Source organism: Aquarana catesbeiana, linkage group LG03 (assembly GCF_042186555.1).
Source record: "Aquarana catesbeiana isolate 2022-GZ linkage group LG03, ASM4218655v1, whole genome shotgun sequence".
NCBI classification, from domain to species: domain Eukaryota; kingdom Metazoa; phylum Chordata; class Amphibia; order Anura; family Ranidae; genus Aquarana; species Aquarana catesbeiana.
Genome location: NC_133326.1, coordinates 582,341,439 through 582,402,386, shown reverse-complemented (window position 1 = coordinate 582,402,386; position 60,948 = coordinate 582,341,439). Strand labels below are relative to the sequence as shown.

Genomic DNA, 60,948 nt, shown 5'->3' with positions numbered 1-60,948 from the left:
TGCTATAAACAGAAGAGCGACAATTTTGAAAAAAAAAAATTTATACTTTTTGCTATAATAAATATCCACATTTGTTTTTATTTTAATTTTTTTCCTCAGTTTAGGGCGATATGTATTCTTCTTCATACGTTTGAAAAAAATAAATAGCAATAAGCGTATATTGATTGGTTTGCGCAAAAGTTATAGCGTCTACAAAATACGGGATAGATTTATGGCATTTTTAAAAAGTTTTTTTTTTTTTTTTTACTAGTAATGGCGGTGATCTGCGATTTTTTTCGTGACTGCGACATGGCGGACACTTGACACATTTTTGGGACCACATTTATACAGCGATCAATGCTATAAAATTTGCATTGATTACTGTATAAATATGACAGGCAGGGAAGGGGTTAACCACTAGGGGGACACGAGGGGTTAAATGTGTTTCCTAGGGGAGTGATTCTAACAGTAGGGGGTGGGGACTCATCAGGGGAGGAGAACGATCGGTGTTCCTCTGTACTGGGAACACAGATCGCTCTCCTCTCAACTGACAGGACGTGGATCTGTGTGTTTACACACACAGATCCATGGTCCTGCCTGGTTAACGGGCAATCACAGGTGCCCGCCGGGCACACGCACCGGGTCCCGAGCAATGCGGCGGGCACGTCCCCTAGAGGGCCGGGAAGCCCAGGATGTCATGACGGCCACCCAGGATGGGAGATCCCATCTGCGGCCGTCATTTGACAATACACCGGTATTGAAGTGGTTAAAAGGGATGCTTCCCCGCCGGCTCCTTAATTCTTCAAGAGCAACTCCAGCCAGCTGGGGAGACACAAGAACACATCATAAATTACTTTTTGATGGTTCCCGAGTCCTGAAAGACTCCTGGAAAAGACGTTACCAGTAAGTAACACGAAATTTTCCCATATCATCTTTCAGGACAGCCACCTATGAGAGAGAAAAATAGTGCATCTCAATGGGGAATAGCACCTGGGGAAATGCCAGCACTGAGCGACGGCACCTACCCAAGAGTGCAAACCCTATACCGGTTCAGGCCCAAAGAGGAAGTTTTACGGGAGGAAAACAGAATTCCCAGAGAACACTTGAGATCCCAGGGTTAACCACCCTATAGATGGTCCAGAGGAAAAAAAAAGGGGATGTTTTCACTGAGTTTAGTCTTAACTTCTGTGATCAGACGAGATCGGGCGCATTCAGGGTGCTGTGGTCATAGGCCAACATTTCTACCTGGGTCGACCCTTGTATGTCACAGGAAGGGCTTTCCTGTCTGCTATGCGACTCCAGAAACATCTCTGGCCCAGGACAAAGAACAGGTCCCCTGTGGGAGGGATAGCACAGTCTGACAGGACGCTCATCACCCACCTCTTGGGGGGCTGCACGTTCTCTTACTGACCGTGGATCAATGTGTGCCTGCATTTGAGTCAGATAATATTCTGAGATCCGCGATACCAGTATAAATGCCAGAGTAGTTCATTTTCCTACGATAAAAAGAATTACAGGTCCCTTTCAGCAGAGAGAGTACATTCTCTTGAGCATGGAATCCAACAATACCCCTCAGTCTCCCAAGACTAGGCCGGTAAGTCTGGATCTGTGGGGAAACCAAAAAAAAAAAAAAAAAAAAAAAAAAAAAAAAAAAAAAAAAACCAAAAAGCGTCTGGTGGGAGCAGATGGTACTGAACCAAAGCCTTCCGAGAAGCTGGACCCTAGCCTTCTCCAGCTTCCATCAGACTTAATGGACAGGAATGCCCTTTCCCACTGCTCTGGCCTTGGTCGTGGAGTAAGACTTTTTTCTTGTCCTCCTGCAACCACCACCTCCAGAGAAATTTTGTAATGAGGCCTGGATTCACCGCCCAGGCCTTCTCCCACTTCTTCCCATGTGTTCTAGAAACCCGTGCATCTTACTAGGGTCTGGTCACCTGAAGGCCTTTAACCCTCTGATACCATCCAGGGGGCCACCCCCTGATATCGGGCCCTGGTCAGAGATCCCCCGTTTAGTTTCCTATATCGGGTGCATACAGGTGATGTGGCCATCCAATACCATCCGGCCGGCAACCCTGTAACCTCAAAACACTGGTGAAACATGCAGGGTGCTAGCTTGGTTAGGATTCAAACTCATGACCTCAGTGTTTAAAAGGCACAGTTTAGGTGCAACACCTTCAGTGTGAGCTCTTTCTTCACTGTTTGAGAACTTGAAGACCCTTGCCTGAAGATTTTAGGTGAGCTGGTTTGCTGGTCCTACACAGGCAAAGTTTTCACTGCAGTGCCTATAGTGCAGACTGTGTGAGCTGACCCTTCCGGTCATGAGTGCACGCCACCCAGCCAATATGCCAGGTATATCAAATGCCAGAATGTGTTTGGGGCATGTAAAATACCTTGCACAAACACAGGGAGAACCCCCAACTTGACGCGAGTACTGGAATGTTGGGCATCTGAACCAACCACCCCAGTGCTGCTAGGCAGAGTTGTCAGCCACCCAGGCCTTCTCCCCTGTATAGCCTTTCCAGAGTGACCAGGAGACCGTTCAGGGAACTGACCCTCAGCCCCATCGAATCAATGACCCCAGAGATGAAGAGTTAACCGCTGAAACACTGCACTAAAGTGACTTGTCAAAGGTCAGAAGGAGCTGACATGAGAATACAATCCTTTGTCTCCAGGGAGGACAGCGCCTCCCGAGTCTCCACTGAGAACCTGAAAGCATGCCCCTAAAGCATCCCACTACACAACTTTCGGAGAGCTGGGGTAGCAACAGAAAAACAGTGTGGCTGCCAGGTAACCTCTGAGGCATCGCACCGCCACTAGTCCCCAGAGATCCGTCTACTTCCCGGACATACAGGCTTCAGCCTCCCTGGCTGTCTTTAGCCACAGTCCCTCGCAGTGTCTCCTCCCACAGGAAACACCAAAACTGAGGAGCCGGTGGGGAAGCATGCCTTTTAAATCTAGGCTGGGCGGTGTTTCCTTAGAAGTGAGGAGCCGAGGTATCTCATAGGTGGCTGTCCTGAAAGACGATATGGGAAAGAAAAAAAAAAAAAAAAAAAAAAAAAAAAAAAAAAAAACCCCTCTAGCTTTTGCTTTGGAACAGGTTTATTAAATAGGACTCCACATACAGAAATTGTTGAGAATAGCTTGAAATGTGCAAGTGAGAACAGAACAGAGTGAGAGTTTTTTTGTTTTTTTTTTTAAGTGCATTAATGTACAATGTACCACCCAAACTCTGGGATAATTAAACCTTTGTTAAGACAAAACCATATTTAAAACCATTTTACAACTATGTTACAAAAAAAAAACCCCACGCAAATTTTTTCCAAGTTATGATATATGAATGGGAAAATGTAACAAATATAAAAGTAGGTGTTACTCCATTTTGGCTGCAAAAGTGGAAACACGCTTTAAACTAAGACAGTTCAGAAAACATAACTAGAAACAAAATTATACAGATACTAGAGTGAGTGGTGCAATAACCTCTAACAAGATTTCTTCTTTCCTGAAATATGAAACCAGATTGCTTACCAAGACCGCATGTACGCTATGGACTTGGGTCAATTGCTTTGATTTTCTAAGTCAATCAGGCCATGTTTTAATAGCAAGAAGGGGGGGGGGGGGGGGATATATAAATAACCCAACACAAAACACACAGCATATTCCATGCATGAGGTTTTGCAAAACCATGTTATAGGCCTACTGTGGCAGACCATGAGATTGATGGCAAACTGATAACAGTCACATGATATGCCCTTGGTTCAAGCACATCTGTGAAAGGAGTTTGTTTCACGAGTGTCCTTAATTAGGACTGAGCAATCACCAGGGACAGAGGGAGAATTTGTGAAAAAATGTATTATCTATCTATCTCTCAGCAAAAAGGTAGTACACACTACAAAACAAATAAAAAAAAAAAATCAATTTGTTTTTTTATCTATGTACACAAAAAAGGTAGTCGATGTTACTACTTACCAGCAGTAGGCTTAATGGCCACTCTGAAATGCCTGGTAAGGGAGGGGAAACAAAAAAAAAAAAAAAAAAAAAAAAAAAAGTTACTTTTCATTAATGGCTGCACGATTGGCTACATTGCACACTGATAATTTATGAACATAAAACATCCAAGTGACAGACTGTGCTGGAATAGTTTGGTGGCAACATAGAGTGTAGTGTAGTGCTACCACAGAGCCGCTTTGTAATTATGAGCCTTGACGCCAAGAACACCCTCAGTCCCTCTGAAACACTTGGTTATATAAAAAAAAAGTTACTGCAAGAACTTGTAAAGAACACAAGTATAGATACCTTTAACTTGGCTGTGAATTAGCATCAGGAAATAGACACAAGACTGTGTAGTGGTAAATTAACTCAATGCATTGGTACAGGTTAGAATAAATGGTGGTTTGAGCATAAGTTAACACACAGAAGGTAGGTTCAGACATAGTCTGGGAGATGGTATAATTACTATGCCCAGGTAACTTTAATAGAGTTCTGTACCACTAGATCGGTAATAACTAATGAAATTGGCAAAGTAAGCAATAAACAGTGCATATAAGCATTAACTAAAAATCTGACTAATACTACAACAACAAGTCTAGAGTGCACTCTAGGAGAATGGCTAGGATATGGTGCAATGTCATGAGAGATAAATTTTAGCATAATAGGTGAAGGTCTCTACATTGCAGCTGTAAAAGGGACAGTCTTTAGTACAAACTCTTCAGCCAAACAGTTTTGGGGCCCAGTTGTAGTTGGTGCACATGAGAATAGTCCCAATCAAGCCTGCAGGCAACAATAAGGCTCCTAGAAGGCTGTATAGTCAGTTCTTAAAGGGCTCAGTCTCTCTAGCAGGAGATATACTAAATCCCCACAGCACAGCTGCCAACCAGGGCCATCTTTAACACAGGGCAAAAGGGGCAGCTGCCCTGGGCCCAGTCATTGTTGTGGGGCCCAAAGAAGCTGCCCCTAGAGCCTGTGCTGCCCATACTCACCAACTGTCAGGACTTTTAGTAAATTCCCAAAAATCAGAGCAGCGGTCAGGGATTACTGCCCACTCTCCGCAAGGACTGCAATCTCCGCCCCCTGTACCTCCCCCTACCTCGCTCCCCCAGATGTTTTGCAGGCACTCTGGAACCAAAGGAACATCTGTGAGGCGGATCCTCCTGGCTATAGATGTTTGAGTGGGCGGGATAGACTAGAACCTGTCCTATGAGATCACACCCGCCGGGATGTGGGTGGTACAATAGCGAACTGAGCAGTGGGAGCCGAGTCTCTGGCTAGTGTGTCGGGACGGAGGTAAACTAATCTAGCAGCATGTCTTGGATTAGCTTGCAGGCACCTCTATGCTAAATCTGCTTATCCACTGCAGCTTAGCATAGAAGTGCTGCCTGTTAGCTGACAAATGGGGAGATGGGTTTTGTTCATGTAGCACTGGGAGAAATTGGGCTCATTAATGATTACCACTGCCTCAGGTTTTTACTGCCCCTGGTGTATGCCCTCCTGACCCCCCTGCCGTGTACCCTCCCAGCCCCTGTACTGTGCCCTCCCAGCTCTTCTCTCCCCTCCTGACCCCCCTGCCGTGTGCTTTCCCAGCCCCTGTACTGTGCCCTCCTGCCCCCATATTGTGCCCTTTTGACCCCTGCATTGTGCCATCCCACCCCTTCCATACTCCTCCCAGCTGACTCCCCTGTCGTGTGCTCTCCCATTCCCTGTACTCTTTTCTCCTGTCCCCCCTGGTGTATGCCCTCCCAGCCCCCATATTGTGCCCTCCCGTCCCCCGTATTGTGCCCTCTTGACCCCTGTACTGTGCATTCTCACCCTCTGTACTTTTTTTCTCCTGATGTGTGCCCTCCCAGCCCTGTATTGTGCCTAACTGACCCCCATACTGTGCCCTTCTGACCCCTGTACTATACCTTGTCACCCCCATACTCTTCCCTCCAGACCCCCCTGGTCTTTGCCCTCCCACCCCCCATATTGTGCCCTCCTGACCCCTGTACTGTGCCCTCCCAGCCCCTGTACTCTTTCCGCCTGACCCCCCTGGTATGTGCTCTCCCAACCCAAGTATTGTGCCCCCCCCCTCCATGGAAAGGTTTCTGGTGTGTAAATTTGGTACCTATTTTGTGTGTCTACTGACATGTTTTTGGTGCATAAGTATGCTATTTATTGTTTATCTGCAGGCATATGTTGTAAATACAGTAAATGGATGATAAAAAGATAAAGATGAATTAAAAGCCGTAACTTTCAGCCACCAATCAGTGAGCGGTAATGATGTGCTTTAATCTATAGAAACCAATCAGTGAGCAGTAATAATGTTCAGTAACCTCTAGCAACCAAATCAGTGAGCGGTAAGGATGTGCAATAACCTCCAGCAACCAGTGAGCCTGGACCAGTTTTTGGGATGTAAGGGTGGGGAGTAAAATTGCTTGAGGGCAGCCCCAAGAAAATGTTTGCCCAGGGTCCAATCAATAATAAAGACGGCCCTGCTGCCAACAGTCACAGATTTCCTGTGACATTCTCAGGAAACTGACCGATTTCCCGTGGACACTTGGTCCAGGCCAGAATCCAAAAATATTAACCATTTCCCAGGCAGCAGCCAGCCTAGACTCTGCATTGCAAAACCCGGCTGCAGCGCCATGGGTAACAGGTTAGAAAGACTAATTCTTCAGATCCTTCCCCTGCCTCCTACTCTCCAAAGAATTAGCACGTGGGGAGGATTTCTTGCCTCACTAATTGTCTGGGACTCAGAAAAAGGGGGCGTGGCCAGCCACAGAGAGGTGAAGAAGAATATGGCAGCCTGAGCTCAACTGCAGCATATGTACATCCAAGCAGAGGTGTCTGTACCCTGCAGTTTGGACTCTTTGCAGTTAAAAGTCTGTAAAACCATGATTGGTTGGCTTTGTCCTTCCTGCATCATGTCTGCGGTCTCTGGCCATGCCTTGCCTCATGTCATGACTAACCACACCCCCTTTAAGCCACACCCAATATTTATCATTTAAACCACACCCATTGCACTCCGCATTTTTCACACTCCTTATACATGTTACGCTTACCAATGCATGCCCCCAAAGTAGTACTCCACCTACAGACAAAAAAGTAGGCCTATAAATTTTTGCAGAATGTTGGCAACTATGCCACAGCAGCAGCTCATCAGTCACAGTAATATTGCAGCTCACCATCCAGTCCAATCCACACAGATTAGTCCACTCTCTGCTCTGCACCCAGGTGACTCAATGTCTGCACCCCAAACTCAGAGCTCAGGATCCCGCTCAGGCTGCTGACATGCAGCAGTTGTGGTGCACACTGGACAGCGATGTGCACCCACCGGTCTCCCTGACAGCAAGAGGAAGCCAGTGTTTCTCTCACTGTTCATACTTGGCAAGGTACCTGGCAACAAGAGCTATGAAAATAGTAAAAAGTTTAACTCTAGATTTCAGTTTTCCCTGATTAATGCACAAGTTTTCACCAAGGTCATGGTTTCATCAATTTTCTCCTTTGTCCTCGTCTTCTTTTGCCTGCAAAGTAACCCCCAGTTTTAATTGGCAGTCTGATGTGGGTTTAAATAAATTGTAGACAAATTTCCACAATTTTCCACAATTAGAAAAAGAGGTGCAAGCTCTGACCAAGCAAAACACCTTCTCCCGTTTTTGAATAAGTGAGGGATTATGTAGTGCTAATGCTGCCAAGTACGGTTGTCACCCTAGGACAGGAAGTGAGTTAATAGCAAGATTACCATGTTAAAATAATGAGTACAGAAAGGTTCATAAAGATTTGCTAGAAATTCCAACTTTTTGCTTGGGCTGGCAACACTACCAGCTTTGTCACAACTGCCTGTTAGACTACAGACCACCACTTATGTCAGCCTCTGTTCTACTCCATAAACATACCCACACAGTGTGGATGCATGGTTGGGTGCACAGTGTGAGTAAACAGCAAATCACCTTTATCCCTCTCACCAGTCCCCTGCTCCAGATCAGGACCCAGCTTCCTTTATAAAAGAAGAAACCATCCTGCCCCCACACTGAATTGTACTGAGTGGGGGAAAGATTTGCATACGAAATCAGCCACCATCAGATTTGCATATAAAAATGAGCTGCTGTGGCAGCCACAAGCAGCTGGCTACAAATCCCATTATTGTACCCCTTAATTTATTTTATGTGTTTGTGTAATGACCATTTGGTATCTGAAGAATAGAGCCGAGGGTAGGCATTTGTCAAGGCCAAACTAACCCTAGAGAGTATTAAAAGGGCCAATGTACTCTGTCGAGCACTGTGTAATATATTGGTGCTTTTAGATATACAATATGCCTGGCTGTTGCACCCGAGAGAAGAAATGTATTGAAAAAAGAAAAAGCTGAAAGGGAACATTATTCTTAGTTTAATACATACCACTCTGCCATTTTTGTTAATCTGCAAGAAACCCAGGTATCCAGGGAACATGCCCGCTGCCCTCCACAAGCCCATTGGGTCTTCAGTTTTAACCATAAATGGCATTCCGGTAGGGCCCATAAAGTCACATCTCATAGGAATTGGGCCTAGGTATCTTTCAGGGGTTTCTAGGTCAGGAACGTCTTCTATTTTCTAAAGGTGAAAACATTAAGTTAGACAGGTAACACAAAAACCACAAAACCACAAAACACAGCACTGGTTCTGGTGACCTGGGGGTCCCCAAGGAATTCCGTTAATTTGTAGGGATTTCCTCTCACTTCCTGTTTAGCAATGGAACAGGAAGTGAAAGGAAATCTCCCCAATGGGGCACAAATGGCGAATAAAAATTTTGACAGCCTAACAAAGCAAAGCTGTTTGATTTATTAGGCTCACCAATGGCATGCAATGCCAAGCAGCTGCTATTCACTAGGACCCCCAGGTCCTTTTCCATTCTAGATTCTCCCAGAGTTTCACCCCCTAGTAAGTAGATTGGGTGGCAAAAATATGAATGAAAATGCATTATTTTATGTTTCTACATTAAACCCAATTGGCCATGTAGTTGCCCACCCCATTAAATTTGTTCAGATCTTTTTGCAAGGTTTCCATATCCTGCAGAGAAGTTATTGCTCTGCTTAGCGCCATCCGCAAATACAGATTGAGCCATTTACCCCATCCTCCAGGTCGTTTATGAACAAATTAAACAGGATTGGTCCCTGGACAGAACCCTGTGGGACCCTACTAGCCACCCCTGACCATTCTGAGTATTCCCCATTTATCACCACCCTCTGAACTCGCCCTTGTAGCCAGTTTTCAATCCATGCACACTCTATGGTCCATGCCAACGGACCTTACTTTGTACAGTAAATGTTTATGGGGAACTGTGTCAAATGCTTTTGCAAAATCCAGATACAGATTAGCCATATACAAAATTACAACTTTACCTCAAAACCTCCAGTTTCCACCAGGATATCATGAAGAAGTCTTATGTATTCTGTGGCCGCTTTCAGTGTATCCACTTTGCTCGGTTTTCGATCTTTGGGGATGAGCGGCACAATGGTCTTCAACTTGGAAAAACCACTATTAATATTTCTGATCTGGTAATAAAAGGTTTATTAAAAAGGTTAAGACGACTGGACCAGAACTCCAGGCAAACAGCTATATACAGTACACAACTGAATACACATATGTATACAGATTTGCCTACCAGAGATTTGTTTTTTGTTCAGCCAGTCTTGGGATGTACACAAACGCACAACACTAGACTTTAAATCGTGGCAGGATACTTTTCCTGTGCAACACAGGGCAAGGTTACTTATCACACAACTCTTTTCTTCCACAAGATGGCAACGTCAGCTATACCTCGTTTAGCTAGTGACTGGCTTTACACAGGAGCATTCTGGGAGACGTAGTTTAGAGGAGGAGACGAGCTTCAGCCATCCCAAAAAGAAAAGCCTAAAGAGCAGGGCAGTTGGTGAGTGCACCAACCGTAGATGGAATGGAGAAGGAGTACTGTACTATACTGGGCCCTGTGCTGAATTTGCTGGATGTTGCTGTACCTAAGAGAAAGCAGGCCTCACTTAGGGCTGGACCAGAGGACCTAAAATCACCATCGGCTCCTGTGGGGGTGGCACTACACCCGATTTAGCCTATTTTAGGTTATTATTAAATATGACAGGAGCCAAATTATCCTAACAGCAGGTCTTTGGAGTGTGGGGGAAACAGCCATGCAAGTAGTGTCCTGGTTGGATTTGAACCGAGGACCAAATGCTGCAAGACAGGGGGGCTAATCAAGCCACTGTGCTTCCCATGCAGTTTGTGTCATTTTACTAGTGTAGCCCCCTCTAGTGTGTGCTACTAGAGTGAGAGTAGGAAAAACATACTGACTCATGTCTAGCCTGCGAGTCTGTAATTGGGTCAGGGTTACTAGAGGTCAGGCAGCTCTCTGGTGCATCTAGAATGTTCTCCAGGGAGGGGTTAGTGGGCAGAAGGAGGAGCTACTCTGCATATTTATGGGCCCTTAGCCAATCCCCAGGAGTGGGCTTGGCAGGGGACCAAGGAGCCCTTAAATAGCAATGAGCCATGCCAGTCGGAAAGTCGGGTGGAAGATGGAGGAGAAGCAGTGCTGAGGAGAGTCTGTTGGTAGCCCTTAAGGGACCCCTGCTCAGGAGGCTGGCCTGGAAGGATCCTAACCAGAGAAGCAGCAGGAGCAAGGAGTGAGTAGATAAGCATGGTGCAGGGACAGACAAGGGGAGAGCCTGCCAGCTGTAGCAGTGCTCTCTTGAAGACTGCATGTGCCAAGTCTTCATCCAATCTTGCTCTGGGGAGACTGTGTGTGTGTGTGTGTGTGTGTGTGTGTGTGTGTGTGTGTGTGTGTGTGTGTGTGTGTGTGTCTGTCAGGAAGACTGAAGAGTAAGCAGACCGGTGGGCTAGCATTTCTGCAAGTAGAACAGGTATTAGTGTCTTACGGGGAAAGCAGAAAGTTGTGCAAGATGCTGTTCACTCCACATGTGCTACTTTGCCAAGGAAATGCGAGTTCCCAGCCTGTAATGGGCTGTTACTGAACTAAGGGACTGTTCATTCCTCCAACAGAAGCTGTACAAGGGAACCAAGTCTGTGCAGGTGGAATAAGAGGAATCTGTAAATAGGGAGGAAATTACCCCTGGTTTTGATTGGTTAAACATTTTTAAGTTGGGCATCTCATAATCCCTTGCCCCATCCAAGTTATCATTCCCTAATAAAACAAGCCAAAGGACCGATTTGTGTCTGGATGCAAGAAGGAAATGCTGCGTGACTGGCTGTGCAGCAGTGGGGAACCCTGACATCAGTAACGCCTACGGGGGTAGTGCTACACTAGTGTAGCACTAACCCCAAAGGAGCCGCTTTTGTTTGTTCAGTCTGTTGCTCTGCCTCTCAACCCCAAAGCCCCTCTGGCACACCTAGCAATGTGATTAATGGAATACCACAGACACAGTTTAAACTCTAATTAGGGTTGTCCCGATACCAATCCTATTTAATTTGTTCATAAACGACCTGGAGGATGGGATAAACAGTTCCATCTCTGTATTTGCAGACGATACTAAGCTAAGCAGGGCAATAACTTCTCCGCAGGATGTGGAAATCTTGCAAAAAGACCTGAACAAATTAATGGGGTGGGCGACTACATGGCAAATGAGGTTCAATGTAGAAAAATGTAAAATAATGTATTTGGGTGTCAAAAATATGAATGCAATCTATACACTGGGGGGAGAACCTCTGGGGGAATCTAGGATGGAAAAGGACTTGGGGGTCCTAGTGGATGATAGGCTCAGCAATGGCATGCAATGCCAAGCTGCTGCTAATAAAGCAAACAGAATATTGGCATGCATTAAAAGGGGGATCAACTGCAGAGATAAAACGATAATTCTCCCGCTCTACAAGGCTCTGGTCCGGCCGCACCTAGAGTATGCGGTCCAGTTCTGGCACCAGTCCTCAGGAGGGACGTACTGGAAATGGAGCGAGTACAAAGAAGGGCAACAAAGCTAATAAAGGGTCTGGAGGATCTTAGTTATGAGGAAAGGTTGCGAGCACTGAACTTATTCTCTCTGGAGAAGAGACGCTTGAGAGGGGATATGATTTCAAATTTACAAATACTGTACTGGTGACCCCACAATAGGGATAAAACTTTTTCGCAGAAGAGAGTTTAACAAGACTCGTGGCCACTCATTACAATTAGAAGAAAAGAGGTTTAACCTTAAACTACGTAGAGGGTTCTTTACTGTAAGAGCGGCAAGGATGTGGAATTCCCTTCCACAGGCGGTGGTCTCAGCGGGGAGCATTGATAGCTTCAAGAAACTATTAGATAATCACCTGAATGACCGCAATATACACGGATATGTAATGTAATACGGACACATAATCACACACATAGGTTGGACTTGATGGACTTGTGTCTTTTTTCAACCTCACCTACTATGTAACTATGTAATACTAGTATCGGTACCGATACCGAGCATTTGCCCAAGTACTTGTACTCGGGCAAATGCTCCCGATGCTTCCCCCGATACCTGGAAGTCAGCTGTGATCGTCGCGTGGGGGAGTTACAAGATTCTCCCCCAGCGGCTTTCAGCTGCTTTAGTGACATACAGCGGTGATCGCTCACCGCTGACTGTCACTGCATCCTCCTCCATGCCCCCTCCATTCCGCTGTCCCCCTCCGCTGTCACCTCCGTTCCTCTCCTTTTCTGTTCCCCTTCGCTGTCCCCTCCATTCTGCTGTGCCTCTCCGCTGTCCCCTCCTTTCCCCTCTCCTTCTCTGTCCCCCTCCATTCTCCCCCTCCTTCCTTTGTGTATGGATAGAGTCAGCTGACTCTGTCCATTCACATAACTGAAACATTGTAATCTCCTGTGATTACGATGTGTCAGTTTATGAATGGAGAGGAGCCGCTGTCTTCTCTCCATTCATTTTCAGTGCAGCTGAGGCTGCAGAGAAGGGACTGGGGAATCTCTATCCTCTGTCTCTTTCTCAAGGGGGAGATATCAGAGGTCTGTTAAGACCCCTGATATCTCACCAAAGCCCCCCAACAGGGCTGATTAAAAAAGAAAAACACATATTGCAATAAAGAATAAAAAAAAAAGTTATTGTAAAAAATAAAAAAATTGTAAATTAAAAAAAACACACACACACACACACACACAGTTCACCCCACCCCCCCAAAAAAAAAAAAAAAAAAAAAGCACTGTTAAAAAAAAAAAAAAAAAAAAAGTATCGGTACTTGTACTCGGTCCTAAAAAAAGTGGTATCGGGACAACCCTAACTCTAATATACTTGGTGAAGAGAAAAGGTTTAAAAACGATACTAGTCAGCCAAGTCCTCTATAAGTAGCCAAGACTTGGTTGAACCAATTTCTATTAAAGCAATAATTGGCTATTAACACTAGAGTTTACAGTGTTAAACAGTAATAAACAAATCTTTAAGCAAGCTAATGATAAATTGTAGATATTACTAAAGGGAAATCCCATGCCAGCCTATAACACTTCAAGGTCTATTGGGAATAATACACTATAGGTATAGTAGCATATGCCCTTTAAGAATGACAATAATAATGTTCTAAAAGCAAGGCCATGCTATATTTTCTTCACCGGCACGTTGGAGCTCTAGGGACAAGAGTCCCTCAATGTAACAGTGATGAGAAGCGATGTAAAATAGCTGGTGCTGCGATATAGCACTCCTCTATGAGATCTGGATAACAGGTGTCTGTGCAGTGTTCAAGTGTGGTGTTCTATGGAAGGCAATAGGATACCTGGGCAAAGCCCCCTCACCAATCCTTTACGCATTCAGCAGTCCTCCAAAGAGCGGTCAAATGATTCTCCTGGCTGCATATGTGGTGCAATGGCTTTCGGTCTGCAGACCCAGCCAATTCTGTGACAGTCGGTGCTGCTGCAGAGCGTCCTTCTGGAAGCAGACAGCATTCTGACCCTCTGGGCTGGAGCAGCAGGCTGTGTGCCCCTTGGTAGGCTGCAATCCCCTCACACAGCAACAGGATGGTGTTCTCACAAGGGGATTCATGAAACAAGAGAGCTTAGGCCTGGTCTGCAGATCACTTTATAGTCTCTCCCATCATTCTCTCTTCCTGCTGTGCAGGCTGGGATTTGCAGTTCTGTCCCTTTAAAAAAAGTCAGTCAGTGAGCAGCTTTGTGTTGGGACTTTATACCAGACTCATTTTCAGCTGCTGCTTGTTAAAACCCCATTCATTGGTTCCTGTACTTGCTTCTTTAATTGTCTTCCTCCTGCCAATAGGAACACAGGGGAGGAACAGAATAATATGCATGTATGTAAAGCCCATTCAGGAATTCACGGGCAGCTCTCTCCCGCTTTCAGGCTGGAAAGCCTGTGTACATCAGGGGCGGATCCAGAGTCTAGTCTCGGGAGGGGCACTGCCAGAAAATGTTTTTTTGTGGGCAATTTAGTGGGGTAATGGCTGGTGTTGGCGCTTTCATCATCACGGCACCATGGTTGTTATGGTGTCAGGATGATTGAAGCGCATTTCTAGAGGTCGACCAATATGGGTTTTTCTCTGGCCGATGCCAAAGCCGATATTTAGAAATCGCGGTGGCCGATGGCCGATAGCCGATATATGATGCCGATTTCTTTTTTTTTTTCCCTTCATCGCATAAAATCTAACAGTTAGACCCCTTTCACACTGGGGCGTTTTTCAGGCGCTTTTGGGCTAAAAATAGCTCCTGTAAAACGGCTCCCCTGCAGTCTATGTGAAAGCTCGAGTGCTTTCACACTGAGGCGATGCGCTGGCAGGATGTTAAAAAAAAAGTCCTGCAAGCGGCATCTTTGGAGCGCCTCCACCACTCCTGCCCATTGAAATGAATGCGCACCGCTGCCGAAACGCCTGCAAAGCGTTTCGGCAGCAGCGCTTCAGGGGCGCATTTAACCCCTTCTTCGGCCGCTAGCTGGGTTATAAGCGCCCCGCTAGCAGCCGAATAGTGCCGGTAAAGCGCCGCTAAAACTAACAGCGTTTTACCGTCAACGCATGCCCGCTCCAGTGTGAAAGCAGCCTTAAGTAATAAGTGATACAGAAAATTTTTTATATTTAAACATTTATTAAACAAAACAAACCTCCAATCAGTTCACTTGTATGTATAATTTAGATAAAAAAAAAAAAAAAAAAAAAAAAAAAAAATAATAATATAACTATCTTAAATATTAAATACACAAAAACAGGAAATCAAAACTTTTGGACGAAAAAAAAAAAATGGGCTAACTTTACTGCTTTTTTTTTTTTTTTTTTTTTTTTATTTCATTAGTGTATTTTTTCAAAAAAAATTGCGTTTGAGACCACTGCGCAAATACCGTGTGACATAAAATATTGCAACAACCGCTATTTTATTCCCTAGGGTCTCTGCTAGAAAAAATATATAATGTTTGGGGGTTCTAAGTGATTTTCTAGCAGAAAATACAGGATTTTTACTTGTAAGCAACAAGTGTCAGAAAAGATTTAGTCTTTAAATGGTTAAACTGAGAGCTTCTCCACGGAGTTCAGTCTATTGATAAAAGAACCTGAAAGAGATACAAATGTATCTTCTTATCAGACTTGGCAGGCTGCCCAGAGGAGGAGAGAAGAAAACTTGCATTGACTTCTATTACAGAAGTCATTTGCAAGTCCTGCTGAAGGTATAATTGGCTTTATCAGCACAATCGGCTGATGCCGATTAAGTAAAAAAAGCCAAATATCGGCTGAGTCGACCTCTAATTATTTCTATTATTACATTTAACATAAAATGAAATGGTTCAACTCACCATAATGCAGAATCAGTGGGAGCCCCGAGTGTGTCACTTTTTACGTCGACCTGCCTTCAGATGCAGCTTATCACTTGCCACGTTCCTGCCACAAGCTGCGGATTGTCACTTGCCTGCTGCCAGATGCTGATTGTCACTTGCCACGTCACCTGCCACATATTGCTGATTGTCACTTGCCACATGTTGTTGATTGTCACTTGCACATGGGGTACATCAGTGCACATCAGGGCACATGGGGTACATCAGGCACATTCAGGGCACATGGGATAAATTCAGGGCTCATAGGGTACAATAAGGGCACAGAGTTTACTTGTTTTCTTCATATGCAGAATAGCGCAGGCAGCCTCTGTAGTAAGTTCTCATGTCACGCTGCTGCTGCTCCCCCCCAGCGGCCCCTCCTCTCTTCTTGTCCATCCCAGATCTCTGGACTGGCCAGTTTCTCCGCTCACCTGCGGACCGGACCATCCCCTCTCGATATCTGTCCTGCTGCTCCTGAACGCCCGCAGACTCACCTATCAACCCCCCCCCCTCACTCATCCGCTGACCTGCCGCTCAGGCTCTCTCACCTGCCGACCCCCGCTGACTGGCCCGCCTGCTCGTTAACCCACACACTCGTCCTCCGGCTCCCACCCGCTCACTCATTCACTGACTGGCCTGCCAATCATGAATATCTCGGAGGGGGCAATGGATCCGCCCCTGGTGTACATGCAGTCAATTCACAATAAATGGGAGGAAGGGGGAAGAAGCTCCTCATAGTTGTAGACATTTGGTACACACTCCCCCCCACCAAAGAACATTTGGTCCCCCAAAAGGAGGTAACGAGTCTGTTACATGCTTTACAGTTACACACAGAGAAAGTAGGTTAATTCACACAAGAAATCAAACAGTTTTCATTTGTAAGAGGAGCTCAAACAGCTCATATCTTGACAGACCAACTTCCCATGAATTGTCAGTGGAAGGGAGGTTGTTCTGTCTACAAGCCACAGACACTGGGGTGACCCGCATAGATGTGCCAGGGAGCGAGTTGAGGTTGTCAATCAAATATGCGGTAGAAGAACCAGGCTCCTCAAGAGTCCTTTTTGAAGTGAGAAAAAGCTTCCTTAGAGCTTTCACTCAGGAGTGAAATAAGGTCAGTCTCTTAGGTGGGTGAATAGCTCTTCTATCTCTCGCATGTTTGGGCTCTGGAGTTACAGGCACTGGTCTCCGATTCCTCCACAGCTTTTTCTCCTTCCTGCATATCAGCCGCAGCTTCTTCAAAAAGGAAAGAATTCTCGGGGGCTGCTGCTGACAGGGAAGATTTAGGAGTCTTCCTGATCTTCCAGAGGCTTATTCTGAGGCACAAATTCAGGAGCATCTGACTTGAGAATGCCAGTGTCTGTCACCTTGGAAGGAGGAGGGGGTAGCAGACTCTGGCATTTGAGATGGCCACAGCCAGTCTATCCCCATCTCTTCATCTTCGCTGTCCTTATAGTCTACAGCAGGGGTCTCAAACTGGCGGCCCTCCAGCTGTTGCGGAACTACAACTCCCATCATGCCTCTGCCTTTGGGAGTCATGCTTGTAACTGTCAGCCTTGCAACGCCTCATGGGGCTTGTAGTTTTGCAACAGCTGGAGGGCCATCAGTTTGAGGCCCCTGGTCTACAGCAAGGGGTACAGATGGAAATCTAGTCACTGGTCAGGATCTCCGAGAGGCCGTGGGTGTGGACTGAATCTGGCTGTGGTGGCAAACAAACTGCTTCTGACAGAGGCAATGGATGGTTGCGGTGCCAAGTCTTCAGCGGGCCTGTGCTCCCCTCTGGCCGGATTTGATACAATTTACTTAGGGCTGCGATCAGCCAACTTGTGCTTTCCAGGGACACCCAGATTCCTCAGCAGCACACTGTCACCTGGTTGCAAGTCCTGCACCCATACCCCAAAGGTCAAAGTTTCTTTTGTTCTTCTGTCCTCTGGTATCCAAAGCAGCTTGGAGGAGGTGTTCCAACTTTTCCGTAGGGGATCCACATATCCCCTGTGGGTGGTTGGTGATGTATGGTCTAAGGACGTGACAAAGGCCAAGTCTACTGGCAGCCAGACCTCCCGTTTTGAACATCAGACGATAGGGGGAAGTATCCTGTGGCATCATTTGCAGTGCCATTATAGGCATGTACAATAGCGGCTATATACTTGCTCCAGTGCTGCTTTTGTTTTGAAGTCAGAGTCCCAAGCATATCTAGGAGGGTTCAGTTTAACCTCTCTGGCGGAGGATCCCCTTGAAAATGGTACAGGGAGGTCCTGGACTTCATGCCCAACAGGTCTAAGTCTCTTGAGGCGGCTCTCAAAAATCTCTCCCTTGATCAGATTGGATTCATTGGGGCAGGCCATAGTGCACAAGTCTCCACCAAGATTTTGGCCACCGTGGATGCTTGTTGGTCTCTCATGGGAAATGCCTGGGCATACCAAGTAAAGTGGTCAGTCACTACCAGGATATTCCCTTGTCCTTTCAGGTCAGGCTCCAAGCACAGAAAGTCAATGCACACCAGCTACATGGACCCTTGGCTCTGAAGATGGCCCATTGGGGTAGCTCGGCGAGTCAGACTCTCGACTTAAGCCCGCATGCAGGGCCAGTAGAACCTGTCCCTCACCAGGTGAAAAGTCCTCTCAGGCCCTAGGTGGCCATGGTTTTAGTGTAGGGCAGTTATTCCTGCCAGAAAAATAGACAGCATTAACTGCTATCTCTCCCCTTCGGTAGACCACCCCTTGATGCAGCTGCAATCGATCCCACTCTCGGTGTAGCAGGCGAGTTTCCCTTGGGGAGTCAGTAAGGAGCATGTCAGGGCATTGACTCTCCAAGGCCTTCAATTCCAAACCACAAAAGGGTCTTCCAACTGGTCTCATTGCAAGTCTTTCTTAGAAAGCTTTGGCAGACCTTCATCCCCAACCTGGGTGACATTACAATAACTTCTGGGTACACTGGCAGCTGATACTCCAATGTCTGGCCCTGGATCCACCTCAGGCTTGGCATTCTGCTCCTCGACTTAAGGCTTGTACTCCTTCAGGTGTCAGCTGGGCCCATTCTTCTGGAGCAATGGGGCCTTCTTGAAAGAGCATCCGCACCTTTGTTCCCAACCCCTGGTCCATACTTCAAGCTGAACGTAAACCCCAGATAGGGCAGCCAACCATCTATGAACCATGGCGTCCAACTTGGCGATAGTGAGGATGTAGGTGAGGGGATTGTTGTCAGTCTTGATCACAAAATCCGCTCCATACAGGTAATCCCTCAGCTTATCCACCACTGCCCACTTCAGGGCCAGGAACTCAAGTTTGTGTGTGGGATAGTTCTTCTCGGCGGATGCCAAGCTCTGACTCACATAGGCAACAGGCCATAAGTGCCCATCATGCTCTTGATACAACATGATGGGCACTTACGGTCTGTTGGTGGTATAATATCTCGACTGCTGTCAACGTGTAGTTTATGTGACTTGGTTGGATCTGCATAGGCCAGGACTGGAGTGGTTGTTAGGCTCCATTTCAGCTGCCTAAAGGCCTCTTCACATTGGGCAGGCCACTGTTCATGAATGGACTCCAGGTTTTCTGGGCCTACCAGCTGGTCTGACAGGCTTAGCTGGATCTGGGTCTTAGTCTTCCTCTTCGCTTTTCAGTAGCTAATTGAGTGGGCGAGCTATTTTAACAAATCCTTCTACGAATCTTCTGTAATAGGAACATAATCCCAGAAATGACCTGAGCTCGGTCAAATTAGTGGGCCTTGGCCAGGAGGTGATGGCTTCCAGCTTCTGGGGGTCAGTGGCCACTCCGTCGGCAGACAATGTGATCAAGGTAGTTGACCGAGGGTTGTTAAACTGGCACTTCTCCAGAGACAGCTTCAACCCTTCGTCATGGAATCTCTTGAGGACCTTCTCCAGACGCTCTTCGTGCTCCTCCAAGGTCTTCCCGAAGACAATGATGTTGTCTAAATAAACCAACACTTCTATCAGGTTCATGTCACCCACAGTCTTCTCCATTAGCTGGGGCACCAGACAGGCCTTCGATCAAACTCAAAGAACCCCACTGGGGTAATGAATGCGCTCTTCTCCCGATCTTCAGCCTTGGGTTTAATATCTGATAGTTGATACACAACCTCGGCGACCCATTCTTTTGCATCACCGAACCGTGGAAGCATTCGGACTTCGGGACTCTCGGATGATACTTGTGCTCTTCAATTGTGCCAGTTGCTCATGCAGGTCTTCAAAGTTTCCTAAAGGAATCCATCTGACTCTCTCTAAACGGCTTATCCTCTTGGAGACAGATCTGATGTTTGGCACTTCTTGCACATCTCTTGGAAAACACAGCCTGCCATCTAAGCAGCTGGGTCTTGACCCTCTCTTTCTCCACTCAGGAGAAACGGGAGTATTCCTTGGATAAAACTCTGACAGATTCCATCCTTCGCTCCTTCCACCAGATCAGACGGTGAGACTGGGGTGGCTGGATTCACTTGCCCCAGCAACATTCTGGCATCTTTACTGTGGAGGCCGTTATGTTGTGGACACTGACCAAAATCTTCCCATGGCTTCTTTGTAATGCCTTGGTTGAAACCACCTCTGGTATTATTTCCACTCCTGTATCAGCCTCCTGGTTGTCCGCTTCAAGGACAATGAAAGGGCCTGGTTGCTTCCAGTTAAACTTGATAGTTGCTTGTAGACAAACCACTTCACCGGGCTGTAGTACCTTCTCTTGCTTGTCCAGGTGCCATATCTTCCCCACCCCTTCAGCAGGGGCCTTCTGCTCTTGTACTAGGCTTGTCTCAACATAGGGTGTACTTTAGTGGTTGAGGTATTTTAGTGGTTGAGGTATTAAGTTCCAGCACAAGATGGGTCAACAGTCCTCAAACAAGGTCAGTGTTGGTCCTTATGATCATGGAATTATTGCCAGCCCCTGGTGGGCGAGGACAGACTACTGAAAGTGTGTCAAACATCTGTCTTTCCTGCCACGGGAGGGTCGAAGGTTAGCTTGACTGGTAGATAGCTGTCATAAGGGAATTTCTGAGTTCCAATGCCCCATATCGCTAACTCTTCTAACTTCTGCAAGGGTAGGTGCTTAAGATGCCCATCGCAGAAATCTCTGTAGAGAAGGGTTACTTGAGCTCCAGTATCTAGGAGGGCTTTAGTGTAGATTCCCTCTACTGGAGACCACAAGAGAAGGTCCCACTAGCTTACCAGGGAACTTTTAGGTATTGATCCCCCGAGTCAAAGGGAGTGAAGCACTGGGTTGCTCTGAGGCAACAACGGAAGCCCTCTAAAGGTTTTGACTTTTTTCTCTGCATTGTTTGCTTTGGAGCTAGCTACTGTAGATGGGCACCTGAGGGGGAGAGGTTCTGCCCAATAAATACCCCCTTCCCAGAATGCACAACGGCCAGGAACCTCCTACTGGTCTGTTCTGGAAAAAGAATAATTACATAACACAACCTTGTTGAAATTCCCATACTGGCCTGTGGTACCAGTGACACCTACTGGCAGCAGTGAGACATGCACAACTGTTAAAACTTTTTTTTTTTTGTGTTAACAGAGAAGGATGCTGCTCCTTTAAAGCATGTTATATGACAGTCCTTATCCTGTGTCATTTGGCCCCCTGTAACACCTAAAAAACCTGGCTGATCCTGCCAGTTTCTCCCCACCCCTCTGTAAGCTGACCACGGTGTATCATGGCTGCTGAGCCCTGACACCATGGTCAGTTTACAGTTGTGTCTTGCCCCTCCTGCTGCTCTCATTACACTAACCTGTATACACCATCAGCACTGCCTCCTATTGCAGTGTCCCCCTCTAAATGATTTATAAATGCTGTAAATACCCAATTTTAAGAGCAGAGATTGTGATCACATGACCAGCCAGCCCTCTCCTTCTCCCCTCCAGGCTGACATCAGCAGGGGAATCTCAGCCCCACCTTCTGCATCTCTGAAAAGGAGAAAGCTGGCCAGTCATGTGATCACAATCTCAGCAGTGAAATGGAGGTATTTGCAGCATTATTTTTATAAAAATCACACTATATATATCTATCTATATCTATAATCTCAATAGGAGGCAGTGCTGATTGTGTATACAGGTTAGAGTGGCTTAACAACCACTTTAGGTTTAGAGCAGAACCAAATAAACTATACAATCTGAGTTGTTTACAGCTCAGCCAAAAATGAAAATCTACACTATAGCCCCAATTTTAGGAACAGGGGGCTATACAAGCACAGAAATGTTATCCCACCGCTGTCTTGCTACTCTCACAGTATAAAAGGTGGTGAAGCCAGGCTGTTATTCACATCTCACACATTGAAGACAAGCCTGCCCTTCTGATTACAGTTGTGCCTCTGTATAGGTCAGGGTAGTGGTTAGTGATGGAGGAGGGATATACTACTTTTGTAACATTTGCATATTGTTAACAGCACTTTAACCACTTCTGGACCTTCCTTTGAAGAGGAATATTGTTATGACAGCAGCTAGCTGCCATAACCCCGGTATCCTCTTCTTCAGCGGGCGGTCCAGTTTCTGATAGTAGTGGTCTCTGCGGCAGATTGGTCGCAAGATCACTTTAAAACAGGGCCCCCCTCCCGCTGCTCTCCGCAGCCGTCTGGTATGGAGACGAGTGAGGGGAAGATGGCCCCCACCCATCTTATACAATTGCAGTGCGTATGGAGAAGGGGAAAAAAAAAAAAATAAAATAAATAAAAAAATAAAATTTGTTAGTGACAGCATATGAAAACTGTATTCAAACCACACATGTGAGATATCGCCGCAATCGGTAGAGCGAGAGCAATAATTCTAGCCCTAGACCTCCTCTGTAACTCAAAACATGCAACCTGTAGAATTTTTTAAACATCGCCTATGGAGATTTTTAAAAGGTAAAAGTTTGTCACCATTCCATGAACGGGCACAATTTTGAAACATGACATGTTGGGCATCAATTTACTCGGCATAACATTATCTTTCACAATATGAAAAAGAAAAAATATTGGGCTAACTTTACTGTTTTTTTTTTTTTTTTTTTTAATAAAAAAAAAAAAAAAAAAATAAGTGTATTTTTTCCTTGTAAGACCGCTGTGCAAATACAGTGTTATTCTCTAGGGCAGTGATGGCGAACCTTGGCACCCCAGATGTCTTGGAACGACATTTCCCATGATGCTCATGCACTTTGCAGTATAGTTGCGCATCATGGGAAATGTAGTTCCAAAACATCTGGGGTGCCAAGGTTCGCCATCACTGCTCTAGGATGTTAGGAAAAAAAAAAAAAAAAAAAAAAAAAAAAAAAAAAAAAACCCACCACACACACATAAGTTTTTAACTTGTAAAAAACAAGTCTTAGAAAGAGGCTCAGTCCTTAAAAAGGGTTGTACACCCTCTGTACAACCACTTTTACCTACAGTTAAGCCTATATTAAGGCTTACCTCTAGGTGCTTGAAATATCTCCTAAACCTCCACGGTTTAGGAGATATTTACAAAAGACCTGAGCGCCGATGATTACAGCGCATGCGCACTTAGAATAGGGGTCATCCAGTGACTGGCAGCATGCGCGGGAGTGACGTCATGCCACTCCAGCCAGTCACAGAGCCGGAGTTTGCGGCCCTGGAAGGAAGAGGGGCAAAGATGGACGCTCCCGGCTAGTGGGGACAGAGACATTGCGGGCTTCGGTTTTAGGTAAGTGACACATAATGGGCTACTATACAATGCCTAGTAGCCCATTATGCTTTACTTTTGCAGGGAAATAAAGAGGAAGTAAAACCCACCAGGGTTTACTTCCTCTTTAAGTGGTTAAGGAGATACCACCACTATGATCACTTTAGGGGAAGGGAACAATTCTTCAATGGCTACCAAGAGAATGAATAAAAAAAAAAAAAAAAAAACCAAAAAAAAAAACCAAAAAAAAAAAACCAAAAAAACAAACAAAAAAAACAAAACAAACAAAAAAAACCACACCCTCACCATGCCTCTTACTAAATACCTTGGAATGTCTACTTTCCAAAAAGGGGGAATTTGTACTTTCCTGGCTTGTTAGGGTCTCAAGAAATGATAGGCCATCAGTACTTCAGGTGTGAGCAATTTTCAGAGATTGGCACCATAGCTTGTGGACTCTAACTTTCACAAAGACCAAATAATATATACCAATTTGGGTTATTCTTACCAAAGATATGTAGCAGTATAAATTTTGGCCAAAATTTATGAAGAAAAATTACTAATTTGCAAAATTTTGTAACAAACGTAGAAAAATGCAGTTTTTAGAAGAATTTTCAGTCTTTATAGCGCAAGAAATAAAAATCCCAGCGGTGATTAAATACCACCAAAAGAAAGCTCTATTTGTGTGAAAAAAAAAAAAAAAAAAGACAAAAAAGTTTCATATGGGTACAGTGTTGCATGACTGAGTAATGGTCATTCAAAACGTGAGAGCACCGAAAGCTGAAAATTGGTCCGATTAGGAAGGGGGTTTAAGTGCCCAGTGGGTAAGTGGTTAATTAAAATATTCCATCCACCGATTCTCCTCGGTACTCCCACCTGTATGACAGGGGTTAATTGAGCCGAGGGAGCTGTCATATGCACTCATCAAGAGTGCCGCCTATGCCCACAATTTCTGCCCCTCTGTTCATAGAGGCTGCACTAAAGCTTTCGTAAGTGGGAAAAAAAAAAAAAAAAAAAAATATGAATGGAGGAGGCAGATCTTTCATTCACTTGCCATTCAAAAGATTGCATTTCATTCATAGAAGCTATAGTACAGCTTCTACGAGTATAGGAAGAAGAATGAAAAGGTGGGCTTAGTAGGCACTCCCTCAGCTCTAGTAAATCCTGTAGAACCAGGTGGTTAGAGTGGTGGTGGTTGGGTGTAGGAAGGTTTAAAACATTTTTGACTAAACTAGGGAAGGAAGAAAGGAAGAAAGTCAACTAGGGAAAAACAAAAAAAATACCAAACACACCCCAACAACAAATTTAAACTTCTGGTTGGCACTTTTACAGAGCATTGTCTAGAGGGGCATTTGTGGTCACACATATACTCATTCATCCAGGGTGGTTGAAGAGGACTGCTCACCCGCTCCCTTTCCTTGGCATTGGCTGCCTGTCTCCTTTCCAGAATATCCTGAAAATTCTCTATACACAGGTAGTGTCCTGATGAGTGTCTCTTCATCTTGTTGATGGAGGACTGGTTTGGTAGGTAGTCATAGTGTTCCTTCAAAACATCTCCCAGCAGTTCAGGAGGAGGGGTAATGCACAGTGCCGGAAGGTCACTTTTCCTGGTGTTATCAATGGCTTGCTGCTTTGAATGGAATGGAATAAAATTACTTAAGTACTTTTCGACTGAATGATCCAAAACTCCACACTACACATTTTTTCTTGCATGTATGAGAAAGTTCTAAATCAGTTAATATAGTAGGTTGTATAACATTACACCATTAGGAGTGGTATGGTAGCACAAATACTCTACTTGAGTCACTGAAAGCATTTGAAGCAGCAGTTCAGGCCCAGAAGTAGCAGCACATTTAAGTGCATACCACTATGGAACCGAGCATTTAATGGCAAATTTGGTGCCACAGGTTTGTACCTTTTCATGATAATATTGGCATTAGAATTATCAGTATTGGTTTTATAGACCAGGTTTTATAAACCTGGGCAAATTGTGGCCACATCAAGCCCACAATGCCTCCAATGTCAGCAGGCCCACAGAGTATGACAGGATCCTCACTGAACTCAATAGGCAAGTTTGACAAGCAGTGCCATTTCTCAAACTCTGCACCCAAAGTTAAAAATGCCACGGTCTGGAAGCAAAGCATTACGGCATCAGCATGTTAAAAGCCCCATCCGGCTGTTATTTTACAGTTATGCGAGCGGCTGAGGAAGGGGTTGGAGTGTTGGTAAAACTTCCCCATTTTTACTGCTCTGACTGCCCAAAAAGACCATTTCATAAGTAGTTGTACCCATTATTCTTAGTGCCAGGTGTTTGTTTTCTTTAGGTTGTTTACACACTTAAACAGGTTCCTAGGTCCTAAATCATTACCGAGCAGAACCAAGTTTAGCCCTCTTTAACAGTCCCAGTTTCTCATGTGGCTCTTGAGAAAAATTGCCCATCCCTGAAGTATTAGGTAATCAGGTATGATTTCTGCCACTTCTAAAAACACATGCATCCTTAACCCCTTTTCGCCCGCTAACAGTACATACACTGCTAGCGGTATTAAAGTAATAAGGGCAGATGTAGTCAACAGAAAGCACTGCATCCCATATTTCAAATATAAATGAAGGGGCAAATTTTGCCAGGGGAGGGGTATTAGAAAATACCCCAGGGACTTTTAAGGTGCTGTTTAAGTAAACAATGTACTCAATAGTCAATAGATCTGTACAATCAATCTTTTTTAAAAAAAAAAAAAATATCTATACTTTTATTAGAACCATCATGAATTAAAAACCAATGTCTCAAACAAATGAGATATCATCATAATATCATACAAAAAGGTGGTAGATCCACAGAACAGTACATTAAAGATACAGCAACATAGAGCTACTTAATGGTTTCGTGAAAAATTGCCGCTCACGACTGTGTACAGCAGAGCAGAGATCCGGAGACAGCATAGTGCTTGGTGTAAAGCGAAGCGGGAGTTGCTGGAGTTAACATTTCATAACAAGCTGGCGATTGGTTGCCAAGAACACTTGGCAACCAATCGCTGAGGCAGCTCCCGGCCCTGCCCTCCGGCCCTGCCCTCCATCCAACACTTTGCTGACTCCCACTCTCAACTCTGCAGTGAACAAGAGCAGTAGAGGCTGGTTGAAGGCAGATCCGTGTTCACGAGCCATCTGTCGGTTCGCCAGGGTCAATCATGATTGATGGCTTTCCGACCCCCCCCAGAATATAGGAGTGGAGCAGGCTGAGTGAGCAATCTGAATATCTATGGAGGTCCCAGCCAACCACTGGGGAGGCATGCCTAAAAGGTGGCTGGAGAGAATATAAAGAGTCTGGGGTCTGAACAGTCAAGGTTCCTGTTCCAGGAGTGCCACCCAGCCTGCAGGGCTATTGCCCTTCCAGGCAACTTAGCTGACACCTGCCAAGAAACTCAACAGGGTCCCTGCGCGTTAGCCACATAAATAGATCTGACTGAGACGAAAAGGGGGAGTTTCACCCAGGGATAAGTCTGGAGAGGCCACTTTGCAAATGTCAGCCTCATGCAGGAGGAAGGCATTCAGCTACTTAAGGACTTGAGAGTACAAACATGTCAGCAGAACCTGGGTGACTGTTGCAGTTACCCCTTGGTGCATTATTGATTAGGCCTTTCCGTCTATGGTGCCACAGTGCTGTCCATGACAGATAACAGATCGCTGTTCATACTCTGTATGAACAGATGATCTGTCTGTGCTCCCCTCAGAGAACTGGAAACTGTTTACACACACACAGATCCCAGTTCTCCGTGCGCGCCAAGCGATCGCGGGAGCCAGTCGGTGATCGCGACCGCCGGGTTCTCGCATCGGCTCCGTGGGCGAGCAGGGGGTGCGTGCGTGCCTCCGGTGGCGCGCATGCACCCCCTAGTGGCCGTCTGTTACCGACGTAACATGCCGGCGATTTGCGCAGCCAAGCCATGTTGCCGCAGTATATCTGCGGTGGCTGGTCGGCAAGCGGTTAATTTGCATTTTCGGAATTAGTTTCGCTTATTCGAAATTCAAATTTTGTAAGATGGTTCGATTCTCTTTTCCATTATATTCTTTTCAAATTCTATTCGGGAATCGGTTATATTGTTTCTATTCTGATTATTCAATTTTTTTCTATTCGAAATTTGAGTTCCAGAAGATGGTTTTATTCTTTTTTTCCCCTATTTTCTATTCGAGTCATTTGTAATCTCTTCGAATTTATTCTGTTTGAATTGTGGGAAACGGTTATATTCTATTTTTTAATTTTATTTGAATTCTAAATTTGAATTTCAGAAGATGGTTATTTTCTATTCAAATTTGATAACAAAACTATTTGAAATTTTGTTTCGTTATTTCGGATGTGTTTAAATTTGTCGCTATTGTAATTCAGATACATCCAAATTTCTGAACGTATAATTTGTCCGAATTTCAATTCTAAAACGCACATGTCTACTATAAAAGTTACAAAAAAAAAAAAAAAAAAACCACACAACACACACACACACACCAAACCCCTAGACTATTCATCGAGCCAGAGCACTGAACGCTTGTGTGATTGGCTGTCATTGCACTGGTGGGAAAAAAGAAACTGGGACACAAACCAGCGGCCCTCTTGCAGGGGTAGCGCTAAACAATTAAAAGAATTTGCCTTTAAAAACAGCTTGCACTACTCCGGTTATCTTTACCCTGGTAGATATATCACAAAAATGTATGCCTTTTGATAAAATTGAGGCTTGCAAGCATCAGGAGTAAGGATGAGCTCCGGCGTGTTCGAATGCTGCACGTGCCGAGCCCGCCAGGAAGTCGGTATGGCGCAGCGCTAATCACAAGCAGCGAGACATTTCCCGATGTGTGGCTGCAGAGATGGGGAAATGTCTCACGGCCTGCGATTAGCGCTGCGCCGACTTCCTGGCGGGCTCTGCACATGCAGCATGCGAACACGCCGGAGCTCATCCCTACTCCTGATGCTTGCAAGCCTCAATTTAATCAAAAGGCATACATTTTTGTGATATATCTACCAGGGTAAAGATAACCGGAGTAGTGCAAGATGTTTTTAAATGTTACGTCTTCATAAGAGACAAAAAAAAAAAAAAAAAAAAAAAAAAACACACCCCACACTAAACTATCTTTTTTCAGCTCTTATGAAAAATCAAGCTGGCCTATTTCTGAAAGTTGTAATCGCCCATGTCAGAATTCAGTATTTCTAAATCAGCAGCAGGCCTGGATGCAGGACTTTTATTGTGTTTTCAGAGAACACCTAAACCTTCCAATCTAATAGAAGTCTGTGTCAAAGCACAGGTAACCCACATGGGGAAACAGTGTGAAAGGGGCCGAACAGGGACACGGACAGACAGATACAATCACACCTGACAGGTTTTAGTTAATTTAGTTATACTTTTCATATAACAAAGCACCTTTTTCAAGAATAAATTATATATATATATATATATATATATATATATATATATATAACCAGTTCAGTAGAAAAATGGTCCTGGAAGGGACTTAATTACACAAACATTTACACATAGTTACATAAAAGGTTTATACAGTCAGATCCCGCTACTTTTTGCCCAAGTACCCATTACCTTCTCTGCAGGGAGTTTGCACACATCTGTCTCCATGCTTTCCCTGTGGGCCGATTCCTGGGGTTCCTCAGATCCTGCCAGCACCTCAGAGGCCATGGCGAAGCGGACACTGTTGGTGGGAACAGGAGACATCATACATGAGCTCACAGAGGAGATCTCTACTACACAGAAACACACAGATATAAGCATTATAGATCTGCTATTACAGCTGAAAATAATAGAAAAATCCCTCCCAATACTTCGATTAGTTCTGCTACATGGCTGGCAACCTTCATCTGCAGCTTAGATTACCATCAGATTTGTTGAGAATCAGTATAATTGTATGCATTGGTGAGTAACATGTTTGGTTCTCTCTAATATCCGGCAGAAGGGGCTGTTTAAACCAAGTTCTGCTGTATTGACAAACCTATTCTCTTCCTGAAATCATTGCACCCCTTCTCATGATGAGGCCAGGTTTTAAGGCTGCTCCTCTCTGAACAGGTGCAGTAATCAGTGGTTCTGGTGTCCAACCTGCATGAGGGCCATTTCAAAGACTGGCTGATTTATTTAACCTCTTGTTGATTATTGCTTCATTTGGAGACGGTACACTTTTATTAGAAATTTGTATATATATATATATATATATATATATATATATAGGATTTGATATGTATTAAAGCTATACAGAGGATTTTTAGTAGCTCGGTCAAGCTGCTACAATTACCAGCGAGCAATCACTAAGTGCCCCATTTTTATGTATAGCCCCCCTTACTGCAGCTGCTTTAAATAAATAAGATTTTTTTTTTTTTTTTTCAGCATAAATTTTTCTTGAGTTTCAAAATGTATAATACAGAAAAGGATGTAATAAGCAGTGCAATCAAAAATTGGGGGCCACTCAGTGAGGCATTTGTGTATGTAGTTCAAGCATTGTGCAAAATAATGAAAACCATGTGTCATTTTTTTTATTAAGTCTGACATGTGAGAAAATTCATGTCATTTTTTTTTGGATCACTTTCAGTGTATGGTACTAATGTTGCAACAAATTCATGCCGCCATTGGTGATAAGGAAAGTGGAAGTACAGTAAATAAGACTAATAGGAGTAAATTGTTGATTATGCTGCACGTGTAAATTTTCTGTCTCATCTTTGAGACAATTCTGTGACAAAATTTGACCTTTAGCCTGGGTTCACACTGCCACAACTTCAAATCCGACATCCCTGCGTGACTTCATCTTGGCTTGCATATGACTTCTTTAACAGAAGTCAATGCAAGTCGTATTGAAGTCGCACTAAAAGTCGAAGCAGTCGGAGCAATTTGAGTCGCACCAATTAGAATGGTTCCATTGCAATTAATGGAGCACGATTTGTCATGCGACTTTGAACTCTCAAGTTGCATGACAAATTGCGGCAGTGTGAACCGGGGCTAAAGTGGAACTTTGCTCTCTCATCAACATTATGCTGCTAGCATAAGTAAATAGATGGGAAAGTAAATCATATTTACTTGTTTTAGGCTACTTTCACACTGGGGCCGACAAACGTCAGCGCTAAAGCGCAGCTCGTTTCAGCGGCACTTTAGGCCGCTAGTGGGACACCTTCAACCTCCGCTAGCGGCCAAGCAAGGGATTAAAAGCCTCTGTGTTGCAGCGCTTCCGAATCGCTTTTCGGGTGCTTTGGAAGTGCTGCTCATTCATTTCCATGGGCAGGGCATTTTGGGAGCGCTGTATTCAGCGCTCCCAAACTGCCCCAAAGATGCTGCTTGAAGACTTTTTTAGATCGTCCCGCAAGCGCACCACCCCAGTGTGAAAAGTCAAACTGAAATGAATGGGAGGCGTTTTTTAGGCGTTATTTAGAGGCTGTTTCTAGCGGTAAAACGCCTGAAAACCGCCTCTTTGTGAACGTTGGGAAAAAAAAAACTCTCCCTGAAAGGTAAAGGCATATTGTGCTAGTATGCACCTTGAAACAAAGCCCTCCAGCAGTGCACTGTCTCCACTGCAGAGTCTTCCATCTTCACCCAGTTTTCAATCCGAGTTTGCGGGCTGGGGCTGTTTAAATGGCCGAGCCACTTGCGTGCAGAGTTATGGCCGTGGCACAGAGCTCTGAAGGAATGGCACGGTTATGCCGTTGCATCAGAGCGCATGCGCTGGTGACGTCACTGGCTGCTGCTCACTAGAATATCTCAAAAACGGTGCACATTTAGGAGATATTCATTTAACCTACAGGTAGGCCTTATTATCGGCTTACCTGTATATAAAAATGTTAAGTTTAGTACCACTTTAAAGGATAAGTTCACCTTTTGTAAAAAAAATAATGTGGATTTTTTTTTTTTTTTTTACATTGCTGCCTTTGTTTAAGGCTGGGTTCACACTATTGTGAGTTGGATGCGTTTCGCCACTTCCAATTCGCATGTCAGGAGATTGTGACTGGCTCTCAATGGAGCCGGTTCACACATCTCCAGAGCGAATTGCACAGGAGTTCTGTGCGTTTTCTGGTCTATTTCAGGTCCGAATTCAGCTCAAAATTTAGACTGAAATTGAACCTGAAACGGTGAATGGGGACGCACCAGACTCCTGCTACATACAGCAGTGTGAACCCAGCCTTAAGCATTGCATCTGTGATCAGCAGATCGTGTGTGTAATGCATTGATCCTGCAGACACTCAGTAAGTACAGTACGCAGTAAGTTGTCTGCCCGTACCTCTGACATGGGCAGGAGGTTACTGAAGGGCAAGAAGAATCAATGGACTACAAGAGCGTTCACCAGCGCCCTTGCAGTTTATTGAGAACTTAAAGTCGACAGTACTTGTAGTCTAATTCATTCACAGGAAACTGTAAGTGAATGACGCTGCCCTGTGGAAACATGACCGCGCTGCTTTCAAATTGTGACAGCGTGTGTTGGGAGGAGATGCCCCGCCCGCTGTCACAAAATGAGGAGCGCTGGTGGCTGAAGTTGGGTGACTAGGAGCATGTTACACCCTAAATATGGGTAACATGCTCCTAAAGGTAAACTTATCCTTAAGGCTCCATGCACACATAAAGTCGCATGACAAGTCGCAGCCCAAGTATTTCAATGGAAGTTGTCCATAGCTTCTGATATGGGAATTGCGTGACTTTGGAATCGCACGAATTTGGAGTCGCACAAGTGTAAATGGAGCCTTAAACCTTTTTTTTTTTTTTTTTTTTTTTTTTTTACATTTCTTCAATTACTTCCTGGTTTTTAGGCCTGGGCAAATTATGTCACACACCACAGCAGTCTTCAGGAGGGGTTTTCTCGACTAAGCACACCCTCCTGCCTGCATGCTTGAGTTGGGCAGATGGATTCCAGGAAGTAAATACTACATGAATCATCTGTAGTATTACTTACTCAAGATGGCTATGGCCAGAAATTCTAGGTGCGTGTTTCTCAGCAAAATAAAGCATGAAGACATGGATGGATGGGCTAGTTTGCTTTGAATATTACAAATTAATTAAGTAGCGGTTTTGGTTTGTGGTGCTCAGATGAAGTGTTGTTCTGCTTTAAGTTCCCCTGGAACTGATATTTGATACCTTTCCATTATACTCCCAAATAGCTTTTCTGTCTGTAGAATTCCAGCCGTTCGCAAGAAAGCATTCCAATAGATTCATATGCAGCTTACCAACATGTAAATGAATCTATAAATACAAAAAATCCAGTCTAAAAAGTTTTGATCCAATTAAACTGCTTCCAGCCGCCATGAACCCAGGTGATCGCTTGCTTTGCAAACAGGCCCAAATAGCTGCAGCCTTCAACAGCCAGTCATTACAGTATTTGGACTTGGCGGCTGCTGCTAGCTTTCAATCCCAGCAGCAGGAATCGGTAGACCTATGTCTTTAACCCTCCCCCCCCATCACACCAGTGCAACTTGTCATGCGATTTAACAGTTTCAAATCGCATGACAAATCGCACCCTATTGGTTACATTGAAAGCAGTCGCATCGACTTTGAAAATAGTTCCTGTACTACTTTTTGCAAGTTCAGGCGCGACTTACATAGACATCTGTGTATGATGTCTTCAAGTCGCACTGGAAGTAGCACTGAAATGCTACTTTGAAATTGTGCTACTTCAGGACAGGTTCACACCTATGCATTTTTTAGTGCATTTTCAGTTTTTCAGAAACACACTACATTTAACATGGTTTCCTATGGGTCACGTTCACATCTGTGAATTTTATGGAAAGGGCCAGGGACTTTTTTCTGGTTTTTGGTTCCATAGGCTTCAATGGATGAAAAACCTGTATTGAAAAATGCAAAATGCACCTGGAATATGCAAACTGCTACCTGCAAAGGTGTGAACCAGGCCTACGTGAAGTAACACAATTTCAATGCCGTGCTCAGCATGACCGGGGTGTTAATGGTTACATTTCTCAGGATTGATGCTTGGGACAGTTCTGTCAGTTGTGCCAGATTTATTTACACCTTACCAACATACATGAATCTATCACAAGTCCTGCCATTTGTCATGCTACTGTGAGATGGATTTCTATAGAGTATCTACAACATTCTTTATGAATTGCAGAGATTGCATCCATCAGGATTGTGGAGTAAAATGTCTTCCCTGTCCTCGTTCCTTGTATATGCAGACTTGTGGGAGTATACAGGGCAATGTTTACAATTTTCTGGGTCTGTGATGACCGCTCACAAAAGCCGAGTTAACAGGATATGATCGCAGAGTTACTGGGAATACTTAGATCTGCAAAGACAGCTTATGTATCTTAAAATATTTGACAGAGACATCTATCATGTACCAGTCTATGTTCTGTAAAGAATCATGTTTGGTTGCTATGGGTTCCTGCCCTGTGAGCTAAGCCTTTGGACATTGGACATGTATACAGAAGCACATAGAAAGGTAAAGTCATAGGGCTTCGTTTATACCAGCGTTGTTCTCTGAAAAATGCTGTGTGGTGATTAGAGAAGTGATACCGCCGCGTCCTGAATACCTGTTTATTTTTTGACAGCCGAATGGGGGTTTCTAATAGGAATACCAAACACTACACTGGCAGTTGCAGGGCAGCGCCATTCACTTGCATGGATTTCATTTGGCAGTGGTACTGCACGCCAAACACAACAGGGGGTATCATTTTTGCTGTGCTGTGAAGCAACACATCGCACCTCCAGCCTGTGTAAAACCCTGTCCAGCTGTGTTTGCAACTTAAAGGGTTAGTTCACCTTTACCAAACACTTGCCTATGCAAGTAAGGGACGCCTGTAGATAAAAAACAAAATGCGTAGCTTTGGCTAAAGTTAAATAAATTGGGAGCAGTGTCTGTGTAGCTGCTGCGTCCCATTTGACATGAAAGAGGATGCACCTCTGCATCCCCGTAGACAGAACCCTCGCATGGGTGTGCGCTGTAGTCCGCCGCTAGGACAGAATAGGCCTGGTGAGGCTCAGTTCAGCAGCAATAACTAACTCTGTCACAGATATGGGAATACTCACACCTCCAGAAGTCTCTACTGTAGTAATGACACTTGCGTGTTCTGTGATCGGATAGTCAGGGCTAATCCATGTGCTCTGGGCTCTTTGGAAGGGATAGCACATATAATATTAGGACCACAAAATAAAGGCATGGCCCCATGGGATTGTCACCCTTCCACCCACCTCACCCCATTTCTATCAAACTTACCAAACTTTATTTAAATTTCCTTTATAAACATTGGCCCACACAGGAAAAAGAGTTGTTTTCCTTTGTGGGTAATGTGTCTGTGCTGTACAGGCTGCAAGGGGTGATGCCATGTGCAGGGGCGGTGCTAGACTATTTTGCGCCCTAGGCAAGACCAGCTACTGCAATGTTATATCTGTGAAGAAATATAGGAGATGAAAAAACTTAGAGTAACAGAGATAGTGTGCAGTGAAATGCAGCCCCTGAATAAGCACAAGGCTGTGACAGGCTTACCACTTCAACTGCGCCATCCAGGGAAAGAAACAAAGGGTAATACCACCAGTGCCTCCACAAGGCCAAATGACCTACCAAACCGCCCTATATACTCCCCACAGGAGAGAATGCACCGCCCACACCAGTACCCCATCCGGTGCGCAGCGCTTGCCCAGTCCAAGACCCACAGCAGAACCAATGACCGCTGTTACCATCTCGAAAGAGGGCAGGGGGGCAGCATACCAAGCTCCAGGCACTGGAGCTAACAGGGAGTGCGGGACAACCTGTCTGCATGACCCCAAAGACCCAGGCATCCAAAAAAAAAAAATACAACAGGGACTACTGTAGGTCAAGATCAAACAGTACGAACCAGCGGCTGTAGCTGCGCCCTAGACAGCAGTGCACACTGGGCGGCTGCCTAGTTCGCCTAGTAGTAGCACCGGCCCTGGCCATGTGTTTTTAAAAGGGTTAGTTCACCTTTATCAAAAATCTGCCTATGCAAGTAAAGGGTGACTGTAAATAAAACCAAACAGTGCAGTTGGATAATACCCTTGCTATAGGTGTAAGAGTAAGACATTTACGTACCAACAAAGCCTGACAGAAAAACTTTCAAAGATGGCATTCCCCTGCCCTGCCTTGTTGCTAGGATGCTGCTAAGACTCTCCCACCTAAATCAAACTCCCTCACATGCTCTCTCTGCCCTCTGTAACAGTTGCTCTGAACTTAGTGATGCTGTGATGGAGAAGATAGTGGACCACACATGTGGTTTGAGAGCTCATTCTTTTAATGTTGGTGCCTTAGCAACATCCTAGCAACAAAGCAGGAAGGATCGATATCATCTTTGGGAACTTTTCAGTCAGGCTTCGGGAGGTACATAAATTGCCTACACCTATAGCAAGGGCATTATTTAACTTTAGCCAAAGCTGCCCAGTTATTTTTTTTATCTACAGGCATCCCTTATCTGCATAGGCCGTTTTTTGGTAAAGGTAAACAAATTCTTTAACAGAAATGCACACATAGACAGAGGGCTCAAGTGTGGTACAGTGTGGACATACTACAGATTTCCATACCGCACAGCTCTGTGCTTTCCACCTGCGTTCTAGTGTGAACAGGGCACATAGAAAACAATTGTTTTTTTTTTTGTCCTTGTGGAGACTGGCATTTTTCTAATACAGAAATACACAAGTCTCCAGAAGTGTGAGACCGGGTTCACACATATGCGAATTGGATGAGGGTTTCCCTGCATCCAATTCACACGACTGGCAAGTGCGAGCGGCTCTCAATGGAGCCGGTTCACACATGTCCAGGGCAACCGCAATCTGGATTAAAAAAGGGTCCAGTGCGTGTTTGGGTTTGGTTTAGGTGCGAATTCAAGCAAAAATTCGGACCTGAGTTGCCCCTGAACTGGTAAACAGACACGCACCGGACCCCAGGCGCAAACCCGCGGCCACACATATGTGAACCCAGCCTGAGGGGAGTCTTTACACACAGAGCTATCTGCAAGGCCCCATTCACACCTGAACATTTGCCAGCTCAAAGCTCAAGACTCCAAAACTACCAACAAACAAATCCCATGTAATTAAATGGTGGCCGTTAATAAATGTGCACTGGGCACCTGTAGCTCCATGCTTGAGGCAGAGGCATTTTTGGTCTCAATAGGAATGCTCAAATCAAGCGTTTTCAAGCTTTTTATTCAGCGATTTCAGGTGTTTTGAAAGAATTGGTCTTCTCCCCCTAGTGCTTTCTATTCACCTGCTGCAGCTTCTAATGCATACTGTGAGTTATAAAGTGTGTCTAATGCTCACAGTGTGCAGTGAAATAAGAGTAAGCAATTTTAGTAAAGCAAAGGAACTTGTATATCCTTGCAAATTTAAAGTTTTGCTGGAACTCATCTTAAAAAATTATTTTAGCGAATGCTGGAATTCATCTTAAAAAATTATTTTAGCGAATAAGACCAGACCAAACATTTACTGCACGGCTCTGTGCCATGATGACATGACTCCTGGGTGTATGCGTGAGAGTGACCTCATTGAGGCCTGACCAGTCAAGCAGCTGAAGCTTCTGAACCCGGAAGGAAGACTGAGAGAAGATGGAAGCACCCATGACAGTTGAGTTTACTGACACTGCAGACACTGTCATGGCGATTTATTATGTACAGTGGGGACGGAAAGTATTCAGACCCCCTTAAATTTTTCACTCTTTGTTATATTGCAGCCATTTGCTAAAATCATTTAAGTTCATTTTTTTAATGTACACACAGCACCCCATATTGACAGAAAAACACAGAATTGTTGACATTTTTGCAGATTTATTAAAAAAGAAAAACTGAAATATCACATGGTCCTAAGTATTCAGACCCTTTGCTGTGACACTCATATATTTAAATCAGGTGCTGTCCATTTCTTCTGATGATCCTTGAGATGGTTCTACACCTTCATTTGAGTCTAGCTGTGTTTGATTATACTGATTGGACTTGATTAGGAAAGCCACACACCTGTCTATATAAGACCTTATAGCTCACAGTGCATGTCAGAGCAAATGAGAAGCATGAGGTCAAAGGAACTGCCTGAAGAGCTCAGAGACAAAATTGTGGCAAGGCACAGATCTGGCCAAGGTTACAAAACAATTTCTGCTGCACTTAAGGTTCCAAGGAGCACAGTGGCCTCCATAATCCTTAAATGGAAGACATTTGGGGCGACCAGAACCCTTCCTAGAGCTGGCCGTCCGGCCAAACTGAGCTATCGGTTGAGAAGAGCCTTGGTGAGAGAGGTAAAGAAGAACCCAAAGATCACTGTGGATGAGCTCCAGAGATGCAGTCGGGAGATGGGAGAAAGTTGTAGAAAGTCAACCATCACTGCAGCCCTCCACCAGTCGGGGCTTTATGGCAGAGTGGCCCGACGGAAGCCTCTCCTCAGTGCAAGACACATGAAAGCCTGCATGGAGTTTCCTAAAAAAACACCTGAAGGACTCCAAGATGGTGAGATAAGATAAGATTCTCTGGTCTGATGAGACCAAGATAGAACTTTTTGGCCTTAATTCTAAGCGGTATGTGTGGAGAAAACCAGGCACTGCTCATCACCTGTCCAATACAGTCCCAGCAGTGAAGCACGGTGGTGGCATCATCATGCTGTGGGGGTGTTTTTCAGCTGCAGGGACAGGACGACTGGTTGCAATCGAGGGAAAGATGAATGTGGCCAAGTATTAGGATATCCTGGATGAAAACCTTCTCCAGAGTGCTCAGGACCTCAGACTGGGCTGAAGGTTTACCTTCCAACAAGACAATGACCCTAAGCACACAGCTAAAATAATGAAGGAGTGGCTTCACAACAACTCTGTGACTGTTCTTGAATGGCCCAGCCAGAGCCCTGACTTAAACCCAATTGAGTCCACCAACGTTTACCATCCAACCTGACAGAACTGGAGAGGATCTGCAAGGAGGAATGGCAGAGGATCCCCAAATCCAGGTGTGAAAAACTTGTTGCATCTTTCCCAAAAAGACTCATGGCTGTATTAGATCAAAATGGTGCTTCTACTAAATACTGAGCAAAGGGTCTGAATACTTAGGACCATGTGATATTTCAGTTTTTCTTTTTTAATAAATCTGCAAAAATGTCAACAATTCTGTGTTTTTCTGTCAATATGGGGTGCTGTGTGTACATTAAAAAATGAATTTAAATGATTTTAGCAAATGGCTGCAATATAACAAAGAGTGAAAAATTTAAGGGGGTCTGAATATTTTCCGTCCCCGCTGTTGATTTGAACAATTACTCCACATAGGATGCACTCTGCTTAGTTTATAGCATAAAACATACCAGCTTATCCAGTTACTGTTTTTTATTTATTTTGGGAAATCTTACATTTCCCTAAACACATTGGACATTTGTGTGAATTTTTTCTGTATGTCTATTATTTGAATTACCATTATTATGGTGTTATAACAAATATGATTTTTCTCTTGTAGCTGGTCAGTGGCTTCTTTAAATTGTGCAGTTTTGGAATCATTATCATGGCTGAGGTGCAGTTTACTCTGCCCAGGGGGGGTTGATGGGCAGGTTGGAGGGTGAAGGATTCTGATTGGTCTTGCTTGGCCATCTGGGACTGGGATGTAGCCCACTGATGATAAAGGGGCAAAGCTAAGAGAGGGCCCACAAGGGCACAAATGAATAGTTACATAGTTAATCTGGTTGAAAGTCCATCCAGTTCAACCAATAGAAGGGAAAAAATATGCAATTCTATGTACACAATCCTATACCCACAGTTGGTCACAGGAAGGCAAAAAAACCCAAATAAAGCATGACCCAATTTGCTCCAGCAGGGGAAAAAAACGCCTCCTGATCCCCCAAGAGGCAATCGGATGTTCCCTGGAGATAGAACTTTACCTATAAATGTTAGTATCCAGTTATATTATGTGTATCTAGGAAAGAATCCAGGCCTTTCTTAAAACAATCTACTGAGCTGACCTCTACCTCTGGAGGGAGTCTCTTTTCCCCATATTTACAGCTCTTACTGTGAAGAAACCTTTCTGTATTTGGAAATAAGATCATCACTGAGGACAAGGGGGCACTATGTCTGGAGGAAAAGAGATTTTAAAATCTCCTTTCACACTGTCGGACCGTTCAGGTCCGCCTGTCAGTTTTGTCGGTGGACCTGAACAGGCGCTCTATGCTAGTCTATGGAGCGACGGATGTCAGCGGTGACATGTCTGTTGACATCTGACCCAGTCCGATCCGCTAAAATCAGACGGATGGCCCTACGTTCGCATCCGTCCCTGGCGGATCGGATGAAAACGGACATGCTGTCCGTTTTCGTCTGATCTCTTCATAGCAACCAGCGGCGCTCGACAAGCCCCTCCCCGCTCAGTGAGCAGAGAGGGACCTGTCATCCGCCGGCTCAGCGGAGATCATTGCTGAGATCTCCTGCTGAGCTGGCGGACAGAGGCGGACTCCGTGGCAGCGGATCCGCCTCGTGAGAATGAAGCTAAAGTGAATAACTCAACACCAAGTTCACTATGTGGACCATGTATGTATTTGTACATGTTGATCATATCCCCCCTTAATCTCCTCTTCTCAAGAGAGAATAAATTCAATTCCTCTAATCTTTCCTCATAGCTGAGCTCCTCCATGACTCTTTTTTTATTAATTTAGTTGCCCTTCTCTGCACTCTCTCCAATTCCCGGATATCTTTTTTGTGAACTGGTGCCCTAAACTGAACTGCATATTCCAGATGAGGTCTTACTAATGATTGGTATGGGGCAAAATGATATCTCTCTGGAGTCCATACCTCTCCTAATACAAGAAAGGATTTTGCTTGCTTTGAAAACCGCAGCTTGGCATTGCATGCTGTTATTAAGCCTATAATCTACCAGAACACCCAGATCCTTCTCCACTATTGACTCCCCTAGCTGTTCTTCCCCTAGTATTATTATTATTATACACAATTTATAAAGCGCCAACAGTTTACTGTAAGATGTGTGCATGTTTCTAGCCCCCAAGTGCATAACTTTACATTTATCAACATTAAACCTCATTTGCCACATAGTTGCCCAGTAGGTGAAAATTTGTGTTGTGGTACATCTTGTCCAGCCTCCTGAAGATGTGCAAGCAGTGTAGCGGTGCCTAGAAAAGGAACAACCTGTTTTGCATTCATTACCATACAGCCAAAGATATTGTGGTCTGTGTTACATATACCTCCATCCAGCCTGCTGGGGCAGTGTTTGAGAGACTAACTGATGTCAGGAGGATATCCATCCAACATTTTAGTGGAGAACGGCTTTGGCAAATCCTGTGTATCAAACTTGTTCCTTACCCCCGAGTCCTTGCTACCTCCAGCAGAGCTCTGAATAAATGAGACCTCATCACTTTTTCAACCTCTGATACTTTAGGACATGATGGGAACATCTCTCCTATCCAGTTCCAGATTTAGCCCTTGGGGGGCCTGGGGCACTTAAGGTTTGGGGGTGCCTTAACATAGAAATTAAATAATATGACAAATAAAAAGTGAACTGAAATGAATGATAAACCACATTTGTTCGAAAATATATATATATATATATATATATGTTAGGTTGCGAAGAAGACACTTGTCAGTTTTTTTCTCTTTTTTTTCAGTTTTTTTATTTTTTCTTCTCAATTTTATTGACTGTAAGAATACACAATCAACAGATAATTGGAATTGGCAAGTCATACATCACAGTTATGCGTCACACTACAATATTTACAAAAAGTCTTCCTTCCTCCACTTAGTATCTGCAAAATCTTTAATTAACTCATCAAACAGTATCATTTTGAGGACACTGCCCTGGACAGCCAGTAGGCACAGGGCACGTATTCTTTCAGGAGTCATCGCGGTTCCCAGAGTATCCTTTATCAGTATCAATTGGGTGAACAACCTTTCTCCCGAACTAGTGACCATCATGCTCAAATATAGTCTTATGCTGCGTACACACGACCGTACTTTACGGCATACTTGGTTCAGCGGACTGTAGTTCGTCGGACAATTCGATCGTGTGTGGCCTCCAGTGGTCTTTTTTTCCCCAAAAGTTTGACGGACCTAGAAATGAAACATGTTTCAAATCTTTTTGACGGACTCGAGTTCGGTCGAAAAGTCCGCTCGTCTGTATGCTAGTCCAACGGACAAAAAACTATGCTAGGGCAGCTATTGGCTACTGGCTATGAACTTCCTTGTTTTAGTCCAGTCATACATCATCACGTACGAATCTGTCGGACTTTGGTTGATCGTGTGCAGGCAAGTCCGTTCATTCAGAAAGTCCGTCGTAAAGTCCGTCGAAAAGTCAGCAGGACAAAGTCTGCCGTAAAGTCCGCTTGTGTGTATGCGGCATAAGAGCTACATTAACACCTGAAAAGGTATCAGCAAGCCCTTCATCCTGTTGAGATGATGTGAGACATGACCAGAGCTTGGCAAAAGCTAAAAACGGGATAATTTCCTCAAAAAACACACTACTGAAGTCTGGAGGGAAAGCACTAATACGTTTCTTAGCCTCAGTTTTTATCTCTGCATCAGGAGGTAGACTACATAAGTCGACTATTAATTTGAACCTGTCATACACTGATTGGTATGTATGCTGTGCTCTTGTAAGGCAACAGACCCACACACGCTTTGTTAATGTTCTTAATAATAAAACGAATTTTATAACTATTAGGGAGACCCGGGCCAATTACTTTTTGCCCCCTTATAAATCCAGCACTGCTCCTATCTCTGGATTACAAATACCTTCAGCTGATGGTTGGTCACTTCTGTGTTGGGTCAAGAGGTCCCACTGCTGGCAAACTTTACGCTGATTATTCCACTGGTTGGTGATTAGATAGGGCCTAAGGATAGCAGATACCCCTCATAGTTATCTGCATTATATTATTATATTATATATTATATATTATTATTTTCAAGGCTATTCACTTCTGTATTTGTTGTTAATGTCCCAGGGTAATTCCCCTCTGATCTACCTAGTGAGTACTTTGCAGGGCCAATCAGAGGTGACTAAACAGAATTCATTCTATATATCCGATTGTGTCTTTGCATGTTTCAGTGATTGATAACTTATTAATTCTGCTATTGCTCAGCCTGTTTATTTAGTTCCCTACCTACAGAGCTTACTTAAGCCTAAACAAAGCGCATGGGTTGGTGAAGTGTTGAGTCAAGTTTAGAGCGGGTCACCACTGAAAACGTAATATTCTAGCAGCTTCTTTGGGGGTTATTACTACACTACCAAATGGGCCATTCACGAGACCTTATGTGTCAAAGTATCAGTGGTAAAAGGTTTCCTCTCAGTTGCCAGTCATATTCTTACTTGTCCCGGAAAATGACATTCTTAATGACAGTAGTTCTTTGAATAGATACTTTAAAGGAAACCTTTTCTGAGAGAAGCATAATGACTGCAGTTGTTGACTCTTTGTTCTGCAAAAGCATCTGGCCTGGAAGTCATGTTTCAGTGCTTTAAATCACCCAGAAAAATATGTAGATAAGGGCTTCTGACTATGCCTTGATTTTTCTGATCCACATACTTTTTCCAGGTCAGTACTTAGATCATTCTGAAGTCAGAGGTTTGGCCAGGAAACTAGGTAAACAGGTCATTAATGGCAGACCCCATATTTCTCTTAGGAATGTTTTACTTTACTTGATATTAGGCCCTACTTGCAGTAAAGTTGAATCAGTAAGACAATGTGCTGCTTCCATCTGTAATATCACTGAATGACCACAAGATGTCCCACGTCTACTAAGGCAGGAAGACTAAAAAAGTGGTCTACTAAATAATGTCAAACTGAGTGTTGTAGTTTCAAATCACAGAGCAATGAGACCTATCCGCCACCACCACCTCCTCTCCCGAACTGGCTGCTTGCCTTTCCTTTTACTTGTCAAGCTCCATACCCAGAAGGTTAAAATGTAGGCATACATTTCATTCCCTGTTTTCTATGCACTGCAGAATTTTACTTTCATTCCGTGTTCCTAGTAAATCAGATCAGACAATTTACTTAACCAGCAGGCCTACAAAGCCTGGGAAGCACCTCCACATGGAGATAAGCCGCTATCACCATTTGAACAGATTCAAACTCAGACCTTTGTACTAGTGGATGATTTAGCCCCATACAATTTGGTTTATTACATCTCCCCAGGCTTTCCTATTACTAATTTAATTTTATTCCAACTTTGCTCTGTGTTATTGTGCCCCCTCTGCAATTTACCCCCTGCATGGGTGTTGGTACAGTGGAGGCCTGACTTTGGTTTGCCCCCCACACCCCTCATCCGTCTGGGATTGTCCCCCCCCTTCCGTGTCCGACCCTTGGTCCTATCTGGGTGTAATCTCTGGGAGCCCTGTTGTTTATGGATTTTAATCTTTTATATAAATAAAATATATATGTTTTAATACTTACCGTTTTGGTGCATTTAAATGGCACCTGAAAAATCCCATCCTATCTTTGTCAAACGTTGTTAACCAGCAACTCTGTTGACTGAATTATTGGCATAATCAAACAACTTCTTTCCACACAGTTTGTTTCAACAATCACATGGAATTATGTGTACAGTGTTCCCCCTTAACACATTGCAGAGGCTTTAAAGCTATGCTGTGGTGTCTCATAGCTTTGGCTTGTAATAGTTCCCATATATTGGTGGTTTGCTCTCTGACAGTCCCAGTGGTCATTCCGCCAAGGGGTGACGCACTTCGGTGCAACACTACTTTTCTCCATGTATGGTCCTCCTCTGTCCCATGACCAATCTCCAAAGAAGAGCCTCACAGGATCCACCATCTCCCCTTAAATAACCCGACTATGGGGGCTTCAAAGGCCAAATGGCAGACACACCTTACAAGTTAACCCCAACAGTACCAAATAGCAACTCACAAATACAGTAACCAAACAGTACATTTGGCACCTGCCTACATGGGTGCTTGAATTCCCATGAGAATATGTTCCTGTACTGAGCACTTCTGGCCATGAGGCCAAGTGATGTCACCCAAGACCCCTGGAATTATCAGCAGCTGGGTTCCAAGGTAAGTATTTTTTATAGAAAAAAAAAAAAACACAAAAAAACCCATCATTTTGCAACTGATTTTGTACTTTTTACAGGTGCTATAGAGCTCTCTTCCAAGCCAACCTTCCATTTTTATAAAATGAGGTAAAGTGAAGACAATGAGGCTGCTCTCGATGAACAGACATAGCGTGCAGCTGTGTGAGTCCAGCTGCTGGAAGAGGATATCCATGGCTGGCAGGTCATACTGCAGTTATTGATATCTCTGCCAAGTGGAAACCCACTGACCTCATTTAGTGCAGCTACAATTAGCTCTGAGATTCTGCCCTTGAAGCCATGTGATTTGTGACAACCATAAACTCAGAAATAGCACCAGTGAGTAAGAGGGGATATATATTCATGTACTGGTCTCTTTATTGTTATGCTCTTGGTGTAAGAGGGAATATGGGTATATATTTTTTTCTTACAGTTTTACCTATTTAATAAAGTCCAGGCAAATAAAAGACAAACATTAGTGTACATCTGTATTCAATAATATATCAATACATTTATTTTTTAAATACAAGCAGTGTAAGCACCTGAACCTGACCTGGTACCAGCCTCTTGCAGTCCCTGCACAGCAGAGCCCAGACTGTAAAGGGGTGAAACAGGACAAGGCGCCAATCAGGTGTACTGCAGTGTGCATGTGTTAAAAGGGATAGAAGGAGAGATCATTTATTTTCTATATGCAAACTTGATAAGTACCTGAGTTTGACCTGGTATTAGCATCCTGTAGTCCACTGTAGAGAGAAGCTGAGATTATGCAAACAAAAGAGAAGCACAAAGAGCCAGTCAGTAATGCTCATATCACACTAATGGGAGGAGAAAGCAGAGTGACTGAGAGATGAACTCTACCATCTGCTGCTTTTCTATTTACTTTCCAGTCACAGGCTGGGAAAGGGACATAACCTGTAAGAGTTACTTAAAGTGGAGCTCCACCCAAAAGGGGAAGTTCTGCTTTAAGGCCTCCTCCCCCACTCCTGTTTGTGAAATGGAGCTTTTGGGGAGGAGGGGCGGGGGCTGGTACCTGATTTTGACAGGTACCCGATCCCCCTTCTGCTCTGACCACTAATTGAATGTAAGCAGAAGTGCTTCTTTCTCCCCTCCCTCCCGCAGTCTTCTGGGACACGTCACAAGTCCCAGAAGACTGCCAGACCGTTCTGCTCATGCATGCGTAGTGGGCACTCGGTTGTGAAGCCACAAGCTGTCATAGCTGGGTGCCCATAGTAAAGATACCGGTGCCGGGGAGAGAGACACACAGTGGCTGTTTATTATAAGTCAGCAGCTGCAGTTTTTGTAGCAAGCGGTTGAACTGCGTTTTATCACCCCTTGACCGACCAGTTAAATAGGAGCATGCAGCTGCTCAGGGCTGTACACATGCAACAGCTGCAATTTTTTGCTTTGTGGCCACTGCAAAAATGAAACCAAATATTGCATACAGTGGGCAGTAAAGCTGCCAAATGCGACCAATTTAAGTGTATTGGGCTGTGCTGCAACTGCATGCAATACAAGCACAGTTGTACAGCCTCTTTTTCTGTACTGGACCTCCTAACTCTGATTTCATTGCACACTGTGAGCTTCTCATAATGTGCACTAGAAGCTACAGGAAGTCAGATAGAGCCTGCTTCATTTCCTGACTGAAGGACTTCCAGCATCATCAATCCCCCCACCCCCCCCACCCCAGGCTGACTGTCCCTGGCCTGCCCCTTTTATTTACCTTACTGGATCAAAGTTATTTCAGTCATGTAGGCTCAGCTCAGCATCACATGTGGGCATTACCTGTTACCTGAGTATTGAAATTATGCGCTGGAAGCTTCTTGTTTGCAGCAATAGCTTTGCTTTTATGGAGAAATAGCAATGCATGTCTTTATAGCATGAGGAACATGAACAGGAACTAACCACAAACAAGTGCACTAAGCACAGATAGACAATACATCCTGTTAAAGTATCTCACAATAGTGATTACAACCCCTCACATTTTTGTAAATATTTTATTATATCTTTTCTTGTGACAACAAGGAAGAAATGACACTTTGCTACAATGTAAAGTAGAGAGTGTAGAGCTTGTATATCAGTGTAAATTTTCTGTCCCCTCAAAATAACTCAACACACAGCCATTAATGTCTAAACCGCTGGCAACAGAAGTGAGTACACCCCTAAGTGAAAATGTCCAAATTGGGCCCAAAGTGTTAATATTTTGTGTGGCCAGCATTATTTTCCAGCACTGCCTTAACCCTCTTGGGTTAGAGCTTCACAGGTTGCCACTGGAGTCCTCTTCCACTCCTTCATGACGACATTGCGGAGCTGGTGGATGTTAGAGACCTTGCGCTCCTCCACCTTCCGTTTGAATATACTCCACAGATGCTCAATAGGGTTTAGGTCTGGAGACATAAGTGTAAGTGCATTTCTTTTCAATTAATAAAGGTACATACGTTTTTACACTATGGGAGCCCTCTTTTCTTCTATGTGTCTGGGGACTGTCATTTGAGATGCTGTCTGTGGGCCAATAGAAAAGTTTTGAGAGGAAGAGAGCTGGTGTCTTATCGCTTCATCCTGAGACTGTGGCTGGGTTATAAGCTAAAAGGCGCATGTGATCTCCTGACCAGAGATCAAAATAGCTGGTAAGAGGCTGTGGTTTTATAGGTGAAAGACTGTCCTATCTATAACACTATCTTCTGCGGTGCGATGTGATGTCACCTTGGCTTGGGATGAAGATGCATTTCATATTGTGATCTTCCTCTGAGGAACAGCAATATCACTCATATGGACTCTTAATATTATGTTTTATCGAGTGGATATTTATTTTGCCTTGATCTCATTTTTAGCGCAGTTTTTCCGGTTTAAATATCTTGTTTAGTGTGGGTATCTCACATTTCTAACTGCTGCTTGACTTTTATATTCACATCTAATATATTAGACAGGTGAATAATTTCACCTTGTCTTACTATCCCTTCTGACAGCGCTGTATTTTTATATTTATTGCAGGTCTGGAGACATGCTTGGCCAGTCCATCATCTTTACCCTCAGCTTCTTTAGCAAGGCAGTGGTAATCTTGGAGGTGTGTTTGGGGTTGTCATCATGTTGGAATACTGCCCTGCGTCCCAATCTCCGAAGGGAGGGGATCATGCTCTGCTTCAGTATGTCACAGTGCATGTTGGCATTCATGGTTCCCTCAATGAACTGTAGCTCCCCAGTGCCGGTAGCACTCATGCAGCCCCAGACCATGACACTCCCACCACCATGCTTGACTGTAGGCAAGACACACTTGTCTTTGTACTCCTCACCTGGTTGCCGCCACACACACACTTGACACCATCTGAACCAAATGAAATTTATCTTGGTCTCATCAGACCACAGGACATGGTTCCAGTAATCCATGTCTTTAGTCTGCTTGTCTTCAGCAAACTGTTTCTTGTGCATCATCTTTAGAAGAGGCTTCCTTCTGGGACGAAAGCCATGTAGACCAATTTGATGCAGTGCATGGCATATGGTCTGAGCACTGACAGGCTGACCCCCCACCCCTTCAACCTCTGCAGTAATGCTGACAGCACTCATATGTCTATTTCCCAAACACAACCTCTGGATATGATGCTGAGCATGTTGTGCACTCCACTTCTTTGGTCGACCATGGCGAGGCCTGTTCTGAGCGGAAAATAAAAGTAAGTGGTAATTGCGCTGTGACTAGGAAAAGGGGGAAGTGGAAGGGGGGGGGGGAGGGCTAAGTGAAAAGGATGGAAAGGTGAAAACGGCCGAAGTGGATGCGGCCACAAATGCACTAAACAAACATACAATAAAAAAGAAAAAATACTGACAAAGGGTAAATTACTTTATAAATGGCAAAAAAGTATAAATGACAGTGATACAATACTCAAACTAGTCCAAGTGAATAAGGGCTAGTACCAATACTAGCACATAGTGACAATTCAAAAGCTGAATGTGTTAAGTCCAAAATGGATAAACATATAGCAGTCCCACCACCAAACGAACAGAAAAATCCAAAGGAAGGGAGAGATCTTCAGTGGAAACACCTCCGTGTTCGCAAGCAGCTTACCTTACTGCTGTAAGGCATACAACTTGTGCTTAATTGCAAAACACTATCAAGCATGGGTATCCCATCCGGTTGTTTAGGTGACTCCAGTGGTGGATATACAGGACGGTATATGAAAAAAATGACATGAACAAAAAATAGTGTAACTCCGTGATGACCAAAGTAGGAGGGGGGAGATACAGAAAGAGGGTGCACTCACTTTTAATAAAATGAGTGTGGGCATCAGTCCACGAACGCCGAGTTTGTATGCCACAATGGATGTCTTCAATCAATCCCCGCTCCTCAGTGCTCGTCACATAGGGTGAGTGTATGTGTGATATAGGGAGAGAGCGCACATAGCATAATCCCGTATAAAAGCCGATTTATTGATAAAAACAATATGGTAAACTCACATTTAGAAGTAAACTATGGTACAAATCATCCACGAGCGCCGAGCTCATCTCCTGCCGTCAGTTTGTGACAGTATCCCATGCTCATATCCTGACGCGTATCGTCACGTCACGTGACTTCATCAGAGGAACTGTTCTGAGCGGAACCTGTCCTGTTAAACCGCTGTATGGTCTTGGCCACCATGCTGCAGCTCAGTTTCAGGGTCTTGTCAATCTTCTTATAGCCTAGGCCATCTTTATGTAGAGCAACAATTCTTTGTTTTTCAGATCCTCAGAGAGTTCATTGCCATGAGGTGCCATGTTGAACTTCCAGTGACCAGTATGAGAGAGTGAGAGCGATAGCACCAAATTTAACACACCTGCTCCCCATTCACATCTGAGATCTTGTAACACTAACTAGTCACATGACACCGGGAAGGGAAAATGGCTAATTGGGCCCAATTTGCACATTTTCACTTAGGGGAGTACTCACTTTTGTTGCCAGCGGTTTAGACATTAATGGCTGTGTATTGAGTTATTTTGAGGGGACAGCAAATTTACACTGTTATACAAGCTGTACACTCACTACTTTACATTGTAGCAAAATGTAATTTCTTCAGTGTTGTCATATGAAAAGATATAAAAAAAATTTACAAAAATGTGAGAGGTGTACTCACTTTTGTGAGATACTGTATATCATAGAATGCATACTATAACACTATAATACTACAGCACCACCTGCTGCATAGATGGGTATAATGCATACAGTATATAGTTCACTGTACTTTACATTACATGCTGTTGTCCTTCCAACATTACCTAGGGCAGCCTGCAGGCAAATACGGCCTGCTTAGGAACATCCATACGCCCTTACATAAAGGCATTTTGATGATTACCCAAGATCCATCCAGCTACTTGCATCAAGCCTGAGGGCTTCCGATAGGAGTACTGAGGCAGGGTACTGTGATGTTTTTAGGAAGATAGGTACAGCACCCTGCCAGCCCCTCCCACCAGCCATAATCTGCCTGCATTTCATGTAAAATTACACAGACCCAGTGATAACATCCCTGGTTCTAAAATAAGTTACATATTTACATAGTAGGTGAGGTTGAAAAAAGACACAAGTTATGTGTGTGATTTTATTTCAGTATTACATTGTATATCCCTGTATGTTGTGGTCGTTCAGGTGCTTATCTAATAGTTTCTTGAAACTATCGATGCTCCCCGCTGAAACCACCGACTGTGGAAGGGAATTCCACATCCTTGTCGCTCTTACAGTAAAGAACCCTCTACGCAGTTTAAGGTTAAACCTCTTTTCTTCTAATTTTAATGAGTGGCCACATGACTTATTAAACTCCCTCCTGTAGAAAAGTTTTATCCCTATTGTGGGGTCACCAGTACGGTATTTGTAAATTTAAATCATATTCCCTCTCAAGAGTCTCTTCTCCAGAGAGAATAAGTTCAGTGCTCGTAACCTTTCTTTATAACTAATATCCTCCAGTCCCTTTATTAGTTTTGTTGCCCTTCTCTGGACTCTCCCCATTTCCAGGACATTGTTCCTGAGGACTGGTGCCCAGAACTGCACAGCATACTACAGGTGCGGCCGGACCAGAGTCTTGTAGAGTGGGAGAATTACCGCTTTATCGCTTGAGTTAATCCACTTTTTAATGCATGCCAATATTCTGTTTGCTTTGTTAGCAACAGCTTGGCACTGCATGCCATTGCTGAGCCTATCATCTACTAGGACCTGGGGGTCCATTTCCATCTTTGATTCCCCCAGTGGTTCTCCGCCCAGGGAGTAGATTGCATTCATATTCTTGCCACCCAAATGCATTATTTTAAATTTTTCCACATTAAACCTCATTTAGTGCCCACCCCATTAATTTGTTCAGATTGACTTGCAAGGTTTCCACATCCTGCGGAGAAGTTATTGCCCTGCTTAGCTTAGTATCATCCGCAAATACAGAGATTGAGCTGTTCACCCCATCCTCCAGGTCGTTTATGAATAAATTAAATAAGATTGGTCCCAGGACAGGACCCTGGGGGACCCCACTTTCCACCCCTGACCATTCCAAGTACTCCCCATTTATCACAATACCCTCTGAACTCGCCCTTGTAGCCAGTTTTCAATCCATGTACTCACCCTATGGTCCATGCCAACTGACCTTACTTTGTACAGTAAACGTTTATGGGGAACTGTGTCAAATGCTTTTGCAAAATCCAGATACACCACGTCTACGGGCCTTCCTTTATCTAGATGACAGCTCACCTCCTCATAGAAGGTTAATAGATTGGTTTAGCAAGAATGATTCTTCGTGCATCTATGCTGATTACTATTAATAATACCATTTTCATTACTAAAATCTTGTATATAGTCCCTTATCATCCCCTCCAAGAGCTTGCATACTATTGATGTTAGGCTTACTGGTCTGTAATTCCCAGGGATGTATTTTAGCCCTTTTTTAAATATTGGTGCTAATTTGGCTTTTCTCCAATCAGCTGGTACCATTACAGTCAGTAGACTGTCAGTAAAAATTAGGAACAATGGTCTGGCAATTACTTGACTGAGTTCCCTAAGGACCTATGGGTGCAAGCCATCTGGTCCCGGTGACTTATTAATGTTATGTTTTTCAAGTCTATTTCTAATTCTTAACTCTGTTTAGCCATGAGGGTGCTTCCTTTGATGAGGATAAACACTGCAGTTTTGGTTACTGAAGCCCCCCGATTGCCTCGTGAAGACTGAGGAGAAGAATAAATTCAATACCTTCGCCATCTCACCATCCTTTGTAACCAGGTTCCCTTCCTCATTCTTTATGGGGCCAATATGGTCTGTCCTCCCTCTTTAATTGTTTATATACTTAAAGAATTTCTAGGGGTTTTTTTTGCTCTCCTCTGCTATGTGCCTTTCGTGTTCTATCTTAGCCGCTCTAATTGCACCCTTACATTTATTGTTGCATTCTTTGTAAAGTCTGAATGCTGATGATGATCCTTCAGCCTTGTGTTTTTTGAAGGCTTTCTCCTTTGTTTTAATATGCATTTTTACATTGGAGTTCAGCCATCCAGGACTTCTGTTCACTCTTTTAAATTTATTTCCCAATGGGATGCACTGGCTAATGCCCTTATTTAATATGCTCTTAAAGCAAACCCATCTCTCCTCCATGTTCTTTGTTCCTTAGATTTTATCCCAATCTATATCTTCTAGCAATATTTGTAGTTTAGGGAAGTTGGCTCTTTTGAAATTCAGTGTCTTTGTATTCCCCTTATGTTTCCTATTTGTGTGATTTATACTGAAGCTAATTGACCTGTGATCGCTGTTTCCTAAATGAACCCTTATTTCGACATCCATGATCAGGTCTGTATTGTTGGTAATCAGTATCCCCGTTATATAAAACAAAACAGGAAGTTTTAATACAAAAATGTCATTAACATGGTGCTGGAAGGAAAAAGAAAAGCAGGAGTTAACACCCCCCTTTCCCCCACATACATACATACACACACACTTACTTTGGAGGCCCATCGACTTCCATAGCGAGCTGTAAAGTCCAGAATATGACTTGATCAGCATGACAATATTATATGTTTGGATAAAAAGATTTACTTTTGAAGGCCAGTTTCACACTGATGCGCTTTTGCTGCACTAAAACACAGCTGTAAAGGGCACCAGAAATGCAAAAAAATATTTTTCGCTTTAAATCAAATGGAACTCTTCACATCAGTGTGCTGCATGTGCTGCGCAGTCCTGCATCCTGCATCTGTGGTGCTCTGTTTTAAAAACACAATACAACCGCACCTCCCATTGATTTCTAAAAGAAAATCACCAAAAACAGAGCTTTTTTTAATCACATGTCCAAGTTTCGCAGGTGCATGCTGGGACTCAGGAATCCAGAAAAAGCACTGAAAACGCTTTGAAAATACGTTAAAAACATGATATGCATTTTTGTAAAATGCATACTGCATTTTTAAGTGCACCAGTGTGAAAGGGCCCTTATAGTATATTATATACTATACCATTAACCAATGCTGATTTTTTTTTGTAACATACCTATAAACCCTTGCTATACAAGATGGCCTTTTATGGTTGTAGTAGGCTGGAATCTGATGTTTAAAATAAAAGAAAAACATGTTCTAAAGTAAAATGCTAAATCAGGGGAATCCAATTTTTTTTTTATTTATTTAGAATCTGTTTGCAGTTTTGCCTTTCCCTTAATGATGAGACTCCTTGGCAAGGCAGGCACACATTCAGGATACTCCAGATACAGTATGTACCTTTTTAAAGCCCATGGGAATGTTTTTGCTTCCTGGTTGGCTGTCCTTGAACGTGATAAATCAGTTTGCATTCTGTTTTCCTAAGAAAGATTAAGAATCTATATAAAATATTACTTTTACATAGCGTAGCTTTAGGTGTGCAAACACAGAGAGTTGTCAAGCGAGGCAGAACTGACAGTAAGGAATGGCTCAGCATACTGTGTAATATTTCTGAGCACTTTGTGCATTGCATTTTCCCAGAACTACTCCGGCTCATTTCCATACATTCAAATCATGTCATCACAAGTAAAATATTCTGGGGTGTTGTCCTTTGACCCATTAGGAAATACAATAATGTCAGCTCCAATTTCAACATAGCGAAAAAGTGCATAGGAACATATAGGCAAGTTATGTGTCACGAAGATTCTTTTTGATGTGTCAGTTGATACAAATGTTAACATTAAACAAAAGACTTACTGTAATACATTAGTTTACATTTGTAGAACAATTAACAGAACCGCGCTAAAAAATCTATAGTAGGTAAAATTCCCATCAACCAAATATCAAATATTGTGTTATAATCAAAACAACATATTATATTCTAAACCCAAATATCAACACAACATGATTGTGATTAATTAAATAGTTAATGAATATTGTGCGTGTATTAAAAAATAAAAAGTGATAAAAAAAGGGGAAAAAATGAGTCCGTGACTGATAGTGACTTCAAATGAAAACAGTCCTTAATGTAGATAATTCCACCAGTAGTGATTGAAGGCTTAATAAACAAAAACACCTCGTGAGAAGGATCCACCACCTATAATGATGTACGCTTACCAGAGGTAAGCTTTATTAAAGCTTATGTTTGAAATCCACTCTGCGGGGACACCACCATCGGTCTCAGCATAGAGGGAGGATCACCCGGAACTCTCCGTCATAGAGGCCAAAACTCAGCAAAAGGAACCCAGGGAAATGAAAGACACATCCTCCATAGTGTGAATCCGCATAAACAATTTAATAAATAAAAGTAAAAGTAGCACACTTACATAGAAGTATCGAATAAAACAGCATGTATTGTATAACAGCCGGCCGGCCTGCATGCACCCGTTCACAGTGGGATAGAAACGATGACGTCAGCGCGTCTGCCTTCCTTCACAGTGGGATAGAAACGATGACGTCAGCGCGTCTGCCTTCCATCGTTTCTATCCCACTGTGAACGGGTGCATGCAGGCCGGCCGGCTGTTATACAATACATGCTGTTTTATTCGATACTTCTATGTAAGTGTGCTACTTTTACTTTTGTTTATTAAATTGTTTATGCGGATTCACACTATAGAGGATGTGTCTTTCATTTCCCTGGGTTCCTTTTGCTGAGTTTTGGCCTCTATGACGGAGAGTTCCGGGTGATCCTCCCTCTATGCTGAGACCGATGGTGGTGTCCCCGCAGAGTGGATTTCAAACATAAGCTTTAATAAAGCTTACCTCTGGTAAGCGTACATCATTATAGGTGGTGGATCCTTCTCACGAGGTGTTTTTGTCTATTAAGCCTTCAATCACTACTGGTGGAATTATCTACATTAAGGACTGTTTTCATTTGAAGTCACTATCAGTCACGGACTAATTTTTTCCCCTTTTTTTATCACTTTTTATTTTTTAATACAGTCACAATATTCATTAACTATTTAATTAATCACAATCATGTTGTGTTGATATTGGGTTTAGAATATAATATGTTGTTTTGATTATAACACAATATTTGATATTTGGTTGATGGGAATTTTACCTACTATAGATTTTTTAGCGCGGTTCTGTTAATTGTTCTACTTATTTGATTCTTATACTTATGAATTAGAACTGCAGCTTGGGGGTGTAGGGAAGCGCAGTAATTTTTTATTTTTTGGTCTATTTACATAATTAGTTTACATTTACTTACCGTAAACTAAAAATAAAAATAATTGAAAAACACAAATTGTATAAATGGAAACATTCAAGTCAGAATCCCTTAAATGTATTTTTTTAAAACTTGTTCGAAAAATGTAGGTTATTATAATGTAGCACCCTGGAGTTTAGGCAGGGTTGTTCCTAAATTTACCTGCCAGGTATAATTGGCTAATTGTTGAGGATCAATTGATTTCACTCTAAGTCTGTAATTGCTGCTCTTCTCTCTTTTGCCAATGGGGGCCGGGTACTTGTGGCATTAGATATGAGAAGGGCAATGCAAGGTCAGATTATGGGTATATAGGGCATCCCAGCCAATGGTCAGGGGTTTTCTTAAATCCCTTGGCCTGCTGGGAGAACCTATATATTTGGGTGGAGACAGGTGATCAGTGATCTGTGCCACCTGGACGGCTGTCTGGGTGGACGTGTGTTGTATTGCCCAGGCTGCTAGGCCAGAGTTTGGGTCTATCCCAGGCACATTTGGCTGCTAGGCTGTCTGAGGACCTATCCAGAAGCAAGAGAGTAGCTCATGGTTGGGATTGTGGCTTGCAATCCAACCAGAAGTGACGGTTCTGCCTGCTGGTGAGCCTGTCGTGGTCGGAGGTAGACGGGAAGCTGTCGTAAGTGGCCACAGTGAGTAACTGAAGCAAGAACCGAAGCAGTATTCACACCAACCGGGGACCGGTGAAGAATCAGGGAACTTCAGTGGGTCTCAAGCCAGGGACCCAGCCAGCAGAGTTGACGCTTGTAGAGCATTCTTGTGTGTCAAGTCAGGGACCGAGCAGGCCAGTGGGGTGAAGCTTGAGAAGTTTCTGGAGTGCCAAACTAGGGACCCAGCAGAGAGGCGGGGTGACGCGGGGGGTGATCTGAGGAAAGCCAGGGGACAGGAACTCCATTTTTTATATAATTTTCAACCAGGCTCTATATAGGATATCCTATGGCTCGATATTCTAAGAAATCTGTCATGATAGAAACTTAGAGGCTGTTATTGTTGATGCCGACCCTCTTGCTTTGAAGGATCTGTGCAGGTCGCATTAGGACCTGGCAGACCGAATTGATCACTGTAGCAACTCTGAATACTACCGTGATTATCTGCTTCCACGGTGGTATAGAACATGTACTGTATATTTACATTGATCCAAAATGGACCTAAGTAATTAAGCAATAAAAACCTTACCTGGAGTTCAGCCTTAAAAGAGAATTTAAGGTGATAGTAAAGGCCAATGGCTACTGCTGCTGTGTCTCAGCCAATGAGGAGGCAGAGACCCGGAAGAGCCGCTTCTCTCATGCACATTGCTGGATTGAGATGGGGCTTGGGTAAGTATTAGGTGAGGCTGTTGGGGAAGGTACACAATGAAGGTTTCTTACCTTCATACATACAATGCATGAAGGCAAAAAAATGTCAGCCTTTACAACCACTTTAATTAAAATAGTTGGTGTCTGTAGACCAGTGGCAACTAACAACTGTAATGTAATGCACAATTTAAAGCTGAATTCCAGGAATTCAACCACTTTGTAAAAAGTCAAGGTACACTATGAGTTGAGTCCGAGGAGCTGCATGACATTTCCTGGGCTTATCTCTGTTGTTTATGTCTGACAGGCTTATTGCTATGCTGTCAATTGCACTGGGCTGTGAGAGAGGAGAAAGGCACACAGAGCAGCTATGCCTGCCCCCTCCTCCCTATTCACAGAAGCCTTTGCATTTTGTGAATATGTTCACATAATACAAAGGTTTCTGTGAATGGGCCTTTGTAAAGCTGTCAGATATAAATAATAGCGCTGTCACGGCCTCGACTTGAACCTGGGACCTCTGCTGTGTCTGGCGAAGACTCTTCTTACTGAGCTACCTGACAGTGTCCTGTCTGATCCATTGGACAACCCCTTGACTTGACTTCTGCTAAAACTTGAACTCTTTGCTCCTCCTATGAACTTTCTGATTTAGGCCATGTCTCTGCACTTCCTGTTTGCCAGATTATTGTGCTCTCTTCAACCAGTATCTAGTTCTCGTCTTCCCTGCTGCCATGTTGTGCTACCACTCGTTATCGACCCTTGGCTTGTTCCTTGACTACGCTTCTGCCTGATCTCAACCTGCAACTACTTGTTACTGACCTTTGGCTTGTTTTACCACTTATACTTCTGTTTGATCCTTACCTGCTTCTGAATCCCCGCATACTCACCTCCTGGGGACCACAACCTATTACTAACACACAGCAAAATCCATCACTATCATCAGGAGCTCTGGTGAACACCGGTTAGTACATAATCTCTGCACCTCAGGTGAGTCTGCGTTATCCACCAGGGTGACTTCTTGTGTACCTATTATGCTGGCCGGTGATAGTCTCGCTACTGCTATAGCAACTGGACTTCAATCCTGACCCCTGTTCATGACAAGAGCTAAGCCAGGGACAACTGATTGCACAGACACCCCTGGGCACTGCCCAGGGTTCCCAGGTGCTTGAGGGCCTCATGAGGGTCAGATCTAGGGTGTGTTGCCCGGTGACTTGGTACACTGCACACACAGAGTAAACTGTAACTCAGATTAATGCAAGTGCACATCTGCTGCCTGTATTAAGGAGTTTGTGGGAGCTGGGGGCAGGTCGGGTACACTGTCATTGTGCCCGTCACCCTGCCTTAATCTCCCTGTTGGCTTGTCAAAATCATTGGCAGTCTCTGGTGGTCTTGGCCGGGAGTCCTGGGAGTTTGTGGTTGGGAGCTGGGGGTGGGTGTACCGTGCACAATGTCACTGTACTGTGCCGATCCTGTTACTCAATATCTCACTCACACGAACACTGTGAGTGAGATATGGAGAAACACAGGGTTGACAGTGGACAGCCCAGTGTGCTGAACAGGCTGAGAAATCTTCTCCGTCTCCCATGATCTATCCTTCCTATCACTGCTGTGTCAGCCCTGCTAGCGATGCCCATACTTAGTGCTGAGACATGGTCATCTAGAGTCCAGGGCGAACATGCCAAACTGTGCCCCCCCAAGATGTGTGAGCGTTATGTGTCAACAAAAATCCCCCATCAAAAACAATGATCACTAATCAGTATGCTTACCCCCTAAGCATAGATTCCCCCTCCTCCCAGTACAAATCCACCCCCCTGCCGAAATCCCTTCTCCCAGCACAAATCTTTGGCCCCTCATCCCCTAAATGGCCCCCCCCCCCAAAAAAATAAATCACTCCTAGCACAAATCCTCTACCCCTACAATTTCCCCTCCTAGTACAAATTCCCCCCAAATCCCCGCTCCTAGCACAATTCTTCTCCCCGTCCCAACACAAATCCCCCTAAATTACTACTCTTAACACCCCCCCCCCCCAAAAATAAAAATTACCCTCCTAGAACCATACATACCCCCTGACACCCCCCTCAAATTCCCCCTTCTAACACAAATTCCCTCCCCCCAATCTCATTGTGGTGCCCCCCCATCTTACATGATACCACAGTGCCCAGGACAGCCATCCCTTGTTCCGGCCCTGCCCATACTCCACCCCTGATATGCACACACACTGGCTTTCTGTGTGTTTGTGCAGTACAGGTGGCAAGTTGGAGTACACAGGGACAACTGTAGTGCTTAACAGTAGATTCTGGCTGGATAATTGGTGAGTGCAGGCCTACTTGACACCCCCTCCTTCTCAACATTTGCAGATATCCATCCCCACCTTTGCTGCTTTAAGTGTCTGACTGAAAAAGACTGCCACTCCTCTGAAAAGCAAACTGCATGCAGATTTCTTTTCAAAGTCATTTGGTGGGCAATGAGGAGGTGATGTGTCACCTCCTGACCACCTGTTTTAACCCCCTAAAAGCTGCATCACCCCACTGCAATGCAATGCATGTGGTTGTGGGGAGGTTGCAGTGTGCACCCTTTGCCTGTCAAATGCAAATGGGGGTATAATTCTTGCCACAGTCACGACTCCCAACAAAAACCAAATGAAGCAAAGATCAGTGCATGGGAGGGGGAAATAACTGGAACCAATCTTCTGTGTGGCCCTCACCACAGCAGCTGAAAGCCAGGAGAGTCACAAAAGATCAGTTCCAGTAATTTCCCCCTCCCATCTCCACATGCAATTTCCCTGCTGCCTGTGTATCCTGTGTGCTCCCCCTTCACAACGCTGCTGGCTCCCCTCCTCTCCTCTCCCATTAGTTGCTGCGGGAGATCTTCAAGATGGAAAGAAGGGGTAGAAACCGGTAAATATGTCATTTACCGGCCCCTTTCTTGTCTGAATGAATACAGTGAGCGATCAGAACCGACCACTCACTGTGTTCATTCATAACTGAATCAAACTAAATTGTGTTTACTATGCTTCAGTTTGTGAATGAAAAAAAAAGCCTCTGTCTCCTGAGTAGTCATCTGCAGTGCAGCTGAGGCTGCAGAAAGGAACTAGGAAATGTGTTTCCTCAGTCCGTTTCTCTGTCTTAAAAGTGAGACTTCAAGGGTGTTACTTTAATGACAGAGAAAGAGACTGATATCTCACCAAAGACCCCTCCTTCCAACATCACTGTGAAAAAAACATACAAACAACAAAAAACATACACATACAGTACCTTGAAAAAGTATTCACACCCCTTGAAATTTTCCACATTTTGTCATGTTACAACCAAAAACGTAAATGTATTTTATTGGGATTTTATGTGATAGACCAACACAAAGTGGCACATAATTGTGAAGTAGAAGGTAAATTATAAATTGTTTTCAAAATTTTTTACAAATAAATATCTGAAAAGTTTGGTGTGCATTTGTATTCAACCCCCCTGAGTCAATACTTTGTAGAACCACGTTTCGCTGTAATTACAGCTGCAAGTCTTTTTGGGGATGTCTCTACCAGCTTTACACATCTAGGGAGTGACATTTTTGCTCATTCTTCTTTGCAAAGTAGCTCAAGCTCTGTCAGATTGGATGGAGAGCATCTGTGAACAGCAATTTTCACGTCTTGCCACAGATTACCAATTAGATTTAGGTCTGGACTTTGACTGGGCCATTCTAACACATTAATATGCTTTGATCTAAACCATTCCATTGTAGCCCTGGCTGTATGTTTAGGGTCGTTGTTCTGCTGGAAGGTAAACCTCCGCCCTAGTCTCAAGTCTTTTGCAGACTGTAACAGGTTTTCTTCTAAGATTGCCCTGTATTTGGCTCCATCCATCTTCCCATCAACTCTGACCAGCTTCCCTGCTGAAGAAAAGCATCCCCACAACATGATGCTGCCACCACCATGTTTCACGGAGGGGATGATGTATTCAGGGTGATGTACAGTGTTAGTTTTCCGCCACACATAACGTTTTTCTTTTAGGCCAAAAAGGTCAATTTTGGTCTCATCTGACCAGAGCACCTTCTTCCACTTGTTTGCTGTGTCCCCCACATGGCTTCTAGCAAACGAAAAACAGGACTTCTTATGGCTTTCTTTCAACAATTGCTTTCTTCTTGCCACTCTTCCATAAAGGCCAGATTTGTGGTGTGCACAACTAATGCCGTGTACACACGGGCGGACTTTTCGACCGGACTGGTCCGACAGACTTTCCAGCGGACTTTTGACGGACTTTTGACGGACTTTCTAACGAACGGACTTGCCTACACACGATCACACCAAAGTCTGACGGATTCGTATGTGATGACATACACCGGACTAAAATAAGGAAGTTGATAGCCAGTAGCCAATAGCTGCCCTAGCGTAGTTTTTTGTCCGTCGGACTAGCATACAGACGAGCGGATTTCTGGGTCTGGCGGAGTTACGACATAAAGATTTGAAGCCTGTTCCAAATATAAAGTCCGTCCGATTTACGACTGGAAAAGTCCGCTGAAGGTCCGGTGAAGCGCACACACGATCGGATTGTCCGCCGGATGTGGTCCGTCAGCGTCCGTCAGACCAGTCCGGTCGAAAAGTCCGACCGCGTGTACGCCCCATAATAGTTATCCTGTGGACAAATTCTCCCACCTGAGCTGTGGATCTCTGCAGCTCCTCCAGAGTTACCATGGGGCTCTTGGCTACTTCTCTGATTAATGCTCTCCTTGCCCGGCCTGTCCTGTCAGTTTAGGTGGACAGCCATGTCTTGGTAGGATTGCAGTTGTGCCATACTCTTTCCATTTTCAGATGATGGAT

General features: G+C 44.1%; 1 protein-coding gene across 1 annotated transcript; it reads right to left on the bottom strand.

Annotated features, from left to right (window-relative positions):
- Nucleotides 1–3,956: 3,956 nt before the first annotated feature.
- FIGLA (folliculogenesis specific bHLH transcription factor) lies at nt 3,957–29,008 on the bottom strand. Its single transcript, XM_073621980.1, has 5 exons — nt 28,874–29,008; nt 24,706–24,930; nt 9,329–9,481; nt 8,349–8,540; nt 3,957–3,977 (listed from the first exon to the last, which is right to left on the bottom strand). The coding sequence occupies exons 1-5, from the start codon at nt 29,006–29,008 to the stop codon at nt 3,957–3,959; spliced, it is 726 nt and encodes a 241-aa protein (XP_073478081.1).
- Between the last annotated feature and the right edge of the window lie 31,940 nt (nt 29,009–60,948).

Coding starts and splice junctions, on each gene's coding strand:
- FIGLA (XM_073621980.1), bottom strand. CDS start 29,008: ATGATGTCTCCTGTTCCCACCAACAGTGTCCGCTTCGCCATGGCCTCT. Junction 24,931..28,873: donor GCAAACTCCCTGCAGAGAAG/GTAATGGGTACT, acceptor TTCCATTCAAAG/CAGCAAGCCATTGATAACAC. Junction 9,482..24,705: donor ATGCCAAGGAAAGGGAGCGG/GTGAGCAGTCCT, acceptor TTTTATTACCAG/ATCAGAAATATTAATAGTGG.